This window comes from Dendropsophus ebraccatus, chromosome 14 (assembly GCF_027789765.1).
Source record: "Dendropsophus ebraccatus isolate aDenEbr1 chromosome 14, aDenEbr1.pat, whole genome shotgun sequence".
Classification (NCBI taxonomy): domain Eukaryota; kingdom Metazoa; phylum Chordata; class Amphibia; order Anura; family Hylidae; genus Dendropsophus; species Dendropsophus ebraccatus.
Window position 1 is genome coordinate 43,946,993 of NC_091467.1, and position 55,968 is coordinate 44,002,960.

The following is a 55,968-nucleotide window of genomic DNA, read 5'->3' on the forward strand; positions in this document are numbered from 1 at the left end:
GTGTACATATAGATTTGTTTTATATAAATAGGGCTCAGAATTAAGATTCACACACATCTCCCAATCCCCAAGTTATATTGTAATACACGGTGTTAATTCACATCAATGGGGTGTCTGTATGGCAGAACAATTGTCTTCAGTAAAAGGGTAAATGCGTTGTCAAGAGTTCATTTACGGAATGTCTTGCCTTCATAATGTGTTTGAGACCTTCACTTATGCAGAGGTGGGATAGGAACACAGCTCCTGTGTTGAGCCCTATAACAACTACAGTTCTAATTCACATTATGGCAAGAACCACTCAACTAAGTAAAGAGAAAGGAGAAGCCATCATTACTTCAAAGGGGTTGTCTGGCGGTCACTCTTTTTAATATACTGCAGCTGAATATAAAACAATGAATATTTTATCCTTACCTGTCCACACTTCCTCTGTGTGCTCCTTTGGTGTCGCCGCCGACTGCAGAGCCTCCACTTCCGAGATGATCAACCCGCTAAACCAGTCACTGGCCGTGGGGATGTCCCGTCTCAGTCATTGATTGGCTGAGCGGGCTGTAAGAGCAGTCTTTCCCATTGGACAGGGTAGGTGGATGCCCGGGGGCCCATGACTCATAGGGGGCACATCTGCGCTCTGAATTGATTGTAAAACACTGACAAAGAAGCGATGAGCAATATGTTTCTCGGTCTGTCAATGTCATTTTCTCTTGTAAGAACAGGATCACAGACTGTCACAGAGAACTGTTTCCCCCGTGTGCAGCACTTACTAGCAGCTACGTTTCATAAATCCCTGTGCAGAGAGGCCGACGGACTCACGGACCGCACGTTTACATCATTATAATCATTGTGAATGCGTGGCTGGAGGTGGTCTGGGGGAAGGAGTAGTGTCGCTTCTGATGTGAAAGGCGGGAGGGGTCAGAAGGTCGGGGGGGTTTAGTCAGCATGAAGGGGCCCAGTTCACGGCTTTGCCAGGGGCCCAAAGCAAGCCCAGCAAGCTGTCACTCCCTAGACAAGTTTGTCTAAAAAAGGGAGGCTCTGCAGTCAGCGGGGACACTGGCGATACCAAAGGAGGACACAGAGTAAACGTGGACAGGAAACAGGTCAATTTTTTTTTAGTGCACCAGTAGCAATATATTAAAAAAGGTCAACCCCCGGACAACCCCTTTAAAGTCATAAAAATAAGTTAGTTCAAAAAAATTACAAGAATTTTCAAATCAAACGCTATGATGAACCCAGAAGTCATGAGGACCGACCAAGTAAAGGAAGACCAAGAGTTACCTCTGCAGCAGGAGATAGGGACATCAGTTACCAAGCTAAGAAACAGCAAGTTAACAGATCCTGAGATTACATATAACAAATAGGACAGTACTAGACTTCTCAACTACTGTTCAGAGGAGACTGTGGGAATCAGACTCAGGCCTTTATGGGCAAATAGATGCAAAGAAGCCACTAAATGAGAAGAAAACGGGTTAGGCCAAGAAACACAAGAAATGAATATTAGACCAGTAGGAATCTGTACTTTTAGATTTTGGGTTCCATCACCATGTCTTGGAGAAAAGATAAGCGAATGGTTTCTACATGTGTGGTTTTCACTGTGAAACATGGAGGGGGTGGTGTAAAGGTGCTTTTCTGGTGACACTTATCCTTGGCTATCACAGCATTCTGCAGCTACATGCAGTCCCATCTGGTTTGCACTTAAAGGGACCAACACATTACCGCTACTAAACAATGACCCCAAACACACTTCCAGACTATGTGAGGGCTACTTAACCAAGAAGGAGAGTGATGGAGTGCCAGGTCAGCTGGCATGGCCTCAATAATCAACTCACCAAACCCAAGATTAGTAGAAATAAGGCAAATCAAAGAGTATGGGAAATGCAGCCAACAATTGCTCAGCATCTTTAAGGACTCCTTCAAGACAGCTGAAACCCATTCCAGGTGAACAAATGAGCTCCTTATATTGTGTTTTTTTTTGCCTTATTCCATATAGTTTTCTTCATATTTTTCATGTCTTCTATATGAATTTACACAATGTAATATTTTAGTGTCTCAGATAACTCTTAAATATATGTCAGCTATACATATTCTATCCTATGTGCATACAGATGTAATCATAAGTATGCCCTTTTGCACTATATTTTACCAGTTAGGTATATGGGTATGTTAAAGTGTTCCCATTGTTTCAACATACTTATTTTAATGGTTTTGTTAGGTTATTTTAACCCTTCAGGGTGGTGACAAGGTGATTTAGTGCTCTTGTTGAGGTTATTTAGCCCCTGTATGTCACCTCCAGGGTGCACAGCTATTTCTCATTCTCTTACTTCAGGAGGCAGAATCAGAGCTGGGTTGTTTGGCAGTGGTATAAACAAAGGCAAATTTCCAGACTGCTATGCTATAACATGACTGAACAGGCTAGGAGATCATTTACAGTACAGCACTAGATGGCATGTAGACAGAGAAGGGGTTACTGGTGCACTGGGAGGTGCTAAAAAAAAAACAAACAAAAAAAAAAAAACATAGCAGCAGCTCAGCAAGAAAAGAATTATACTGCAACTGCGCCGCTTAGGGGAGAAGCACTATGAACATTCAGCAGTAGGTACACTCAAGGTACAGCTACCCTGAGATTTATCAGTGGTCAGAGAAAAGCGTTGATTTACTTTTCAGGAACAGTGTGGATCATCTTCAGCAGGTAGCCGGGTTCAGTTTGCAGGTACACAGCCCAGTCTTTTACAGTCTCTATCTGCTGCATATAAAAACACAGAAGATTGTCGGAAGAAAAAGACCACTTACACAGAAGTGTAAGACTTTATTCTTCTGTGATCTGAGGAAGAAGGTAGTCAAGTCTTTAAATGCATAATCCCTTAATATGTGTTGTTTGAATGTCGGTATCTCGCTCTCCATGTGGACACCAGGGCCATATACAAGCGCTTTTAGACCATTCCTTTTCCTTCAATATGTGTATCTTCTATTTATCTTGGCAATTTATACCATGGTATGGCTATTTCCCGGTCATTACAGTCCTTAAGGGTACAAACACACACACCGTATACGCAGCGTATTTACTGCTGCGATACGCAGCAGATTAGATCTAAATAACTGAACACAGCATCAAGTCTTCACCATCAAATCTGCTGCAGATCTGCTGCGTATCTGCTGCGTATACGGTGTGTGTGTTTGTACCCTAAACCACGTTTCTGTTAAAGCAACCAGATCACAATTATCATTAGATTACCACAGCCATTAACTCTGAGCTTGGTGCCTAAGCTGCAGCTTTTGTGCAGATTAAACCAAGCACAGTACTCGGTTTTACTCTTATCGCCAACAACTGCAGCATTTTCAGAAATCCCACCACACCGATTTATTCTTTATAAGACACAAGCAAAGCACTGTCCCCACTCGGATGAATTTGTCCTGCACTTCCTGTTACTAGAGACAGACTTTCCCTGACAACAGGCAGTGGCATTGTGGTACAAAAAAAAAACAACAAAGTGATTAATAAATATGTTCGGATTCACACTGACTATCTAATGGAGGAATGTAATATGTTTTAATGTTCTAAAGGGCAGATAGCAATGGGATGCTGCAAACACTAAGATAAGTGTAAATGAGCCTATGGCATGTAAATAACATATAGCCATCTTGCATTAACACAACTTGATAGAAGCAGGCCTATAATGCAGTCTGGATCAGGAGGCCTGATCCCCATAAATCTATTAGCATAAGTATTACACTGATTTTTACAAGTAATAAAACCATTGATTTTATTCATTATTAGACATATACTGATTTGAAGAACACTTTTGTTTCAATTCATGGCAATATTAACCATACAGTGGGGAAAACAAGTATTTGATAGACTGACAATTTTGCAAGATTTCGCACAAAATCAATTTAATTTTTTTAATAATTTACATTTTATTGCATCAAATAAGTATTTGATCACTTACCAACCAGACAGAATTATAGCTCTCACAAACCTATTAAGTTTTTTTTTTTTTTTAGTAAGTACCTCCTACTCTGCACTCCTGTCCACATACTCAGTCACACTCTAACCTCTCCACAATGGCCAAGACCGAAGAGCTGTCTAAGGACACCAAGGACAAAATTGTAGACCTGCACAAGGCTGACATGGGCTACACAATAAGCAAGCAGCATGGTGAGAAGGCAACAACTGTTGGCACAATTATTTTAAAAAAGTGGGGAAAAAAAGAAACCACACAAAGGCTGACTGTCAATCTTCCTTGGTCTGAAGCTCCACGCAAGATGCCTTAGGGCGGGTTCACATTACGGAATTCTCGCGGACAATGTCCGCGGAATTCCGTCAGCTGTCCGCCCGCACGGGCACGCGCTTTTCCACCGGCTCCATAGAGACCATTCTATGGGCCGGCGTATTCCGCGATCCGCTAAAAGAAGTGACATGACACTTCTTTCAGCGTATAGCGGAATACGCCGGCCCATAGAATGGTGTCTATGGGGTCAGCGGAAAGGCGCCCAGATGTGCAGGCGGACAGCTGACGGAATTCCGCGGACATTGTCCGCGAGAATTCCGTAGTGTGAACCCGCCCTTATTGAGTAAGGAAGATTCTGAAAAAGTTTAGAAAATCAGCCCAGAACTACACGGGAGGACTTGGTCAATGACCTGAAGAGAGCTGGGGCCAGTGTCAAAGACCCCCTGTTCAAGCCAGCACATGTCCAGGCCAGTTTGAAGTTCGCCAATGACCATCTGGATGATCCAGAGGAGGCATGGGAAAAAGTAATGTGGTCAGGTGAAATCAAAATAGAACTTTTTGATAATCAACTCCTCCCTGTTGCAGTGTCCGCAAACCTGGTCAAGAACTACAGGAAACATCTGACCTCTATAACTGCAAACAAAGGTCTCCGTATCTATTATATTCCGTTTTTCTATTGTATCAAATACTTATTTAATACAGTAAAATGCTAAATATTAAAAAAAAAAAAAACAATGGGATTTTCTAAAATGTTTTTTACAGAGTTGAAGGATACCTACTATAAAAATGACACACCCCTCCATTTTTTGGAGGTGAGAAAACTTGCAAAAGTCGGCAGTGTATCAAATACTTACTTCCCCACTGTATGTTTTACCTAATCACAAGTGTTATCTATTAAAACATTATTTCAATTCATTAAAAAAAAAACACATTACTACTAAAGAGACAATTATTACACAGCCAAGGCAAGTATCCAATGAACCCGATCAGCAGGTCAGGACTACAGCAAATGCATTATGAATTACAACACATGACTGGCTACCATTAATAGGCAAAATACTGTATTAATCCAGAGAATCATATTCTATATTAGTTTCCATTGCTTCACCTCTTCTGGATGGATACAAGCAGTTTGGCTGCTAGGTCTTTGTGCATCTTTGGCACCTAAAGTTCTAGTAACCCGGTTTTGTTACTTATGGCTCATGTCAACCTTGTTTCACATAGAAGGGTTACTGTAAAGTTTTTTTTTTTTTTTTTTTATTTTAAGTCGTGGTATCTAGTAAGGAATCTTGTACGCCCCATGATTAGATCTTTAGTTATATGATCATGTGGTGTTTAATCTGTCCTGGTTGGTTTGTTGAAGAAGCCTCCTGCACACAGTCCTGTTATGAACTCATCCACTTCATTCTTGGGGGATTGACATCACTGAAGCAGAATCCATCTGCCCAAGAAGAAGCAATGGCACAGGTAACGCTGCTGGTCCACATGTCCTGTTCAGTGGAAGCTGGAGCATGGAGAAAAGGTCGGATCAGTCATGATCCCACAACCAATATTATGCAGGAACGCGGATTCCGAAATACTTCCTCAGTTGCTCCAGGAACACAAAGGTTAAGACGGTGTGAGGGACCAGTCTGATGCCAGCAGGAACAAGACCCTGAGACCAAAAGTAAAAATTATTAGATGGTACCATCTAAGACCATTTCATCCCAGAATTCACCACCATTCTCATGCACGTAGTCACCTTATAAAAGGCCAGTGGTCCCAGCTTTGCGGTCTCCATTGCACAGTGTACAACCCCCTAGACCACAAGAATTATAAAAAGAGGTTACAACTGAGTAATACAAAAAGATATAAGCCAACTGCCTGTACATAGGAAGCAGATCTTACCCTGTACTCCCCCTTGGAATTCATCAATCGTGTTTTCAGGACATCCAGGGGCTGACAAAGGAATGTAGCACATCCACCCTACACATACAATGACAAAAGACTGATTAACTTCTATTACTACAGGTAACTGCCATACAACTAGGATTCATGGGTATATTCAGTAAATGTAAAAGAAATGGAGTCTGCAACCTATTTCTGCCAAGATTTACCCTTTCACAACCTGGTGTCATTGATGCCTCAATGCCAAGGTCGTGTTTGGACATCAGCTTATGGAATCATAATGATCCCATAAGCTGATGTCCATATCTCGGCCCCCTCTCCTCTGTCCCAGCTGCTGTTACTATCTCAATACGCGCCCAGCCTTCCTTCCCAACCCCCCTTGCTGGCTTACGTAGCCAGGAAACTGGAAGCCTGAGGCTTCCGGTTTCCATGGCTACCATCGAGGCTCTGCAATCACTTCACAGAGCCCTGACGGACACCGGAGAGAGAATTCTTCCTCTGTAGAGGGAGAATTCTCTATGTGGAGTCCCATAGATGCTGCGGTCTTGCGGACCGCAGTATCTATAGGGTTAACTCTCAGCACCGGAACGCGGCTTTCTTGCTGAGAGTTGCAGCGGGTCCCCGGCTATCTCTGATAGCCGGGACACGCTGTGGATGACACAGGCGCAGCTCCTGCGCCTGTGTTATCCTGGATCGTTAAATAACGTTGCTGCAGCATTGGGCATAGGCTGCAGCAACGTTAACAGTCCCTTTGTTCTGGAGATGCGGCCCCAGAAGTGGGAACCTAGATCTACCAAACATTTATGGTATAGCCAGTATATCCTTCTCAGGTGTTCACTGGCTGAGGCAGGTCAAGCTTATACCAGAAATAGTTTAGCAGCAGGGCAAGGAGGCATCAGGAACAGGAGAGTACAAGTTATTTTACCCCAGCCACTGAAAACTTACAATAGACAGTTGTCTCTGATAGTAGTCAATCATTCCCTTAGGGCCCTATTCCATGGGCTAAGCAGGGCCGCTCAACGATGTAAACGAGCGCCGATTTGCTAGATCGCCGCTCGTTTACTGGGCCTATTCCACAGCCCCATGATCGTTGAGCGAAGGCTGCAGGGATATCGTTACCGATGTCCTTGCAGCCCACATTACCTGCAGGGCTTCTCCTGTACTCTGTCTTCCTCCCCGAGTACCGCGCACTCTGGCTTCAGAATGGCCTGTCAGCTGACAGGTCACTCAGCCAATCACAGGCCGTGGCGGTCCCGGCCTGTGATTGGCTGAGCGCTCCGTCAGATGACAGGCCATTCTGAAGCTAGAGCGCGCGGGACCCGGGGAGGAAGACAGAGCGGAGGAGAATCCCTGCAGGTAATGTATGCTGCGCTTCTCAAATCGTCGGTTACCCGCCGCGCACCGCTATTCCACCGTAGCGATGCGCGGTGGGGGAACGATGATTTTAGGTCTGGCCCTAAATGAATGATCAGCCGATGACATGATTATCGGCTAATCGTTCTCTCTATTCCACCGAGCGATAATCGGCCCATTATCGTTCCTGTGGAATAGAGCCCTTACACTAGGGATCTTCATTTTGGGTGTTGCCAACACACCTACAGCCCTCCTACCAAGCTTACTTAAAGGGATTAACCAGGATTTGAAATAACACAGCTACTTTTTTAGAAAAATATCACACCTGTCCACAAGTTGTGTGTGGTATTAAAACTGAACAGATCGATATTAGAGATTAGCGAACCTGGAGCATGCTCGAGTCCATCCGAACCCGAACTTTCAGCATTTGATTAACGGTGGCTGCTGAACTTGGATAAAGCCCTAAGGCTATGTGGAAAACATGGATATAGTCATTGGCTGTATCCATGTTTTCCAGACAACCGCTAATCAAACGCCGATCGTTCGGGTTCGGATAGACTCGAACCCGATTCGCTCATCTCTAATAGATATATCTCTTTATGGGAAAAGATTGAGAATAACGTGTAACTTATTGATTGAAATCCCTGCTCATTCTGTGATAAGAAGTCAAGTGGGCGGTGTCATTCAATGTACTGAACTCTTTAGCATGAAAAACTTACAGAATGATTACATATAGGAGTCATATACTCAAAATGAAATAGAGATATATAGATAGATCTGTCTATCTATGAAGAACCAAAAAAAAAAAAAAAAAAAAAACTTACTGCAATAGAACTGGCCAAAAAGTGGGTGAAAATGTTGTCAGACAGGACACCTGTGTTCAGGACCAACTGCTTTGCTTGATCGTAACAGGCTAGCTATAAAAAGACACAAAAGAAGGAGAATTAAGGAAAGAAAATGGTATAAGGTCTAGGAGGGGAGAGAAAGGTTCTGATTCTGTTTGGAGTCACCAAGAAGGGAGGAGACTAAGTCCACCCTCACAAAACAACAGACTAAATGGCAGAAACCCTTTAAAGAGGACCTGTCAGCACAGATTTGCCTACTAAAGTAAGCTCAAATTGCAGATAGGTCATGTACCCAGGATACATTGCATACCATTGCTAAACCTCAGCACTAGGGGGCACTAAAAGTTATGCCATGTATTCTGGTTACATGCCCTATCTGCATGTCAGCTTACTTTAGTAGGATAGTGTATGCTGACAGGTCCTCTTCAATTTCAGTGCTGCTGCAATGCCATCAGCAGAATGGGACTCCTGTAAAACCCCTAAACACAGACATCATATTGAGTGTTGTGTCCCCAAATGCAGAAAGTCCACTACCCAGACATACAGTCATTACTCATGCGTTTTTAATAAGCTAGTGAAAACCCAGCAGCAATCTAAAGGGTTAAAATGTCTGGAAGGGGCAGAATCCCTCAGCCAAGTGCTGTGGCCCTTTGTCTCTGTTCAGCTTTGCTGCCCACTTCTCCATGGGAGAGCAAGCATTAGCAAAGTGCAGGCTATAGACTTTATATGTGGGGGGGCTTCCCATCTCTGAAGAGAAGAGCAGAAAAGAGCTGACGTGAGCTGAGGGGCACATCACAGAATGAGGCTGTCTGTTTTAGCCAGCAGTGAAGCTCAGGCCCCTACAGGTCACAATTTCTTACAATACGAGGCTCTAGAGAGACAGGTCGCCATTCTGTGTAATTCACTGGAAAGGTAAAATACATAAAGCTCACCTGTCCCACTGTTACTAGGGCTCCTCTGCTAGACGCCATGGTGGCCCCGGAGAATAGCTTCTTGAAGCCCTCTAATTGAAAAATAACAATAAGTCACCAGTTACAGTGAGAGTGCAACAGTTTGTCCACCATGTTACAAAGAAACATAGAAGATTGTCAGCAGATTTAATTTGCTAGAAGTTTGTTCCAAGCATCTACTACTCTTTCAGTAAAGTAATATTTTCTCACATCGCTTCTAAAATCTCCCACAAAACTAACCTCTCACTGTGTCCTCTTGTTCTTAAGTTCAGGTTTTTTTGGGGGGTTTTTTTATTACTAAAAACACTTCCCTCCTGAACCTTATTTAGTCCTGTGACAGATTTAAAGGTTTCCATTATGTCCCCCCTTTCCCTTCTGTCCTCCAGACTATACAGAGTAGAGAGTTACCTTCTTGGATGACTCGGTACATGCCGTCCAGTGCATGGGCGTAACTGATGAAACAGGAAGAAATAGGGGAGAATGACCCAAAGAAAAGTCAAAACAGCACAGACATTACAGACCACATTATTATCACTACTATTATTATTGTGTTTTCAAGGAACGGAGGGGGGGGGGGGAATCGAGGTAAAGTCCTAAACATCTTCTAAGGCTTCACTTCTGTCCACTTGCCAAGAAGATAAGAATTTGACATTTATATGGAGCCCATTAATGTGAATGGCATACATACTGTAAATGCATCCATAGTTACATGCTGTGAAGGCAGACGCTTAAAAACAGAGGATTACCCAGCATGCCTGGTTTTCAATTAAATAAATGGGATGACTAAACAGATGAAGAGGTCAGGACATTATCCCTCATCTACCTCAAGTCAATAGACATCAGATCTACATGTGCTTTACAATGCCTGAATTGCATCTTACTTGCGTCTCAGATGGGCGGGCAGCTTCATGTCATTCTGCATCCTGAGGGTAAAGGCAAAAACATAATAAAGGGTTAAAGGAGAATGCAGTATATAAGAATGATAGAAAGGTCCATCTAGTTTAACACTGCTCCCTCTCTCAGTATTGCAGGATATGAAAACAGTATAAATTACTCATCTCAAACTATATTAGTTATTTACTAGAGATGAGCAAACCTCGAGCATGCTCAAGTCGATCCGAACCCGAGCGTTTGGCATTTGATTAGCGGTGGCTGCTGAACTTGGATAAAGCCTTAAGGCTATGTGGAAAACATGGATATAGTCATTGGCTTTATCCATATTTTCCAGACAACCTTAGAGCTTTATCCAAGTTCAGCAGCCCCAGCTAATCAAATGCCGAACGATCGGGTTCGGATGGACTCAAACCCGAACCCGGTTCGATCATCTCTATTATTTACTAAAACTTATTTTATTATTTTTTACATGGGACTGAAGGGGCTATTTTTCGTTGTGGAGACTTTCATGCCATTCATGCTCCACTGAGAATTCTGGGAAGAAAGTATATGCAAAGCAGCTGTTACACACGTTTTCAGTGTGGCTTTCCCTTGAGGACAGTGTATAACTCCAACTAGGGGTCTTAAAAACAAGACTGGGAATGTATGGCAAGCCTGAAATCCCTTCAGGATAAGATATTAGCCCTCTGTAGAAAGCAAACACCCTGACCAGGGGCAATAACTCTACAGTTGAACTAAACCAGATTATGGTTTATTGGTTGTGCTTCCTGGAACCACTTCTGGTAAGTACTACCCACTTTATATCAGGAACCACCAACAAGACCTGCTGTTTTACAGATGCTCTGGATCAGTTGTTTGGCCCATGTCGATCAGATGCTTACACTCTTTATTTTTTCTGCTTCTAACTTTAAAGGAGAAGTCCCATTAAAATAAAAAAGCAAGGCAAGCTGGGCAGAGCGGGAACTTAAACAATGCATGCTTCCCATCCCCGTGCCTCCGTAGCGCCGCTTTTGGGTCCCACTGACAGCTATAATTTTTGCCTGGAATCTGGGTTAGTCACGTACATGGCTCTTCAAGCTACAACGTCACTGCACGGCTGACCAACTGCCTGTTCAGCCACTGAGTGACTGGTGTCATAGGACTTCTCCTTTAAGAACATACTATGCACTTGCTTCCTTTAGCCCACCCCCTGCCAGGGCCATTGTCATGAGATAATTTATGTTACTCACTGCACCTTGTTTTAAAGGAATTGTCCAGTCCCAGGGAAGAAAAAAAAAAAAAAAGCTTAGCTGGCACAGGATTTAAAAGTCATACATACAAAAGATAAGAGGTGCGCCACTGTAATGTGTGAAAAGGTCAGTTGCCTGTGAAACCTTTAATCCTCGACCAGTGAATGGAATAAAGGTCTTTTTAACTACCAGTGGTGAGTGCCGCATCTCTTATCGTATTGTGTATGCATCAATTGGACTATATATGCTGAGCACCAATCGAAAGGTACATGAGCCCATAGCCACAAAGTTGTTGCACTGATGCCTGCAGGGAGCGGTTATGTATGGAATTGTGGCCTGTGCGTAGTGTCGGGAATTAATTTTGTTTGTTGGTTTAAAAGTCATACTCATCCGTCCAAAGCTGCTGTTCTAACGCTCCCAGTCATTGCTGGTTTCTGTAACGTATTGACCACACAGGAACTGGCTACTGAGCGGGAAGTTCCTGTGAGGTCAGTGCAGTACAGGAATATCAGAATGACCGCTGCAGAGCACTATGGCGAGTATGATTTTATTTTTTACGTCATCCAGCGCTACTGGTACATTATTTTCTGGGGCTTTTTCCCCCGAGTTTGCCTAAAATTAATAATAAAGAGGGGTGGAAATACTGACCTGACGTTGACCATATCTGCTGGGGTCCCCACAAATCCTCCTGTAAATCCTAAAATAAATAAATAATTTAGTCAAAGAAAGCAGCAACCATTTCCAGTAGCACATCCCCTCCTATGATCCAGATACAAGACAGCTGCTGGATGTAACACTGAACATACATAAAGCTGAAAATCCCCAAAAGCCAGAAACAGAATAGAAGATCACAGCTAATGGAAATGTCCATTAGCCGTGGGAATAACATACAGTTTGGCAATCCAAATGAAGGGGGGACCACAGGGGACATGTATAACAGTCAGAATCTGTGTAATAACAATATATACAAGATTACTAAAAGCCACTGAGAAGTTCCAGGCTCATATAAATATACAAGGCTTCCGGATGAGTGATCGAATAACCACTGTGACATTTACAGTAGTTAGGACTACATCGATATGCTGGGTCTTTTGGCTTTAATGGACACAATGGGAATAATAGTTCCGCAACCACTTGAGAACCACAGGTTGGGGAGCACTGACCTATTATAATGCCATTAGGCTTCATTTTGGAAGTTTATGAAGAGAATTGGCGATGTTCTCCATAGCAACTTGCAGGATAGAAGGAGTCAAAAAGGCACAATGAGTTAATATGGATTTATATTGAGAAAAAAAGACCTGCTATTGGACTTGATCCCTTCAGGACCTGGTACCGAATTTATTAAACCCACCAACTTTCCTGCACATCTCTCATTGTGGTTCATGGAGCAGTCATCTTGGGCCACGTCTGTAACCCCCTTTGTTCTTAAAGCTTTTTTTCCTCTCACATTGAGATAAAGCTTTAATTCTAGCCCTACAACATTTTTACATTGAACTCAACATTGTCCCAACCTGCCTTAGCCTCCCGCAGCTGTGGCTCCAACAATGCTGGATTCCTGCTCCTTATCACTTCCTCAGTCAGTAATTCGCTGAGCAGACATCTCCAGTACAAATGAAATATTATAGGAAGTGCAAAAGTAGTAGGGACCTGGCATTACTGGAATGGCAGCTACAGCAGATTGAAGCAGTTATTAGAAATAGTGGACCATAAATAGTTCCATATTCACCACACTCCAGACAGCGACTCAGCTGCAGTCATCCATCTTTTTTTGTGGCGTCTACTTTACTTCTGATGGTTTCTAGGGAGTCAGACAGACTCATTTTACCACACATTACCACAGTGCAAAGATATAGCTCAGAGTCATTTAGGTTTTGGAGACTGTGGCAGAAAACACACTACTATTCTCCACAGGGTTTCTATGGATAAGGGCGGTAATGTGCCTGGAAAAAAAAAGCAGCCATGTTTAGTTTTATACACCCCCTTTAAGTTACCCAGTTTTCTGTGTCATACAGTGATATAACATTGATCTCTGTACACAGGAGGCTCTCACTGCTACTACTATGGGACAGTGTCCTAATAGTGGAAAAAGTGTGAAAAAGGGACAACCACAGTTCTAGTCAGAATACATTTTGAGAATAAAAACTTTTTTTTCCTTTTTATGTTTTCTATTTTTATTTTATTTTTTATTGAATTTCAATAATTGTACAGACGCACATGCAGGTCTCCAGAAAATGTGATACAGTAGATGCATATGCATGTCACAAATAAAAAGAAACAATACAATGTCATTTGGAGCAATGAAATTTGTGGATACATCCAGAATAAAAATACAATAGTTTGGGGGGAGGGTAGTTGTTAGGTAAAATAGGCGGGAAGGAAGGAAGCTATTCTAAGCTGTAGATAGTCTAATAATGAAGACTAAAAGTATTTTCTATGTCCACACATCATATTTTAGTCAGTATTTCTTTTAGCATCTTGGTCAGTATTTGTAGCCAAAATAAGGAGTGGAACTGACAGGGAAAAATTATAAAATGGGAAAATGTTCCCATTTTCTGTGTTTTCAACCCGCTCCTGGTTTTGGTTGAAAAAATACTGACCAAAAGACTGATGGAAATACTATGTAAAAAGACAATATATATTATTGTCTGAGATGGAGCAGGGTCAGGCTGAGTCTGTGCAGGCCGGCAGAAGAAACAAGGCTGCCTGGGGAGATGGAAATGAAGATGGCACCTGTGTCTGGGTCTGCTTTCTGCCACGTTGAGGTAGGCCCTGTGAGGATAACATGTTGACCGTGGAGCAGAGGGCTGGAGGAGATTCTGGTCTACAAGGGACCACTAAGCGGTCTGTCACTGCGGTGAATGTGTGCAGAGCGGAGCTTAAATGATGTGGGCATCACTTGAGTCACTCTAGGCACTTGGTGCTGGAGGTTTGTGAGGGGATCGTGGTCGCAATCTACGTTCCCCGCCAGGGAGCAATCAAAGCAGCTTTGTGCTGGTGGGGAGTGGGACTTCCCAGTGTGGGCAATGTTCCCTCATAAAATCTGGTCACTTGACAACTAGGAGGCGAGTAACTGCAGCTTCCCCATAATCACCGCAGGAGCTCAGTTAGGGTGCATCCTCACTCAGCCATTGCTTGGCCATATAGCCCCTTCCCCAACAAACTTTTCTTGTTGAGTTGCCCAACTATCTACATACTCGGACTGGTATTTCTTAACAGTGTTAATTTCTGCTGAGGGAATACCATCTTTTATATTACAATGCCATCATTATCCTGCTGTCAGTTCTCCTCTTATTGAGATGAAGTGTGATAAAACAATTGGCTATTGAGGAACAATCGTACAAAGAAGAAATTATAGGGAACAATGACAGGTGTCTTTGTTATTGTCTGGAACAGTCTATGTGTACAGATTTAGTAGTTATTCTGGTTATAGACATCATCATCTAGGTAATCTATGTCCTTACTATGACATCCATCTCTCAGAAGGAGACGTCCTGCAAGACTTTCCAGCAAAAAAAGGAAACAATGATCTTCAGTTATGGTGACTCTTCAGTGTACATTTATATTCACACAGCGCCATCTATACAAAGAGCTGAAGGACTTCCTACAGTAAAAAGGTTTGGTTGTCTTCAAATAAGGGTGAATACTCATCAACTAGAGCACAAATGCACATGGCTAATGACGTACATGCCCCATATGACAGATTCCTGCAGTCTGCAACACAGTCACAGAGGAACTGAAGGGTATGAAACAGTGACAGTGTGCATCTAATTACTTTTTGGGTAGAATCACTCTTAAGCGGTAAAGTGGGTCTGGGTGCCGTAACGTCGGTTGGCAGTACCCAAGGTAAGAAAAAAGTATTACGCCCCCGTCCTAAGCCCCATACATAAAGACATGCATGTGCGACCCACGAATGTAAAAGAGTTGCAATACATACAGGATTTCCCCCCTCTCTCCTCCCCAAGAAGCCCCTAGAACAGAGATTGCTAACCTTGACACTCCAGCTGTTGCAAAACTACAACTCCCATCATGCCTGGGCAGCCAAAGCCATTTCTTGGGTTGTTCAGGCATGATGGGAATTGTAGTTTTGCAACAGCTGGAGTGTCAAGGTTAGCCATCACTGGCCTAGAAGGTAGTTTACCCCCCCCCCTACCTTCCCCAGCATGCCCTTAGTAGGTTGTTAACATAACAGCATGTCCCTAGTAGGCAGTTAACCCCCCCCCCCCTCTTCCCCAGAATTCCCAAATAGGTAGTTAACACTCTGCCCCTAGTATGTAGTTAAACCCCCTTCAGCATGCCCCTAGTAGGCAAGTTAACACCCCCACCCCCACCCCCTCCCCTATCATGCCTCCATTCTCTATTTGGTTCACACTACGGAACCCGAGAGGAGAATTTCCGCCGGATTCCGTACCTCGTATCCATGGCCGTCAATGCTTTCGGCGGAATGCGAAATCCGCCCGCCCATAGAATGGTGTCTATGGAGCTGGCGGAAAGGCACCTCTAAATTCACCTCTTCAAAAATTCTAGGTATGACACAAAAAGTTGCTCACACATCAGTTGCTCAAAAGTTGTAAACGTCTGGTAAAAATAAATTAATCTAAAAATAATTTCATCATATTCATAAAAGATATTTGTTAGGGTCTCTACAAGGCAACCCAGGATAAATGTTGGAATCTGTGGCAAGGTTCTAAGGAAAAAAAAACAGTTTGAATTCACTGTACTGCACGTCAGTAATGGAGACAGCATCTTGTACGCACATGTAATACTTGGCTATACACCCATTAGTCCTCTGCTCACTAGGCAGTAGCTATTCTTGCAAGTCAGCACTTGTAGTTCCATCATACATTTCTTTAGAAAAAAAAGAAGATGATGCAATGACGACCACGCTGCACCAGTGATATAGAGGCGGCTGCATGAATCTGTAACAGAAGGCAATCCATGATTTACTCATAGTGCTGACAACCAGCAGTTAACCATGGCCTGAAGGTAGGGATACACTGCAAATCTGGTCATGCAACATGAGGACTGTAATGTCACATTGCAACATACCATCTAATGACTGTCATGATGCAACAGTTGCTCGAGACCCAAATCTGATAGATGTTTGGTCACAAGTTGCACGTGACTACGCCAGCTTTGACCTCAATAATTGTGACCTTCTTGACAGCTTTTCTGTGATTTGGCCATTTGTTTAAATTTTTTTTGTCCAATCTGAACTGTAACTTACAAACTGCATTCATATTTTTGGTCACACGACAACTAGTATTTGCTATTGTGCAACTTAAGTCACTGTGTAGCCCTAGCCTTAAAGGTGGTCGACCGTCTCCATTGGAGAAGCATGTGATGATACACGTCTTCGTGCCTAGTGGGAATTACTCCCACTAGAGGGGTATGAGACATTTCTTGGTGTTCTACAAGTATAACAAACAGGAGATGATAACCAATAATAATAGCTATTACATCCCAAGACTGGCAAACATATCTGTATTACAGCGCTACAGACCTCCGGCTACTGTTCATGTATGGGTATGTGCACACTACGGAATCTCGGCGGATCACCCGCCACGGATTCTGCAGCTCACCCCTGCACGCGGGCACGCGCATCTCCACTGGTCCCATAGGCCTTATTCTATGGTTTGCCAGACTCTGCCGTCCGCCGAAGAATGAACCCGCTCATTCTTCGTGCGGACGGCGGAATCTGGCAAACCATAGAATGAAGCCTATGGGGCCAGCAGAGATGAGCGCATCCACCACAGTCTGCGAGCGGGGGCGAGCTGCGGAATCTGCGGCGGGTGATTAGCTGGGATTCCATAGTGTGCACATACCCTAATACAGTAATGGGTAAACAGTAATATAACATTTTCCAGGTCATGTAATACTAAACTGCATGGACCAGTGTACATAGTTTACATGGGGGGCCTCCAACATATTATACCAACGCCCACTAGTAAGCTATAGCCTTAAAACCTGAGCCTTGGCCAAGGACTGTGTCACAGATTCATACCATACATAACAGTTAATGGACTTACCCCCAAATGCCCCCAGTAGCACCTTCTGGTAGAATGGAAGTGGGCCCTTGTTGTCCTGTGCCAGACGGTCTCTCACAGTCTCGTAGATGGCAAAACGGGTAAGAGAGTAAGTGATCTGTAGGGGCAGACAAAAACAAGAGGAAAGGATCATGAGAATGTACATTGGATGGCCACCTTATTAGGGTACAAACACACACGGCATATACGCTGCGTATTTACTGCTGCGATACGCAGCAAATTAGATCTAAATAACTGAACACAGCATCAAATCTGCACCATCAAATCTGCTGCGTATCTGCTGTGTGTGTTTGTACCCTAAGAGACACCAGACATTTAACTACATTGAGAGTAGACAGAAGGCAGCAGGTAATTGCCCCAGTGATATCTGTGGTCAGCTTCACTGTGAATCCACATTAGATATGTATCAAGTCATCCAAACGACCCCAAATGTGGCCTGGTTATCGGTGCTAGACTAACTGGGAGCAGGATTTCAAGAATTAGCAACTGAAGTGATTGAAGAAAGACACTGGATGAAAGAAGATTCCATGGACATTAAACGTATCACCAAGAAAAGGAGGTCACAGGAAGACCTGATGAACAGTAAAGAAAATACTCCATCTAACATGCCTGAATGAAAAACTGAAGGGGTTGTCCCTTAAAGGAGGTCACAGGAAGACCTGATGAACAGTAAAGAAAATACTCCATCTAACATGCCTGAATGAAAAACTGAAGGGGTTGTCCCGGCAAGGGAATTTTTATTTATATGACCAGGGAGGGGGTTGCAGGTTATTGTTTTCTATCACCCCTCCCCACCGATATAACTAAAAAGTCCCCTGCCTGGACAACCCCTTTAGTTAGAGGTTTAGTTTAGTTTCCATCACCTAAACTTTTGTTGAATTATGGGAAATGCTGCTTTGCATTAGCAAAATTGCTTTCATTTGGAGTTTGGTCCCTTTATCTGACGGTACTGTTGACAGTGGTTGCCTAGGTTCCAGACCACCGCTGTGAGAACTGTTGCTGGGCTTTGACACACTTTGGTGGCCGGGATCCTTGGGAGCACCAAGAAAAGTTTCAACTCCCTCTCTCCCACTGAGCTTACACACATCTCCAGGGCTTGGACTATCCTTGGAGACATGTGTAACCTCAGTGGAAGACACAGTGATGCCGAGCTGATTCAGTTCCAATCCTCACTCCCCCTGTTCTAAACCAGGAAGTGAACGGGACGCAGCGGTGCCAAGCTGCATTCTTGGCAGATGGGACAACCTGTTCCTTTACAGAAGACAACCAGTTTCTCTATTGCACCATACTAATGGACGAGTCCAAATTTCGCACAAGCCACATGAACCAATGAAGTCTTCCTGTCGGGAGTCAACAGTTCAAGCTGGGGGAGGTGGTTTAACAGTGTGGGCAATCATGGGGGCTGTTTACCTTTGGCAGGGGGACTCTTACATCAGGAGAATGAACCATGACATTAGGGTCATGCATTCAGAAACTGGTTCCATAAGGATGAAAACAACTTTTCCTTAGTTTCCTGGTGTGAGCGGCCCTTAGATGTTAATCCTATAGACAAGGTCTGGGATGAGCTAGAACCAGATAATCAGAGCAAGTCACTTTATCTACATGTACTTCAAGTGCGAGAAGCTATCCTGTTCACATGGGCCTGCTATTGCCTAGTGGAATCTATGCCATGATAAACTATTGTGTTTCTGAAGGTCATCCACCATTCTAACAGAAAGGAACAATGTGGTATATCTGCTGCACACAGACCAGACATGCTGCAGATCCAGTGTATTATAGCACCAGCGATGAGATTGAGAGTTTATGAAATCTCTTTTATACACTATGCAAACTGAATGACCTGCCGTACAGAGTCTAAAGCTCCGACTTTATGCCGTGAACTTGATATCAACAGGGAAGTCAAAATCCACAATAAACGTGCAATAACATTCTATTGTTTGATTTTGTCGAGAATCCACAGACATAATTCTTTTGTTCTCCACTTAACACATGCAGCATGTCTGACCCCTGTGAAGGTATGTGTTACCACAGAGTTACATACTGATAATGACACCATTATAGCAACGCTGTCCCAGGGGCTCGGGAATCATACACAACAAACTACTCTCCTGGGACAATAGATAATAAAGGAAATACACTACATCTCCCTTGAAAGGTAAGGTGTATGAACTGACTATAGAAGATGTATGGAGTCAGGTGACACTAAGCTGTGTCATTTAATTGCTACAGAAAAGGACAGTATTGTACTACAGAGCGAGTCTTGGGCAGACATATGCAAATGAGGATCAATATGAGTAAATGTAAGGTTAAGCACTTGGGAAGGGGGAATCTATGGTAAGATCATTGACTGAATGGGAAAACACTGGTTACAGTATAAATCTGACTAATTGACAGTGAACTAAACAGTAACCAGTGTCAGGCGGCTGCTGCCAAGGCAAATAAGGTCACGGGATACATCAGAAGACGCACATGATGGGAACTTAGTTCTACCGCCATGCAAATCATTAGCTAGACTGCATATGGGCTATTGTGTATGGTTGAAGCAGGACTAAGTGAAAATGGGCAACAAAGTTACAAATGCGTGGGTTTAGTTGGACGCTTAATATCTTACTAATGATACAACTATATAATAGATGTGTCTAGAGATCCTCCATGGCTTCCTACTGAACTCCAGCATCTGCTCACAAAAGGTACAGAAGGAGAAAAAAAAAAAAAAAAAAAACAACACAATACTCCCCCCTTAAAGGAGTAGTAGACACCTTGTTCTCTGTCGCAGGGGCTGAACTTCCAATAGCACCCATCCTAATCCACCAGCAGAGATCACAGCACTCATATTATGTACTCGCCCTGATCAAATACTAAACTTGCTGCAGTGGTGTCCCGACTCAGTCTGTCACTGGAGTAGAAAGCAGAGTCAGGAACTTGGTGACATTGTGGGTAGGGGTAGGTGAGTATGCCTTTTTTTTTTTTTTTTTTAAACTAGCACCTTCAGCAAAATATGAAAAAGTTCCTATGCCTGGATTAAATCCCTGGATCTTCTCCTTATCCAGTGGATATGTATAAGAGGCGACACAAATTAATAGCACAGAGGCTTATTAGGATACATGTATAATGTTTGTCAACTGTACCATTGGCCGTTTTGTAATTATGACATGACATATAATGGCGGCTGTGTGACTTATTCTGTGAATTGGGAGAAGGGTGTGCACTGCAGCGTACATAGGGCCGGGATGTCTAGTCAGGATGGTCGAGCTCCCGAGTCCCGACAACCACTCACCTGTCTGAACAGTGATGCGCTCAGACCATTATAGAGGGCAAAGAAGCCATCATTTCTGATCACAGTAACGGCCATGCCAGTCATCCTCATCTTCACCTCCTGCTGGGTCTGCAGATGAACCTGCAAGTTAAGAGAAAGGCAGCCGTGTGATACACAGCAATAAAACACAACAGGCGACCATGTTCTTACCACTGAGAAAACAGCTCAAAGGTCATTATAGATTTCAGAACCCTGACTGCACAAGCAGCACTGCCACACACCTGCCAGCCCAAGAAGTGGGATATCATAGGAACCCACACACCTGCCAGCAAAAGAAGTGGGATATCATAGGAACCCACACACCTGCCAACCCAAGAAAAAGAGACATCATAGGAACCCACACACCTGCCAGCATAAGAAGTGGGATATCATAGGAACCCACACACCTGCCAACCCAAGAAAAAGAGACATCATAGGAACCCACACACCTGCCAGCAAAAGAAGTGAGACATCATAGGAACCCACACACCTGCCAGCCCAAGAAGTGAGACATCATAGGAACCCACACACCTGCCAGCCCAAGTGGGATATCATAGGAACCCACACACCTGCCAGCCCAAGAAGTGAGACATCATAGGAACCCACACACCTGCCAGCCCAAGAAGTGAGACATCATAGGAACCCACACACCTGCCAGCCCAAGAAGTGAGACATCATAGGAACCCACACACCTGCCAGCCCAAGAAGTGAGACATCATAGGAACCCACACACCTGCCAGCCCAAGAAGTCAGACATCATAGGAACCCACACACCTGCCAGCCCAAGAAGTGAGACATCATAGGAACACACACACCTGCCAGCCCAAGAAGTGAGACACCATAGGAACCCACACACCTGCCAGCCCAAGTAGTGAGACACCATAGGAACCCACACACCTGCCAGCCCAAGAAGTCAGACACCATAGGAACCCACACACCTGCCAGCCCAAGAAGTGAGACATCATAGGAACCCCCACACCTGCCAGCCCAAGTAGTAACACATCATAGGAACCCACACACACACCAACCCATATCACAGTAATAAGAGGTAGGACATCATACCAATCCACACACCAACCCATGTCATAGTAATAAGAAACGAGACATCATACCAATCCATACACACACGCCAACCCAAGTCACAGTAATAAAAAGCTAGGCTTCGCCTTCATGCCAATCCCGCACACACACACACACGAACCCATGTCACAGTAATAAAAAAAGCTAGGCTTAATGCCAATCACACACACACACACGTCACAGTAATAAAAAAAGAGGCATCATAATCCATTCGCTCTCTGTTCTCTGCACATGTGATATCAAGGGCAAAGGTGTGAAAACCAGAAGCTGGATATAATCTATGTGATGCACCCATATACTACTGCCATATACTATGAGCTCTCAGGTCTAATATCCTTCTTTATTACTGGAAGAAGTGTCAAGTCATAATGACCGAGCTCACAAGGAGCAAGTAATGCAAAGCATCTCACCGGTCACCTATACACATAATGGTTATAGTATTTCCCAATCACTGTCCGCTACTCAGCTGAGCAGGGAAGGACATGACCCCATTCACGTTCCCTGCACAGCTGGATTGGGGCGCCACTGTGCAGGGGAAGCTACACTAACTCTGCACCCGCCTTCATTTTAAGAATTGATGGGGGTCACCACTGATCATAAAGTGATGATGTAATTTTATGTTGTGGGATTAACCCCTTGAAGGCATTCTTCTATCTGCAGTCAGCACAGGTGGGGGCAGCCCTTAAGCTCCAACTGATTTCAGTAACTTTACAGAAAAGAAGGGACATGTGTCACCTCATTTTTGCATGGTTCCCTGTCTCCCACTGAAGTCAACGGGAGTTACGTTTTTTAAAGTGACACTGCATGTTTTTTACATGGAAATTATCTCCCGGTTATTAAAGGGGTATTTGTAATTTACTTCTAATTAAAAATCTCCAGTCTCCCAGTACTTATCAACTGATGTATGCCCTGCAGGAAGTGGTGTATTCTTCCCAGTCTGAAGAGGAGAGTTTTCATATGGGGACTTGCTACTGCTTTGTGCAGTTCCTGTCATGGACAGAGGTGGCAGCAGAGAGCACTGTGTGAGACCGGAAGGAATACAGCACTTCCTGCATGACATATGGCAGCTGATAAGTACTGGAAAACTGGAGATTTGTAAATAGAACTAAATTACAAATCTATACAACTTTCTGACACCAGTTTATTTAAAAGTAATCCCCCCACCCTCTGTAGTACCTCTTTAACCTTGTGAACATGCCCTTAGGTCAGGTTTTTAAAGTACTGTGTACTCAATAACACTATGCAGCAGGTTTACAGAAAGTCTTGTGAATAACCACAGATAATACTCAAAGCCAAACTCAGCTCTGCTTCATCTCCACAAAAACACTATCACCTCTCCAATGGACACGGCCTGTGAAGCCACTGACCCTGAATGGTACAATGCACAGAAATAACCCTTACACGGCCAGGCGCACACACATGGCTGCTGGATACATTACAGTCATTCATTGAGTGCCATAGAAATGTCAGTGCTGTGAGGCCGCTCTACTCTGTCCCTCTCATATCCTGCATGTACAGAGCGCACATTCATCTGCACAGCGCCCAATGACACGCTTAACCCGCAGACTGTCACACATTACATTTTCTAATGACTGTAGTATGACCGTGCACTGCAGACAAGACGTGTGATCCTGAGAAACCCGCAAAGGGTTGTGGCTTACAGATCACTGTCGACAATGGTGCATGGCTGCAGGGGACATACATGTGTATACACAGGTGGAGATGTGTATACATATATATTCAAATAACTGTTTGCAGAACGGCACTGTGCGGCTCAGAGGCTCAGGTAGGGTGCACAGCCTCACGGTCCCAGACCCAGGTCCCGAAGGTAATCTTGCAAAATATAGAAGGCGGCACTCTAATTTTAGTGAATAAAAGTGGTTTAGTTCATTCACCCAGCATGCAACGTTTCAATCCTCTCAATAGGATCTTTGTCAAGCAATTGCTTGACAAAGATCCCATTGAGAGGATCGAAACGTTGCATGCTGGGTGAATAAACGAAACCACTTTTATTCACTAAAATTGGAGTGCCGCCTTCTTCTATATTTTGTGTGTGTGTGTGTATATATATATATATATATATATATATATATACACACACACGTGCATGTCAAAAGGTGAACAGTTACTGCCTCACTTACTGTACAATATATGTACAGCAGAGTCATCTATGTTTACATGTAATGCCAGGCTGTATCTGTCAATATAACTGTCATATGGATGGACAGCAGGTGTCATACGTGTGTGTGTGTGTGTGTGTGTGTGTGTGTGTGTGTGTGTGTGTGTGTGTGTATGTATATATATTATATATATATATAGTTTTTATCTATCCATCTATATATGAATAGACACACCCCCCATATAGAGAGAAGCGAGTGTCATTCATGTACTATTACACACACATCATATAGAGAGAAGCAGGTGTCAGACATGTACTGTTACACACACACCATACAGAGAGAAGCAGGTGCCATACATGTACTGTTACACACACCATATAGAGAAGCAGGTGCCATACATGTACTGTTACACACACCATATAGAGAAGCAGGTGCCATACATGTACTGTTACACACACCATATAGAGAGAAGCAGGTGTCAGACATGTACTGTTACACACCCCCCATATAGAGAGAAGCAGGTGTCAGACATGTACTGTTACACACACCATATAGAGAGAAGCAGGTGTCAGACATGTACTGTTACACCCCCCCCATATAGAGAGAAGCAGGTGTCAGACATGTACTGTTACACACCCCCCATATAGAGAGAAGCAGGTGTCATACATGTACTGTTACACACACCATATAGAGAGAAGCAGGTGTCAGACATGTACTGTTACACACCCCCCATATAGAGAGAAGCAGGTGTCAGACATGTACTGTTACACACCCCCCATATAGAGAGAAGCAGGTGTCAGACATGTACTGTTACACACCCCCCATATAGAGAGAAGCAGGTGTCAGACATGTACTGTTACACACACCATATAGAGAGAAGCAGGTGTCATACATGTACTATTATATACACACACACACACACACACCATATAGAGAGAAGCAGGCGTCATACATGTACTGTTACACACACACACACACACCATATAGAGAGAAGCAGGTGTCATACATGTACTATTATATACACACACCATATAGAGAGAAGCAGGTGTCATGCCAGTAGCATGTATCTCGATGCTGCACACATACTATATACATAGACAGCAGCTGTTCCTCTTGGTAGTGTGTAAATCTATGGAGGACACGTATGAGGTTTGGGAAGCAGCGGCCATGCATGTAATATAGCCAGGCTGGATCAGCCACACAGACAGCAGGCGTCATACCACTAGTCAGTCTATCTATCCATCTATCTATGGAGAGCAGGCGTCATACCACTAGTCAGTCTATCCATCTACCTATGGAGAGCAGGCGTCCTATCAGTAGTCTATCTACCTATGGAGAGCAGGCGTCCTATCAGTAGTCTATCTACCTATGGAGAGCAGGCGTCCTATCACTAGTCTATCTACCTATGGAGAGCAGGCGTCCTATCACTAGTCTATCTACCTATGGAGAGCAGGCGTCCTATCACTAGTCTATCTATCTATGGAGAGCAGGCGTCCTATCACTAGTCTATCTATCTATGGAGAGCAGGCGTCCTATCACTAGTCTATCTATCTATGGAGAGCAGGCGTCCTATCACTAGTCTATCTACCTATGGAGAGCAGGCGTCCTATCACTAGTCTATCTACCTATGGAGAGCAGGCGTCCTATCACTAGTCTATCTACCTATGGAGAGCAGGCGTCCTATCACTAGTCTATCTACCTATGGAGAGCAGGCGTCCTATCACTAGTCTATCTACCTATGGAGAGCAGGCGTCCTATCACTAGTCTATCTACCTATGGAGAGCAGGCGTCCTATCACTAGTCTATCTACCTATGGAGAGCAGGCGTCCTATCACTAGTCTATCTATCTATCTATCTATCTATATACCTATGGAGAGCAGGCGTCCTATCACTAGTCTATCTATCTATCTATGGAGAGCAGGCGTCCTATCTATGGAGAGCAGGCGTCCTATCAGTAGTCTGTATCGCCTGCACACATGTATTGCTATACAGACAGCAGTGTCATCCATGAGGCAGCCCCCCTGCACACATGGCCAGCGCTCACCTTGAGCAGGTCCAGCGGGTGGGTGCAGCACGCCGCCCCGCAGGAGGCCAGGCCCCCGAAGTACCAGCGGGACACCCTGCGCTCCGCCATCCCTCAGCCTTCTCCCCAAGATCCGGCCGCGCCGGACAGTCCAAGGGCCCCGGGCGGGGCCTGACCTACTGCGCCGGGTCCAATCAGAAAGAGACGAGTCTGAGGCTCCGCCCCTGTACTGTCAAACCACAAGACTCGGTTTGTTAAAGTGGCGCTGCCAGGAGGTGGGGCCCACTGGGGAACACGTGGTATGGTGCGGGCGGGACTTTACGGCTGAAGTCAGTGAGAAGTCACTGGTGCGGGGTCGCTCACCCTCTGAGAAGCTGCGAGTGTACAGTGTGTCCTGTATAAGCCCAGTCTGTGGCCGCAGCTGCTATAAAACTACAACTCCCAGCATTCCTTCCTGTACATGAGCTATAGGTAGTGACAGGTTGCACATACAAGTGGATAGACGTGTAAGTACGTTGTGCAGTAGGTGCAGGGGCGTAACTAGAAATGGCTGGGCCCCATAGCAAACTTTTGATTGGGGCCCCCACCCCACCCGCCCGCCCCCTCTCGATTGACCACTACGCCATCAACACACTCAGCTCTACACAGGTCCTGTACACCATATAAATTACAGTGCAGTTATATCAGGTGACTTACAGGGGACGTCTTCTCTGATCGGAGTTCTTCCCTTTTCATTTTCTTCTCCATCTCCTTCTCCGAGCCACAAATCCACAGAATCTGCCTGAAAAACATATTAGTCTCCTCACACTGGCACCATCCACATCTCTCTATACTGCACATCTGCATTGGCCCCTTTACACCCTCATTTAGTGGGAAGGCTGACTCTATGTGATCCCATTTTATTATATGGCCCTCCTCTCTGTCGCCCCTCCTTATAAATAGCCCCCTTATGTTGCCCCCCTTATAGAAGCCCCCCATGCTGTCCCCCTTATAGATGCCCCCCATGTTGTCCCCTAATAGATGGTTCCCTATGTTGCCCCCCCTATAGATGGCCCCTCCTATGTTGTCCTCTTATAGATGTCCCCCTCTCCCCCTATATTGTCCCTTTATAGATGTTCCCCTCTCCCCCAATGTTGTCCCTTTATAATATCCCTCTCCCCTATGTTGTGCTCCTCTCCCCTATGTTGTCCCCTTATAGATGGCCCCCTCTCCCCCTATGTTGCCCCCCCTTATAGATGTCCCTCTTCCCCCCTTCCTTATAGATATCCCCCTCTCCCCCCCTTCCTTATAGATGGCCCTCTCCCCCCCCTCCCTTATAGATGGCCCTCTCTCCCCCCTCCCTTATAGATGCCCCCTTCTCCCAACCTTATAGATGTCCCCCTCTCCCCCCTTCCTTATAGATGGCCCTCTCTCACCCCTCCCTTATAGATGCCCCCTTCTCCCTCCCTTATAGATGTCCCCCTCTCCCCCCTTCCTTATAGATGTCCCCCTCTCCCCCTTCCTTATAGATGCCCCCTTCTCCCTCCCTTATAGATGTCCCCCTCTCCCCCCTTCCTTATAGATGTCCCCCTCTCCCCCCTTCCTTATAGATGCCCCCTTCTCCCTCCCTTATAGATGTACCCCTTCCTTATAGATGCCCCCTTCTCCCTCCCTTATAGATGTCCCCCTCTCCCCCCTTCCTTATAGATGTCCCCCTCCCCCCCTTCCTTATAGATGCCCCCTTCTCCCTTCCTTATAGATGTCCCCCTCTCCCCCCTTCCTTATAGATGTCCCCCTCCCCCCCCTTCCTTATAGATGCCCCCTTCTCCCTTCCTTATAGATGTCCCCCTCTCCCCCCTTCCTTATAGGTGTCCCCCTCTCCGCCCTCCCTTATAGATGTCCCCCTCTCCCCCCTTCCTTATAGATGTCCCCCTCCCCCCTTCCTTATAGATGCCCCCTTCTCCCTTCCTTATAGATGTCCCCCTCTCCCCCCTTCCTTATAGATGTCCCCCTCTCCCCCCTTCCTTATAGATGCCCTCCTATCCCCCCTTCCTTATAGATGTCCCCCTCTCCCCCCCTTCCTTATAGATGTCCCCCTCTCCCCCCTTCCTTATAGATGCCCTCCTATCCCCCCCTTACTTATAGATGCCCTCCTCTCCCCCCCTTCCTTATAGATGTCCCCCTCTCCCCCCCTTCCTTATAGATGCCCTCCTATCCCCCCCTTCCTTATAGATGTCTCCCTCTCCCCCCCTTCCTTATAGATGCCCCCCTCTCCCCCCCTTCCTTATAGATGTCCCCCTCTCCCCCCTTCCTTATAGATGTCCCCCTCTCCCCCCCTTCCTTATAGATGCCCTCCTATCCCCCCTTCCTTATAGATGCCCTCCTCTCCCCCCCTTCCTTATAGATGTCCCCCTCTCCCCCTTCCTTATAGATGTCCCCCTCTCCCCCCTTCCTTATAGATGTCTCCCTCTCCCCCCTTCCTTATAGATGCCCTCCTATCCCCCCTTCCTTATAGATGCCCTCCTCTCCCCCCCCTTCCTTATAGATGTCCCCCTCTCCCCCTTCCTTATAGATGTCCCCCTCTCCCCCCTTCCTTATAGATGTCTCCCTCTCCCCCCTTCCTTATAGATGCCCTCCTCTCTCCCCCTTCCTTATAGATGTCCCCCTCTCCCCCCTTCCTTATAGATGTCTCCCTCTCCCCCCTTCCTTATAGATGCCCTCCTCTCCCCCCCTTCCTTATAGATGTCCCCCTCTCCCCCCTTCCTTATAGATGTCCCCCTCTCCCCCCTTCCTTATAGATGCCCTCTCCCCCCTTCCTTATAGATGCCCCCTTCTCCCTTTCTTATAGATGTCCCCCTCTCCCCCTTCCTTATAGATGCCCCCTTCTCCCTTCCTTATAGATGTCCCCCTCTCCCCCCTTCCTTATAGATGCCCTCCTCCCCCCCTTCCTTATAGATGCCCTCCTCTCCCCCCCTTCCTTATAGATGTCCCCCTCTCCCCCCTTCCTTATAGATGTCCCCCTCTCCCCCCTTCCTTATAGATGTCCCCCTCTCCCCCCTTCCTTATAGATGTCTCCCTCTCCCCCCCTTCCTTATAGATGCCCTCCTATCCCCCCCTTCCTTATAGATGCCCTCCTCTCCCCCCCTTTCTTATAGATGTCCCCCTCTCCCCCTTCCTTATAGATGTCCCCCTCTCCCCCCTTCCTTATAGATGTCTCCCTCTCCCCCCTTCCTTATAGATGCCCTCCTATCCCCCCTTCCTTATAGATGCCCTCCTCTCCCCCCCCTTCCTTATAGATGTCCCCCCTCTCCCCCTTCCTTATAGATGTCCCCCTCTCCCCCCTTCCTTATAGATGTCTCCCTCTCCCCCCTTCCTTATAGATGCCCTCCTCTCTCCCCCTTACTTATAGATGTCCCCCTCTCCCCCCTTCCTTATAGATGTCTCCCTCTCCCCCCTTCCTTATAGATGCCCTCCTCTCCCCCCCTTCCTTATAGATGTCCCCCTCTCCCCCCTTCCTTATAGATGTCCCCCTCTCCCCCCTTCCTTATAGATGCCCTCTCCCCCCTTCCTTATAGATGCCCCCTTCTCCCTTTCTTATAGATGTCCCCCTCTCCCCCCTTCCTTATAGATGCCCCCTTCTCCCTTCCTTATAGATGTCCCCCTCTCCCCCCTTCCTTATAGATGCCCTCCTCCCCCCCTTCCTTATAGATGCCCTCCTCTCACCCCCTTCCTTATAGATGTCCCTCTCTCCCCCCTTCCTTATAGATGTCCCCCTCTCCCCCCTTCCTTATAGATGTCCCCCCTCTCCCCCCTTCCTTATAGATGTCTCCCTCTCCCCCCCTTCCTTATAGATGCCCTCCTATCCCCCCCTTCCTTATAGATGCCCTCCTCTACCCCCCTTTCTTATAGATGTCCCCCTCTCCCCCCTTCCTTATAGATGTCCCCCCTTCCTTATAGATGTCCCCCTCTCCCCCCTTCCTTATAGATGTCCCCCTCTCCCCCCCTATAGATGGCCCCTCCTATGTTGTCCTCTTATAGATGTCCCCCTCTCCCCCTATATTGTCCCTTTATAGATGTTCCCCTCTCCCCCAATGTTGTCCCTTTATAATATCCCTCTCCCCTATGTTGTGCTCCTCTCCCCTATGTTGTCCCCTTATAGATGGCCCCCTCTCCCCCTATGTTGCCCCCCCTTATAGATGTCCCTCTCCCCCCCTTCCTTATAGATATCCCCCTCTCCCCCCCTTCCTTATAGATGGCCCTCTCTCCCCCCTCCCTTATAGATGGCCCTCTCTCCCCCCTCCCTTATAGATGGCCCCCTTCTCCCTCCCTTATAGATGTCCCCCTCTCCCCCCTTCCTTATAGATGGCCCTCTCTCACCCCTCCCTCATAGATGCCCCCTTCTCCCTCCCTTATAGATGTCCCCCTCTCCCCCTTCCTTATAGATGGCCCTCTCTCCCCCCTTCCTTATAGATGCCCCCTTCTCCCTCCCTTATAGATGTCCCCCTCTCCCTACTTCCTTTTAGATGTCCCCCTCTCCCCCTTCCTTATAGATGCCCCCTTCTCCCTCCCTTATAGATGTCCTCCTTCCTTATAGATGCCCCCTTCTCCCTCCCTTATAGATGTCCCCCTCTCCCCCTTCCTTATAGATGTCCCCCTCCCCCCCTTCCTTATAGATGCCCCCTTCTCCCTTCCTTATAGATGTCCCCCTCTCCCCCCTTCCTTATAGATGTCCCCCTCCCCCCCTTCCTTATAGATGCCCCCTTCTCCCTTCCTTATAGATGTCCCCCTCTCCCCCCTTCCTTATAGATGTCCCCCTCTCCCCCCTCCCTTATAGATGTCCCCCTCTCCCCCCTTCCTTATAGATGTCCCCCTCCCCCCCTTCCTTATAGATGCCCCCTTCTCCCTTCCTTATAGATGTCCCCCTCTCCCCCCTTCCCTATAGATGCCCTCCTATCCCCCCTTCCTTATAGATGCCCTCCTCTCCCCCCCTTCCTTATAGATGTCCCCCTCTCCCCCCTTCCTTATAGATGCCCTCCTATCCCCCCCTTACTTAGATATGCCCTCCTCTCCCCCCCTTCCTTATAGATGTCCCCCTCTCCCCCCCTTCCTTATAGATGCCCTCCTATCCCCCCTTCCTTATAGATGTCTCCCTCTCCCCCCCTTCTTATAGATGCCCTCCTCTCCCCCCCTTCCTTATAGATGTCCCCCTCTCCCCCCCTTCCTTATAGATGTCCCCCTCTCCCCCCTTCCTTATAGATGTCTCCCTCTCCCCCTTCCTTATAGATGCCCTCCTATCCCCCCTTCCTTATAGATGCCCTCCTCTCCCCCCCTTCCTTATAGATGTCCCCCTCTCCCCCTTCCTTATAGATGTCCCCCTCTCCCCCCTTCCTTATAGATGTCTCCCTCTCCCCCCTTCCTTATAGATGCCCTCCTCTCCCCCCCTTTTTTATAGATGTCCCCCTCTCCCCCTTCCTTATAGATGTCCCCCTCTCCCCCCTTCCTTATAGATGTCTCCCTCTCCCCCCCTTCCTTATAGATGCCCTCCTCTCCCCCCCTTCCTTATAGATGTCCCCCTCTCCCCCCTTCCTTATAGATGTCTCCCTCTCCCCCCTTCCTTATAGATGCCCTCCTCTCCCCCCCTTCCTTATAGATTTCCCCCTCTCCCCCTTCCTTATAGATGTCCCCCTCTCCCCCTTCCTTATAGATGTCCCCCTCTCCCCCCTTCCTTATAGATGTCCCCCTCTCCCCCTTCCTTATAGATGCCCTCTCCCCCCTTCCTTATAGATGCCCCCTTCTCCCTTTCTTATAGATGTCCCCCTCTCCCCCTTCCTTATAGATGCCCCCTTCTCCCTTCCTTATAGATGTCCCCCTCTCCCCCCTTCCTTATAGATGCCCTCCTCTCCCCCCCTTCCTTATAGATGCCCTCCTCTCCCCCCCTTCCTTATAGATGTCCCCCTCTCCCCCCTTCCTTATAGATGTCCCCCTCTCCCCCCTTCCTTATAGATGTCCCCCTCTCCCCCCTTCCTTATAGATGTCTCCCTCTCCCCCCCTTCCTTATAGATGCCCTCCTATCCCCCCTTCCTTATAGATGCCCTCCTCTCCCCCCCTTTCTTATAGATGTCCCCCTCTCCCCCCTTCCTTATAGATGTCCCCCCTTCCTTATAGATGTCCCCCTCTCCCGCCCTTCCTTATAGATGTCCCCCTCTCCCCCCCCTATAGATGGCCCCTCCTATGTTGTCCTCTTATAGATGGCCCCCTCTCCCCCTATATTGTCCCTTTATAGATGTTCCCCTCTCCCCCAATGTTGTCCCTTTATAATATCCCTCTCCCCTATGTTGTGCTCCTCTCCCCTATGTTGTCCCCTTATAGATGGCCCCCTCTCCCCCTATGTTGCCCCCCCTTATAGATGTCCCTCTCCCCCCCTTCCTTATAGATAACCCCCTCTCCCCCCCCTTCCTTATAGATGGCCCTCTCTCCCCCCTCCCTTATAGATGCCCCCTTCTCCCTCCCTTATAGATGTCCCCCTTCCTTATAGATGCCCCCTTCTCCCTCCCTTATAGATGTCCCCCTCTCCCCCTTCCTTATAGATGTCCCCCTCCCCCTCTTCCTTATAGATGCCCCTTCTCCCTTCCTTATAGATGTCCCCCTCTCCCCCCTTCCTTATAGATGTCCCCCTCCCCCCCTTCCTTATAGATGCCCCCTTCTCCCTTCCTTATAGATGTCCCCCTCTCCCCCCTTCCTTATAGATGTCCCCCTCTCCCCCCTCCCTTATAGATGTCCCCCTCTCCCCCCTCCCTTATAGATGTCCCCCTCTCCCCCCTTCCTTATAGATGTCCCCCTCCCCCCTTCCTTATAGATGCCCCCTTCTCCCTTCCTTATAGATGTCCCCCTCTCCCCCCTTCCTTATAGATGTCCCCCTCTCCCCCCTTCCTTATAGATGCCCTCCTATCCCCCCTTCCTTATAGATGCCCTCCTCTCCCCCCCTTCCTTATAGATGTCCCCCTCTCCCCCCCTTCCTTATAGATGCCCTCCTATCCCCCCCTTACTTATAGATGCCCTCCTATCCCCCCCTTCCTTATAGATGTCCCCCTCTCCCCCCCTTCCTTATACATGCCCTCCTATCCCCCCCTTCCTTATAGATGTCTCCCTCTCCCCCCTTCCTTATAGATGCCCTCCTCTCCCCCCCTTCCTTATAGATGTCCCCCTCTCCCCCCCTTCCTTATAGATGTCCCCCTCTCCCCCCTTCCTTATAGATGTCTCCCTCTCCCCCCCTTCCTTATAGATGCCCTCCTATCCCCCCTTCCTTATAGATGCCCTCCTCTCCCCCCCTTCCTTATAGATGTCCCCCTCTCCCCCTTCCTTATAGATGTCCCCCTCTCCCCCCTTCCTTATAGATGTCTCCCTCTCCCCCCTTCCTTATAGATGCCCTCCTCTCCCCCCCTTCCTTATAGATGTCCCCCTCTCCCCCCTTCCTTATAGATGTCCCCCTCTCCCCCCTTCCTTATAGATGCCCTCTCCCCCCTTCCTTATAGATGCCCCCTTCTCCCTTTCTTATAGATGCCCTCTCCCCCCTTCCTTATAGATGCCCCCTTCTCCCTTTCTTATAGATGTCCCCCTCTCCCCCCTTCCTTATAGATGCCCCCTTCTCCCTTTCTTATAGATGTCCCCCTCTCCCCCTTCCTTATAGATGTCCCCCTCTGCCCCCTTCCTTATAGATGCCCCCTTCTCCCTCCCTTATAGATGTCCCCTCTCCCCCCTTCCTTATATATGTCCCCCTCTCCCCCCTTCCTTATAGATGCCCCCTTCTCCCTCCCTTATAGATGTCCCCCTCTCCCCCCTTCCTTATAGATGTCCCCCTCTCCCCCCTTCCTTATAGATGCCCCCTTCTCCCTCCCTTATAGATGTCCCCCTCTCCCCCCATCCTTATAGATGTCCCCCTCCCCCCCTTCCTTATAGATGCCCCCTTCTCTCTTCCTTATAGATGTCCCCCTCTCCCCCCTTCCTTATAGATGTCCCCCTCTCCCCCCCTTCCTTATAGATGCCCTCCTATCCCCCCCTTCCTTATAGATGCCCTCCTCTCCCCCCCTTCCTTATAGATGTCCCCCTCTCCCCCCTTTCTTATAGATGTCCCCCTCTCTCCCCTTCCTTATAGATGTCCCCCTCTCCCCCCCTTCCTTATAGATGTCCCCCTCTCCCCCCCTTCCTTATAGATGTCCCCCTCTCCCCCCCTTCCTTATAGATGCCCTCCTCTCCCCCCTTCCTTATAGATGCCCTCCTCTCCCCCCCTTCCTTATAGATGTCCCCCTCTCCCCCCTTCCTTATAGATGTCTCCCTCTCCCCCCTTCCTTATAGATGTCCCCCTCTCCCCCCCTTCCTTATAGATGTCCCCCTCTCCCCCCTTCCTTATAGATGTCCCCCTCTCCCCCCTTCCTTATAGATGTCTCCCTCTCCCCCCCTTCCTTATAGATGCCCTCCTATCCCCCCCTTCCTTATAGATGCCCTCCTCTCCCCCCCCTTTCTTATAGATGTCCCCCTCTCCCCCCTTCCTTATAGATGTCCCCCCTTCCTTATAGATGTCCCCCTCTCCCGCCCTTCCTTATAGATGTCCCCCTCTCCCCCCCCCTTCCTTATAGATGTCCCCCTCTCCCCCCTTTCCTTATAGATGCCCTCCTCTCCCCCCCCTTCCTTATAGATGCCCTCCTCTCCCCCCCCTTCCTTATAGATGCCCTCCTCTCCCCCCTTCCTTTTAGATGTCCCCCTCTCCCCCCCTTCCTTATAGATGTCCCCCTCTCCCCCCCTTCCTTATAGATGCCCTCTTCTCCCCTTCCCCCTTATAAATGCCCTCTTCTCCCCATCCCCCTTATAGATGCCCTCTTCTCCCCATCCCCCTTATAGATGCCCTCTTCTCCCCATCCACCTTATAGATGTCCTTTTCTCTCCTCCCCCCCCCCCCTTCCCCGGAAAGCAGGTTTAAAAAAAACAAACAAACTCACCTTACAACTATGTCCCCCTCTCCCCCCCTTCCTTATAGATGCCCTCTTCTCCCCATCCCCCTTATAGATGCCCTCTTCTCCCCATCCCCCTTATAGATGTCCCCTTTTCTCTTCCCCCGCCCCCCCCCCCCCCCCCCCCCCGGAAAGCAGGTTTAAAAAAAACAAACAAACTCACCTTACAACGCGCTCCCCCGTCGAGCCTTTTTCCTGTCAGTCCCCTGTCTGATGCTCGGCTGCCGGGGGTGTCGCGCCCTATCCCCGACAGCGCGCGTATCATAGAGCTCTCTGTGGGCTTGTGCTGCGGCCGCGACTTCCGGCACACAGAGAGCTCTATGATACGCGCGCTGCCGGGGATAAGACGCGACACCCCCGGCAGCCGCGCATCAGACGGGGGACTGACAGGAGCGCTGTCGGTCGCTCCCGTGCTCCTCCTGGCCCAGTGACTCCTTTTCCCTATGGTTGGGGAAAGGAGTCGCCGGGTCAGGAGGAGCACGGGACCCGCGTCACGGGACCCCTCATGCGGCGGGGCCCCGTAGCAGCCGCTATGGCTGCTACGGCGGTAGTTCCGCCAGTGAATAGGTGCATGGATGAATGCCAAAGACGCAGGCAGATCTGCTCAGTGTGACCTGCATGTGGCCCGCCAGTCTTTGAAGTGTGCGCCCCTTTAAATGGGCCACAGTACTGACCCAGGGCTACAGTCCATTGATTCCCAGGATTGTAAAGGTGTTAGGGCCCTATTCCACCGGACGATTGTCGTTCTCATAATCATTAACGATAAACGATCCAAACGACCGCTATTACGAAAGACCTGAAATCGTTCGCCCACTTACATGGAAAGATAATCGTTACTTATGATCGTTCTTGCGGTCGTCTTGTCGTCGCTATTGCGTTCGCAACTACTGCGAACGACTTCTTATCCAATGAGAACGATTTGCGAACGAGCAACGATAAAAATAGGTGCAGGTTTTATTAAAGAATCAACGATTTCTCGTTCGGTCGTTAGTCATTAACAGCTATTTAACCGAACGATTATCGTTTAGAGTCGAACTATTTAACGATAATCTGAACGATAATCGTCCGGTGGAATAGGGCCCTTAGACATCAGACCCCCTGTGATCTTGGGGCCCCATCAGACACCAGGGCCCAATGCAGCTTCTACCTCTATTGTGAAGCCCCTAATACTTGGCTGCAATATAAAGTCTGGGGTCTTCTGAATGAAGAAGTGTATTGTCTGTCTGTCTGCCCCCCACAGCACCCGGCATCTTACCTGGTCTGTACAAGAAGCATGCTTGCAATATTATTATATAATTTTAGAACTACAAGTACCAGCAGATCATACACAGAGCAGCACATCTGGCCTATAACCAGGTCCTACCCTATAGCAGTCTACCTCTGGCCTACATTGTACCTGCACTTGTTTACTACCTATGTGCTTGCCCTGAAGGTTACAGAACATGGAGTCCTTGGTGGTAAACAACCTTAGGAATGTTTACTCTATAGATTTGGATATTTTCTACTAGAGCGGGGTGTATGTTCACTAGTTGTACAATCATCATACCTCTCTGCTTGTAAAGGTTTGTGATAGGGTTAGGGACATGACCATAGTATTGTCCTATAACAGTGACTGTGCCCCCTCATATCTATGCATCAGAGCTATCCATACTGCCATCATTACAGAGCTGACCATATCAAAGCCCAAAACCAGGATTGGGGGGATTTAGTATGCCCACATGCACAGCAGTTCTAATCCACAGTGCTCTAGAGAAAAATATGCCAAATTTATTAAAGGGATTATCCAGGATTACAAAAAATACAGGATACTTGTGTGCAGCAGAACATACAGCTTTGCCTTGACAGAATTCTTTACTTGATAATACACTTTATAGTACAGGACAGGGCTGTGATGAGAGCGTAGAGAGTGGTAAAGTCGTTCTGACTGGGTTGCGTGTTGAGAGGTACAAAGAAGAATCAGAGGAGCAGAGAGGAGACTGTTGTGAGAGTCCCAACCCAAGTAGTACTGTGCTCTCCTGGGATGTTAGAGGATGAGGTAGAAGAATACTTGAGAGAGAATACTTGTGCCCGTGCATCGACACTTGTCGGAATGAACCACCTATTGCCCTACCAGTTTCGGGGGATCCGTCCTAGTGGGTGACACAAGCCCCAGACCTCGTTACCTGGGATGAGCGGAATGCTGAGGGTTCCCTGCTGACACCCGCGCTGCAAGGTAGGGTTCATAGGCTTCTAGCAACTTTGCTCTATCCGGATCAGTTCCTAGCTTTCTGTCTTTGTAGATACTGTCCTGCACTATGACTCTCCGAGTCCACGGCGTGGGTTGAGATGATTTAGGGTTTAACACTGCATAGTGCTGAGTAAAGCTACTGTTAGTTGCATCCTGTCTTGCTTCCTCACTCTACAGGAACTTGACTTAGACTGCATACTAAGGTTGGGGACCTGGCAGAGGGCCAGGGCCCGAATAAACCACTGTAGAGAGCGTTCTAGCTTCCTCTACAAAGTCCGACATCAAAGAACTTATATACTTCCTCTACCCACGTGACTTCCTATCTACAGCCCCTGTAAGGTGTGCTGTGTATGGGTGAAGAGTGCATGCAGGAAAAGTAAAGAAAGAGATGATAGGATAGAAAAAGAAGATGCTCTCATTGGTCCACAGATCCATGTGACATATAAGCAAGCAATAACCACTTCCATACTTCAGCTGTGCAGCAACTAATTGCATACACTCACAAAAGCGACATCTTGTGGCGAAACTTTATCACTACTACATCACCACTTGTTTACAGAAAGTACAGGCTTTTGCGAAGGGTGTAACTAATGGCAACACCTGTGGTGGGACACCACAACTATACTCACCAGTCCCCATGCCCCTGGACTGCTCTCTCTCCCACAGCCGCTGGAAGTCATTTTTTAGTCATTTTTTACCAGAGTCTGCATATGTCACGGCCCCAGCTCAATGTCACATACTCGGCTGATGGATTGCCTGCTCAGCCAGTCAATGACTGCAGCGATGCCCATCAGTGATTGGCTGAGCGGGCGATCCATTAGCCGAGTATGTGGTGTTGCAGCTGGAGGAGCTGTAGGAGGCTGGTGGCTATTGGATATCATTAAGGAAGAACTTTAGGGGCACAGGGACAGGTAAGTATACTTTCTTTGTTATGTTCCTGCACCCCCCTGCCTACCTGAGATTTGTTAGTTTTCTGGGATTTCTCCTTTCAAGAAACTTAAGTGGCACGTTATGCTTTCTGCATAGAGTGACTGACAAAATACTAGTAGTGAGCTAGCATCCCTGGTCACATAGACAGCTCTGTGCAAAGTTGCTATAGTAAGGTGAAAGGTTTGGTGCTTGTTATATCTGGTGTAAGTAGAGTGGGCCCCAAGAATCAAATTCCCAGGTGGGCCCAAGGTACCCCAGTCTGACACTGGCTAGCTGGTGCTCCCCCTAAAATCTATAGGATAGGAGATATCAAGCTAAAAAAAATTATTTTAAATCAACTGGTGTCAGAAAGTTAAACAGATTTTTAATTTACTTTTACTAAAAACCCTGTAGCCTTCCAGCACTTATCAGCTGTACGTTCTGTAGGAAATGGTGTATTCTTTCCATTCTGACTCAGTGCTTTCTGCTGCCACCTCTGTCCATGTCAGGAACTTACTTTAGACAGTTCCTGATATGGACAGAGGTGGCAGCAGATATCAATGTGTAAGGGTGGGTTCACACTACGGAATACTTGCGGATAAACTCCGCGGAATTCCGTCGCCTGTCCGAGCACATGGCCGCGCGCCTTTCCCCTGGCTCCATAGACACCATGTCACTTTGGTGTCTATGGAGCTGGCAGAAGTGCGCGCGGACAGCCGATGGAATTCCGCTGAGTTTATCCGCGAGAATTCCTCAATGTGAACCCACCCATAGGTTATGTGCACACTGAGTAATTTTGACAGAAACTTCGTCAAATTTCGGAGTTCTCAGCTCGTGTCCGCTCACGGACTGATCAAGTTCATTCTTTGGACGGATGAAAGAATCCGCCTGTGCATAGAATGCAGTCTATGACAAGGGCAGAGACGCGCAGGCCCGCCGCAGTCCACGGGCGGGAGCGAGCTGAGAATTCTGCGACCACTTCCTGCTGAACATAAAGCAGTTAATAAGTACTGTAAGACTAGAGATTTTTTTGATAGAAGTAAATTACACATTTCTGGCACCAGTTTATTTGAAATAATTTTTTTTTCTGGAGTTCTTCTTTAATACTGGGGGCTATTTTACTTTTAAACAACTAGACGACCCCTTTTGTACAGTCAATGCAGTTTCTCCATTGATCGACTAATCGGATGATCATCGATTTCCTATGAAAGCCTGGGAAATGTCGTTTTACATGCCACCCATACTGCTTGCATACCACCCAACTTTTGCAAAGAGCAAAGAGGGACATGTGCGCCGCGGTCCCCATAGCCACGCCCCCATAGCGACCCTCCATAGCCACGCCCCCCATAGCGACCCTCCATAGCTATGCCCCCATAGCAACCTTCCATAGCCACTACCCTACAGTCACCACATGCTGCTGACTGAATAGTGCCCTATACAGTATCCAATCCCCCCAGGATAGGGCATCTATATAGTATCCAATCCCCCATATAGCGCCCCACATAGTATCCAATCCCCCATTATAGTGCCCCACATAGTATCCAATCCCCCATATAGTGCCCCACATAGTAGACAATGCCCCATATAGTGCCCCACATAGTAGCCTATGCCCCCATATAGTGCCCCACATAGTAGCCAATCCCCCCATATAGTGCCCCACATAGTAGCCAATCCCCATATAGTGCCCCACATAGTAGCCAATCCCCCCATATAGTGCCCCACATAGTAGCCAATCCCCATATAGTGCCCCACATAGTAGCCAATCCCTCCATATAGTGCCCCACATAGTAGCCAATCTCCCATAGAGTGCCCCACATAGTAGCCAATGCCCCATATAGTGCCCCACATAGTAGCCAATGCCCTCATATAGTGCCCCACATAGTAGCCAATGCACCATATAGTGCCCCACATAGTAGCCTATTCCCCCATATAGTGCCCCACATAGTAGCCAATCCCCCCATATAGTGCCCCACATAGTAGCCAATCCCCATATAGTGCCCCACATAGTAGCCAATCCCCCCATATAGTGCCCCACATAGTAGCCAATCCCTCCATATAGTGCCCCACATAGTAGTCAATCTCCCATAGAGTGCCCCACATAGTAGCCAATGCCCCATATAGTGCTCCACATAGTAGCCAATCCCCATTTAGTGCCCCACATAGTAGCCAATCCCCAATATATGCCCCACATAGTAGCCAATCCCCCATATAGCGCCCCACATAGTAGCCAATCCTCCCATTTGTGTGAATAAACCAGTAACTCACCTGTCCGCCGGTCCCAGCAGCTCCTCTCCCGGCAGAGCGCGCACTCCCGTCATCCTCCGGGGCGGGCAGCGGGGTACAGAGTCACTGACTGTACCGGAAGTGATTCATGATGGAGACGACAGGTAACTTCCGGCACAGTCATTGTCTGTATACCCCGCTGCCCGCCCCGGAGGATGACGGGAGTGCGCGTTCTGCCCGGAGAGGAGCTGCTGGGACCGGCGGACAGGTGAGTTACTGGTTTATTGTTTTTTTCGGTGGGGCCACATATAATGCGGGACACTGGGTGGCGTTCCGGGACCGTGGGATAGCACCCCGAAAACGGGACTGTCCCACGGAATCCGTGACAGTTAGGAGGTATGTACTTGTCTATACTCAATATACCATGAAATCAGATTGTCAGCCGTCTCCTTCATGTTAACAAATCCGCCATATATAACCGTATACCAGTTGATGCTAAACTGTGTGACAGAAAATGCTGGGAATTGTAGTGTATAGAAAAGTTGGGAAGTATGGAGAAAGGGCTGACTGCAAAGCATTATGGGAAACTTGATGTCATGGGTTTTTATGGTGCGTTTACACAGACAGATTTATCTGACAGATCTTTGAAGCCCAAACCAGGAACAGACTATAAACAGGGAACAGGTCATAAAGGAAAGACTGGGATCTATCCTCTTTTCAAATCCATTCCTGGCTTTGGCTTCCAAAATCTGTCAGATAAATCTGTCTGTGTAAACGCAGCATTAGTCATCATCATCATAAGCTTTACAGCAATGGAGCAGCTTTATCAATCTGCCAGAGAGAAAACACAGTCTGATTTGCCAGTAACAACCAATCACAGCTCACCTTTCATATCTTAATTAGTTAATCTTGATTGGTTGCTATGGGCTGCTATAAACTATCTAAGTTGCGCATGGCAACCAATCGCAGTTGAGCTTTTATTTTACCAGAGTAATTTGAGAAAGGAAAGCTGAGCTGTGTTTGCCTGCAGTAACCATGGTAACCATGCACTATGATGACAGCCGCTTATGTCATAAAGAAGGTTCCATAAAGCAATGCACCGCGCCCTTATCAGTGCCATCTTGGATGCGCCAGAGGACCTTGAGCTTGACTACTTTACTGCCCCCGACCCTTGATGTAATTTGGAGGTTCTAGCAGGGGAAAAGGGGTGGTCTGCTTTAGACTACCCCTTCATCAAGTCTCCACCTTTTTGAGAAGTGGACCTGGATCTGTGAGGGAGAAGACATACAGCCGCCTAGCCGTCAATAAGGTGACAGATATTGCAGCCAGATCTCTTTCACAACCAGTTTATTATATTTATAGTATGGTATCATCCTCTAAGCCCAGGGCAGGGGCAGCTCTCCAGCCATGGCTCCCTCGAGGTTTCCCCCACAGGGGGTTTTTCCTCGCCTGAGTGCTGGAGGGTGACTCTTTGTGAGTCAAGGGTCTGCTATTTTCAGTGTAATGTAATTTTAAATAAAATTGGCCCCCTTTGACACCTGATTACAATGTGTTGTGTCTTTATTTTGCGTTCTTTGGTTTAACTTATTATGCTTGGGAGTTCGGGGGTCCAGTACATACAGCAGAGTCATAAAGCTGGACATCTGCCTGCTACACAGATCTATTACCTAAACAATGAGCAGAAGTAGGATGGAGCATTGGATAGTAGAACTCCTGCATGTGTGTGCGGATGCCTAGATTAAAGGGACACTGAAATCTTGAAGAAAAAACATGCATCGCAAGGTTTATACCTACATCTGCAAGGTTTGTCAGAAGGTTTTTTCAAGTGACAGGTCACAGCAATAATAGCAACATGGACACCACCATAAATATACATTATATTTACACAACCCAGTGGCTCTTGTGTGTGTGTGTGTGTGGGCAGCATGAGGGGCAAGGCAAAGTATTATACCCCCCCCCCATGCAGGTGTGGCCTAGGTAGCTGCCCCCTCCCCTTGCAAAATCCACAGGATGGGAGATATCAAGCTGATTGGTGGGGGTCCCAGTGGTCACGAGAATGTGGGGAACGTGTCCCCCTCAAATAAACAGTGGGGACGGTGCTCCATTAATTCTCTATAGGTCTTGTTATCCCTTATCCTGTGAATAACTTTGGGTGAGGGGTATGCTCTCATGTACTATGTGGCTGGGCGTTTTTCAGAAGTATGGCATATGGCATTATTGGGAGTCAAATACGCAGAGACCAGACAGCAAACCTGGAATCACATGATAAAGAATCACATGACTTGTACAAAAAAAACCATGGGGGATAAAATGCTAATAGTACTTTACACTAAAATGAGAACATGGCAGAAAATGTGCAACAGTGTTGAAGTGACTGTACCACCAGGCCCAGGCTGAATCACTGGAGGCGGGCCGACCCACTCTTAGTGGGAAGAAACTCCAGCCCCTCCATGACGTGACTCCATTACAATCAAAGGAAACCTATCATAGAGGGGTTAGGGTTTCCTCCCACTAAGGGTGGGTCGGCCTGCCTCCAGTGCTTCAGCCTGGGCCTGGTGGTACAGTCACTTTAATTTTGGTTCAGATTTGTAGTGAGTTCAGTAGAATTAAATGGGTACTCCGGCTAATCTTCTTCTTTCAAATCAACTGGTGTCCGAAAGTTATAAAGAATTGTATTTCACTTTTATTTAAAAAAAACAAAACAAAAAAACTGTACTTATCAACTGCTGTATGTCCTGCAGGAAGGGGTGTATTCTCTCCAGTTTCTGCTGCTGCCACCTCTGTTCATGACATGAACTGTCCAGAGCAGGAGAGGTTTTCTATGGGGATATGCTACAGCTCTGGACAGTTTCTGTCATGGACAGAGGTGGCAGCAGAGAGCACTGTGTCAACCTGGAAAGAATACAGCACTTCCTGCAGGACATACAGCAGCTGTTAAGTACTGGATCTATATACATTTCAGACACCAGTTGGTTTGAGAAGAAAAAAAGTTTTTTGCCAGAGTACCTCTTTAAATTAAATAAAAAAGTCAATTAGCTTGACAGTGGAAACTTAGACTAGACCGTGAAAGAATGCACCGTCACACCACGTTTTTACTCTTTTCGCTCCCTGACAGATACCTTCCCATATAGTTATGATGGATGACACTTTATACCAGCTGTTATACATATACTCCCAAAATTCATACTGCAATACCTCCCACTCTTGCTTTTTTGCCCCCCAGGGGGACTTCAAATTAATATATGGTAAATAGAAAAATTAAAAAATCCTCCCCTAATAAAAGTTTAAATCGCCCCCCCCCCCCTTTCCTATTTCATGAATAAAAATAAATATGTAAACATATTTGGTAACGCCGCTTGCCTATTCTCCCGGACTATTAAATTATCACGTTCCTGGTCATGCACGGTAAACAGCGTAAGTGCAAAAAAAAAAAGTCAAAGTGCAAAATTGCGCATTTTTGGTCACATCAAATCTGGAAAAATTGTAATCAAAAGCTGCATATACACAAGCAAGCTACCGATAGAAAGTATGGACCATGGCAATCAGGGTGAATGGAGTAGAAACAACCCCCCCAAATAAAAATAAATTACATTTTATTTTACTTTCACGATGCAAATAATTGTGCTATGGCCTTTTAAACATGAGAAGGAAAAAAACAAAGCATGAAAATGAAAATTGGCTTTTTCTTTAAGGGGTTAAGGAAGCGCTACGAGGGCACGGGAACTGATATGTATACTTTTGTTATTATGTTTCCGCCTGCCTGAGATTTGTCAGTTTATGGGACTTCTTTCAAGAAACTTATGTGGCACCCGCTACTGTTTTTATAGAGTTACTGACAAGTTACTAGCAGTGAGCGAGCATTGCTGGTCACATACACAGCGCAGTGCAAAGTCACTATAATAATGTGTAAGGTTTGGCGCTGGTTATATCTGGTATATGTAGGGTGGGCCCAAGGTACCGCAGTCCGACACTGGTTATACAGCTCTGGAGGCTGTCTCTGTTCTTTTTTCCCCCCACCCCTTGGCCAGGTGCTCACTGGTTGGTGTGATGTCAGTATATGTTGTTGCAACGGCCGTGAGTAGTGCGGAACTTACGTTGTGCTGCAGGCTGAGGGAATCCCGGCCGGAGAGTATACACATAGCATACACTCCAGCCGGGATCCCTAGTGGCGCCGCGAGAAACTGACATGTCACCTGTAAGTGCACACAATGGAGCGTGTGGCTGCGGTCTCTTACAAAGTCTGAATATAGCCTCAGGGTGCATTCACACGTACAGGATCCGCAGCAGATTTGATGATGCAGATTTGATGCTGTGTTCAGTTATTTAGATCAAATCCGCTGCGATACGGTGTGTGTGAAGCTACCCTCAGGGTGTAAGTCAGGATGCGTTGCAGACAAACAGTTCAATTCATGTAATAGAAACCTATTACCAACAAGCTTAGATTATGGGTGGGGATAGAACAGGATTACATTTTATTAAGTTAAGTACCCCTTTAATACTGAATTTCTATTGAAGTCAATGGGACTTCAAAAGAGAGAGCCATGGCACAGCACTGCACATAAGTGCGGGTGATGCCCTGTGTGTCCTAATAGTAAAGGTTTAGAGAATATTCTTTCCAGAAATATTGCTTGTGAATTATCTCTCCGGGAACAAAGGGGTTGGGGAGTGAAATAAAGTATACCTTTATGGTCCCCTGCCTGCACGGACACAGTTAATTTACATCTGCTTTACAGCACAGTAACAAGGAAGTCCGGCTTGACAAACGGGATGCAATTAAGGATTTTTCTGCAATTACAGGTCCAACATTTCCTGAGCTTTCATTTTACCAGAGCTTGTTAAAGGGATTATCCAGGATTAGAAAAACATAGGCGCTTTCTTCTAGAAACAGCGCCGTCACTCTTGCCTTCTGGTTTTGTGTGTTATTGCAGCTAAGTTCCTTTAAAGTGAGTGGAACTGAGTTGTAATAACGCACACAACCTGAGAGCAGGAGTGGCACTGTTTTTAAAAGAAAGTGGCCATGTTTTTCTCATCCTGAATAACCTCTTTTAACATATGAAAGGTGAGCTCGGATTGGTTGTTATGTGCAACCGCGACAATTTTTGAATACAAAGGACTGCTAGTCCTGATTTTGGTTGAAGCAAGACTGACCAAAATACTGATGAAAATACTATGTATGAACATAGCCTTAATATTAAACTTATGCTATTTAGTATGCAGTAAAAATAACATAATACATTTATTCTCCGGGTCTTTATAATTGTGGAGGTATCAAAATTGTGGAGTTTTTTCTTAACTATTACAATTTTGGCACAATAGAAACTATCTTCTTGAAAAAACTACACAATCTGTCGCCACATTGCAAGATCCCTAGCGTTCTGGGCTAATTTTTTGTGGGAAGATGTGTAGTTTTTGATTGATACCAAGTTTTACATATACAGTGGTTTAAGAGTAACTTGGATTGAGAGGGTTTTGCAAGAAGAGCTCACAGTTTTTCAAAATGTAAGTTTAAGAGCATTGCTTTGGTTTAAAGCGACTCTGTACCCACAATCTGCCTGAACCACTTGTACCTTCGGATAGCTGCTTTTATTCCAAGATCTGTCCTGGGGTCCATTCGGCAGGTGATGCAGTTATTGTCCTAAAAAAACAACTTTTAAACTTGCAGCCCGTGCCCAACTGGAGTATCTTTGCCCTAACCTTGCACCACCCCTCTGTGGCTCCTCCCCACCCTCTTCATCATTAGGAATGCCACTGGAACATTTTCTCCATGCTGAACGTTGCACAGGTGCTTTTCAATCCAGCCCATGTGCCGGGCTGACACAGGTGGGAAATAGGTGGCAATCTGCCTGGAGCATTCCTAATGATGAAGAGGGTGGGGAGAAGGGACAGAGGGGTGGTGCAAAGTTAGGGCAAAAATACTCCAGTTGGGCACGGGCTGCAAGTTTAAAAGTTGGTTTTTAGGACAATAACTGCATCACCTACTGAACGGACCCCAGGACAGATCTTGGATTAAAAGCAGCTATCCGAAGGTACAAGTGGTTTGGGGGGGTCAGATTGTGGGTACAGAGTCGCTTTAAGAGCTCCCTGTACTGGGTGGGAGGAGGAGTGGGGGAGGGGCATGGTCTGCATAGCGGGGTCTACAGCCCTGTACTCTGACCCAGGAAGTCTCGCTCACCTTCCAAATCATAGCAGATCCACCTCAGGCTGGGGCTTGCATCAGGGTACGGAACTGTAGAGGTAATCTTTTTATAGGTGTAACCCCTCTCTCCCTGGACAGAGAGTGCGGCATTTATGTGCCCACATATACCCTACTCATTCCTTCATACTCCCTGCAGTCTCTGTCAGTACTTGTGTTTCCCATCCTCTCCATTCCTGCTATAATGTGCCTACACTTATACTCAGCTAAACACACTGCTGCTATAATGTACCTGCACTCATACTCAGCTAAACACACTGCTGCTGTAATGGGCCTGCAGTTACACTCAGTCACTCACACTGCTGTATATAAAGGGAAAGATTTATCAAACTGGTGTAAAGTAGAATTGTCTCAGTTGCCCCTAACAACCAATCAAACTCCACCTTTCATTTTCCAAAGAATGTGTGAGAAAATAAAAGTGGAATCTGATTGGTTGCTAGGGGCAACTGAGCCAGTCCTACTTTACACCAGTTTGATAAATCTCCCCTAAAGTTTCTGTCACTGTCCTCCTGCACAGCTGTGTGATTCCCACTTCCTGATTGGTCTATGCTGAACACCCTTCCCCCTTCCCCATTGCTGTCATGTGACCACACAGACCTCTGACAGCAGCCCTGCTTCTCTATTCTAGCCTGTGGTACTACAGTACTGCATTATGGGGATCTGCAGTTCCATTCTGTATTTACAAACTGATGCTGTTTTTCAGGTTTATGCACTTACTATACACTATACTCCACATGCTGATTGTTATACTGTACAGTAACTTATAATATAACATATCCAGTTTTCTAAAGCTTTTAATTTGTTTTACATATTATTTAGAATTAAAGAAAAACCATTGTTTTTGGGGGTGTGGAACCAATTGTCTGCATTTCAGTGATTCCTTATGGGAAAATTTGCTTTGGTTTAAGAGTGATTTGGAATACAAGCACAGTCCCGGAACGAATTACGCTCATAATCCAGGGCACCACTGTTTATGACTTTTTTATGTCTTTTATGACATTATTTCTGAGGCGGATTGACAAATAAAGACGGATTGACAAATAAAATTTAATTTTATAGCATGGGTTATTACGGAAGTGGCAATACCAAACGTATAGTTTTTATGTCTTTCTTAAGGTGTTAACACCCGGTAACCTAATAACTAAAAGGACTCTAATCCCACTGGGTAGTGGTTCACTTCAGGACAAAAAGGCGACTCCATGTGATACAGTACAAACCTCCTATCCATCTTAATGAGCCATCTCTGGCTGGTGGCCATGTTTAAGGTGCTCTACAGATAAATGACTGTAACCTGAAGTACTTAACATTTGAGTAAAGAGTCACTGTTACCTGATCTAACAGCCAGAGTCTTGTGTGATTGGTCTCTTGGAATGACAGGCTGGCCATATGGACTCTACTCAATGTCTTAGCTTCTCCGTCCAATCTTCTGCAATTTGTAGAGGACGTTTCTCCCAAGGTCACAGGATCTCCCAAGATGGTCCGTGTATCATGTGTTCTACGTCCCTCCCTTGTTCTTTTTATAATCCAGTTCTCTCATTAATGGTAGCAGGATATCTCTCAGCAGTCCTGCAGGTTGTCCGTGGAAGTAACACAACAATAATTCCTCCTCATGTAATTTCTTAGATTGCATCTACTGTTTCCTGTTACGCTGGGTAGAGGTTGGTCGGACTTCTCTTTAATGAAGTGTGGTGACAAATTCAGAAAAATCCCTGGACCTAGATTTCATCTGGATTTTTTTTTCACAGATTTAACTTGAAATCTTGAAAAAAAAGTTGGAATGGAATAAAAAAAATAAAATTATGTTTTCATTGACTGGCAACAGTAATCCATGGTAAATATACCTAGAGGTTTACAGACGTACAGACTGTTGTGGCATAGATCTGCCCTAAAATCAGACTCTGCATTAAGCTAACACATCGCAGTCCGGGATATAACCACTGTACGCCCTGTTCGTAGGACAGTGAAGTAGTGGGCACAGTTGAAATGCCATCCAAGTATTTGACTTTTGTAGTGATACTGTCTTCTCTAACCACTAGCACTGTGGCTATAAACTGTTCAGTGGAAGCATAGGGCTGCCCATACTGTAGATGTCTGTAAAAACATCCTACTAGACATATACACTATCACTAGAATTGTGCCACACCACAATTGTGACACATTTATTATACAAAGCACATAAAAAAGAATAGTAAAGTGCACCTTAATGGGTAAGTAGGTGTGACACATCAGAAAAGGGGGTCTTGTCTTGCTGTAAGGGGCATGGTTTAATATAAGCCAAAGATGCACCAAAATGTTGGCACACAGCTTGGAACATCATTGGCCACAGAGGTAGGGTAGCCTGCCTACTTGCCTCAATGGTCCTAGGTGACTGCAGACAACCTCGAAGACTGTTTCTACTTGCTATAAGGTGATAACACGGAACAAGGACAAGACAACCTTATATAGGGGATGACGCTGTGAAGGGTGTGTGAGTGTCGGGGTGGGGGGGTGTGGGGGTTTAGAGCAGACTCACAGATGACGTCTTCTTTGATCTGAGGCGTCACTTTCCCCTTTTCTTCTCTCCATTTGGTATAATTATGTGGGTTGCCCCCATATTTACGATCCCCTATATAGTAATAGTATTCCCTTTTATGCCCCTCATATAGTAATAATGTCCCCCTGCTGTGCCCCCATATAGTAGTAATGCCCCCTGCAGTGCTCCCCATATAGTAATAATGTCCCCTGCTGTGCATCCCCCCACACAGTAATAATGCCCCCTGCTATGCACCCACCCATTGTAATAATGATTCCCTGTTGTGTACAGCCCCCCACAGTAATATTGCCTCCTGCTGTATACAGCCCCCAATCACAGTAATAATGCCTTCTGCTGTATACAACTCCCCACCTACAGTAATAATGCCACAGCTGTATACAGACCCCCACCCTTAGTAATAGTGCCCCCTGTTGTATATAGCCCCCTCCCACAGTAATAATACCCTCAGTTGTGCTCAAACATAGCAGCAGGTCCCCCCATCTTCTGGGTCCAGTGTCTTCCAGCAGGCAGGATGACATCATATCATTGCGCCTGATGAAGAGATCACGTCGCTGCTCTTAGGCTGCGGGCACAAAGTGCTAACAACCTATGACAATAAATAGAGCAGTAGGATGCTGAGAGGACCTGCAGCTCTATTCTCCTCCTTATGTTCAGCCCTCTCACACTGCAGTGAGCATTGAACATTACAGCACTGGGGCATCCCGAAATGGGGACACAGGCTGAGCAGAAACAGTTAGCTTCTGTAGTTGTTCCCCCATACTGTATACATCCCCCTCCCCCTCTGCAGTAACGCCGCCCCCATACTGTATACCTCCCTTCCCCCTCTGCAATAAGGCCCCCTATCCTGTATACATCACTCTTTTGTTTCCCCCATACTGTATACCTCCCCCTCTGCAGTAAGGCTCCCTAATACTGCATACCTTCCACCCCCTTTGTAGTTGTTCCCCCATACTGTATACATCACCCACTGCATCAAGGCCCCCCATACTGTATATCTCCCCCCCCCCCCCCGCATGTAGTTTGCTCTGTCCTCCATATTTATTGTACCCTACTGTGCACATTCTTACTCCTCTTGCCTCCACTGTGTGAAGCAAGTGAGCGAGGAGCGAGGAGTAAGTCTGTCACTGATTGGCAAACGCTCAGCCACCCAGTGTAAGGGATCTGGTCAGCTGACTATAACTAGGGCTTATATTTCGAGCCTACCCCAAAATGCCTGCAGCTCTTATTTTTAGGGTAGGTCCTATTTTCGGAGAAATACAGCATTTCTCTGTTCCTTCCCCTGATGTCTGCTGTTGCAGAACAATAATAACCATGCTCAAGTATGAAGCAGGAGTCATGGGAGTTGTTAGGAGAGGAGTGGAGGAGTCCCAGTTATTGCTAAACTAGTGGGCAAGTCTTACATCACACTAACATCATTGCTTCCATTTATAACAAAAGACCCCCACCTATCACAAATGGGGAGAAGCACTGGGCACTGTGTCTCCTCACACTGGTATGGTTTACTGAAGGCGGGCTCTATATGTGGTGTCCTACCACAGGTGTTACGTTTATATACACCCCTCGCAAAAGTCTGTACTTATTGCACTATTGTGGTGATGAAAGCAGTATTAAGTTTCACCACTAGATGTGCATCCGGATAGAGCAAAGTTGCAGCAAGCCTATAAAACTCTATCTCGCAGTGCGGGTGTCAGCAGGGAACCCTCAGCATTCCGCTCATCCCAGGTAACAAGGTCTGGGGCCTGTGTCACCCATTAGGAAGGTTCAGCCGAGTCTAGTGGCCATAAGGTGTTGTGAATACTAAGTAAAAGTCAATACATGGGCACAGGTGTTCTTCTTCTTCTAAGTATTCTACCTCATCCTCCAACATCCTGGCAGAGCACAATACTACATAGGTTGGGACTCTCACGGCATCCTCCTCTCTGCTACTCTGTTTCTACGTATCACTCAACACAACTATATCCTACACTGCACTTTCACTACAGACCTGGTCGTTGTATTGTCAAGTATTTATTCGGAACTATTGTCAAGTGTGTTTTCAAGTGCTTTGTGTTTTCAAGTGCTTTAGTTTCCAGAGAAACTTCAAAGTGTTGATCCTGTATTACCTGCTGCACATTTGCAAATAGTAAACCGGCTTAACTACAACCCAAGAGACTCTGTGATTTCTCGCAGTCCACCTACACAGCACACACCGCCACCTTAGGACACTTCCCCTTTCTGTGGGTTGCAGTCCGGGAGTGTCACTACACCACTTTGGCCATCTGTGATCACCTTATCCCAAGAGACCCAGTAGCAGCCCGGCAGGACACTGACCACAGGGGAAAAGGGTACAACCGGCCTTATAAAATAAAAGCAGGCGTGCCATCACACCTGTGTGCCCTACAGGCACTGGCATCATGAATTAACACCTCAAGGTCCGGCTGTATCTCAGCCAACCACCACAGGAGTGGAGTCACACCTGACCACCTAGCAAGTGACCTCTGATGTAACATCACCCCTGGGGTACACCACATATAGAGTTAATTTTAGTGGCTGGTGAGGTCCTGAGTAGTTGGATGCCATCAACTTCTGATATGTCTCTATGACATGGCAATTTTATTTTTAAATGATGATTACATGATGAATTGGTTATCACCTATTGTGAATGGCCTGATTCCATCTTATTTATATGCTGGTATCATCTTTCACTGTACGGTAATCCTGTTTGTAAAAACCTGTTTTAAACAAGGTTGTTTTCTGAACACACGTTCCCTTTAACCTTACACCTTCTAACTATGGAGCTGTTTTCACAGATTGCCCTGACGTCTTGTAGCCTGCAGGCAGAGTATCCAGTATGTGACACTCAGGACGTCTAGCACCTACGGTCTTGTTGTTTTCTACAGCCTCTCAAGCTTTGGTGCTGGTTATTTTACAGTATATTTTCCCTACCACAAAAACTGGTTTCTGTTAGAAAATAGTAATTTTTTTGTATCTCTGGAGGGCTCAAACATCTTATCTGTGACCCCCAGGCAGCAAGGTCTCTTGTTTTGCCATCCTCAACATAGGTGTAATTGCACATCATTATGACTGTGTATTTGTGAGAGCTTGTAGGCAGTTTGGTATTGCAAATAGAGAATATAGTAATATAGTAAGTCCTTGTTGTAAAGAAAATGTACCAGCATCGCTTTAGGACTTTTACATCCTCCTACTTGGTTGAACTTGATGGACATGTGTCTTTTTTCAACCGTATTAACTATGTAAGTATGTAACATCAATAGACCGATGCCGGTGCTGCGGTCCTTTTTTTGAGCCGCGGGCTTGGTTCCCATGCATGGTGCCGGTCTATTCCCGATCACGAGCCTGAAGCACTGGGGGCAGGACGCTCCCCACCCAATATGACAAAATCCCTCCCCTCTGGGACGTGGCTCCATTGATTCTAATGAGGCCGCGTCACAGAGGGGAGGGCAGAATGTCACACGGGGAAGCGGCAAGCCCGCCTTCAGCGCTTCAGGCCGGGCCGATGATCAGGAATAGACTGGTGATGTGCTGTGGTTCAAAAAAAGGACTGTCTGTTGATGCGAAAATCTAAAAGCAATGTATCTGCTGGTACATTCACTTTAAGGTTTAGTCTAATCGCTGTTTGGTTAAATATTGCTGGACTGAGCCCCCATTCCACTAGATAGGGAGTTTGAGAAGGTCTGTTTTCTGGTTCAGTCTCTGAATACCACTGATATCCTCATTGTGCTGGATTCTGCACTGTGGTCAGAGGTTTGTATTCTTTGGTCATAAGTGAATTAGTACCTGCTGCATTGTTTATGTAGAATACTGTGAACAGATGTCTGACTGTACTGTACATGGAACTACATAGATGATGACTACATTAGTGCCAATCTCACTGCCATTAGACACCTTAGGGTGAAGGACATTGCTGCTACTTTCTGGGACTGTCTGCATTGCACTCATAAGTTACCTACCTAAGCACTCCAGCCTCAGATGGAGGCATCGGTGGTGTGCACTTTCTATGGTTGGGGAACCCCTCAGAAGTCTGCCCATTACATTGTGGTGAGTGAAGGGATATATTAACATATATGTGACCAGATCCTTGAAGCTTCTGTTTTCAGAGGAAATAATATTGGACTGAAGGACTAAGCATCAGGGATTTGGCTCTGAGTACCACATATACATAAGATGTGTGTAAACCTAGAAGCTTTATAGCAGACTAGATAGCGACCCTGGCGAGAGCAAACCAATATTTCAATTTCTCATTGCTATTGGTCAGTTTATGGGAAAATATCAGAAAGCTCAGAAACTTCAGGTGTGGTGATGGAGAAAACTGGCTTTGTAATTGATAATGATTATATTGTTTAATAGAAGCTGTAAAGTGAGTTCCTTCTGCAGTAGATATGTGAATGGAGCCTTCCCTACACCATAGTGGAGGTACAGTATCATACAGACCCCTCTCTATCTTAGGACTGCTATAAGTTCTTCTGTAGCTTAATGCGGTACTCCCAATTTTTTTTTCTTTCAAGTCAAGTTACAAACTTCTGGCACCAGTGGATATGAAAGCATTTTTTTTTTGCTGGAGTACCCCTTTAAGTGAACTAAAAGGGTGCTAACAAGATCCTGGAGGAGAAATATGGGAATTGTAGAAGAAACTCTTGGTGTGTGGACAGTGATTCTGCAGATTGGTGTATTCAGGTAGGTAATCTCCTCTCTTTGACATTGAAATCATTTATATTGGACATGGCAGGATCTTTGAGGTCATGTCTTCCTGTTATCTAAATTCTACAGTTTCTTTAGATGAGAGGCAGACAGTAACTTTGCTGGAAGAAAAAGTTACATTGAGGATTCTGTGAAGAGATGTCCCCAGGTCATGGATTACTCTACAAGGACCATAAGAGAAACAGATCGCTGATCTCAGGGAGACCAGCCAAACGATAACACTGCCAGCTGCTAGTGAAAGCACTCAATGCAGTCAAATCCTAGGTGCATTGCTCCCTGGGAAACATGAATATGCAAAAGAAGAACCTGTGGAGCCTCATTGAAGAGTCTCGAAACACAGGAGTAGCCAGATATCCCTCCAGGAAGGACCCAGCCAAGGGGTGGCTCCAGTAACGAAACTAACTACAAGGACCATGTAATAGCTTTGGTGATGGCCAGGCATCAGCAAGAGGACCTTCTAAAGGAGAAAACAAAAATCTGAGACCGACTTCAATAAAGGCAAAATTTTCAGAAGAATTTCCTTTCTGAAGACGCCATACTCTAATAGCATCTATGCGAGCAGCAGAGGAAGATGAAAGGGTCATCTTTGTGCCATTCATAACTAAGAGAATTCTACAGGTGGGAATCCCGTATGAGAGACGTCCTAGTATTAGGCAAGAGCTACACTGCAACTCTCCACAGCGCCACCTGACCAATCCCAATCACTGAGCCGCAGAGCAAGGAGCACATTCGGTACAGTTGTATGTGACCCTATGGGCTCAGCAGCCAAAAATCAAGCAGCAACACAAAAAGATGCAATACAGTCCTCGCCTGATAGAGACATTAAATATTCTTTTTATACATTGCTGGGGCTACACAAAAAATAATAATCCATACTCACCTAACATGATCCCCCTGGGGGTCTTCTCGTGGACCCCCAGGTCTAGAGATTTGTAAGCAGAAGTAAGCATGGGTGTGAAACAGGATCCCAGCAGTTGGACCCCCACCAGTCATCTACACCTGTTTGCAGGCATCAATTCTAATGAATTTGGCACATGGGGTCTTTGCTTCCTCTTATCCACTTGATCATCTGTGCAGAACGGCAAAAATTCTGTGTTTATGTGCTAACTGGGGGTTTGGGCAAAGGTTTACCTTTTTTTTTAATTTGCTTTGCACCAAGTACAGTGCTTCATACATCCCGCCCACATAGTATTCAGCTTTATTGGCTTAACAGAAAGTGTTTATAATGATAGAAATAATACAGTACACCTTATGATATAATAGTACTAATAATAGACTTATATGACCTTCACTAACTCATTTTGAATGATGTTCAAACCACAAATCCATTGAGCTTCTTCCTGTAAGTTTTTTCGCAGGCTAAAAAGTGACTTGGCAGATGTCCCAGAACGTGAGACTTTTAACATCATCATCATGGACGTATCTAATGTGCTGTATTAGTAAAGCTAATATGTTAGAAATTCTGTATTACATCTGCTGTATTGTTATCTATATGTATAATTTGGGGCTTGTGTAGCTGGCTGCATACATGACCCCCATGTCTCAACATAGGTGTAATTGCACATCATTATGACTGTGTATTTGTGAGAGCTTGTAGGCAGTTTGGTATTGCAAATAGAGAATATAGTAATATAGTAAGTCCTTGTTGTAAAGAAAATGTACCAGCATCGCTTTAGGACTTTTACATCCTCCTACTTGGTTGAACTTGATGGACATGTGTCTTTTTTCAACCGTATTAACTATGTAAGTATGTAACATCAATAGACCGATGCCGGTGCTGCGGTCCTTTTTTTGAGCCGCGGGCTTGGTTCCCATGCATGGTGCCGGTCTATTCCCGATCACGAGCCTGAAGCACTGGGGGCAGGACGCTCCCCACCCAATATGACAAAATCCCAATATGATAAAATCTTATCCACTTGATCATCTGTGCAGAACGGCAAAAATTCTGTGTTTATGTGCTAACTGGGGGTTTGGGCAAAGGTTTACCTTTTTTTTTAATTTGCTTTGCACCAAGTACAGTGCTTCATACATCCCGCCCACATAGTATTCAGCTTTATTGGCTTAACAGAAAGTGTTTATAATGATAGAAATAATACAGTACACCTTATGATATAATAGTACTAATAATAGACTTATATGACCTTCACTAACTCATTTTGAATGATGTTCAAACCACAAATCCATTGAGCTTCTTCCTGTAAGTTTTTTCGCAGGCTAAAAAGTGACTTGGCAGATGTCCCAGAACGTGAGACTTTTAACAT

General features: G+C 46.2%; 1 protein-coding gene across 1 annotated transcript; it reads right to left on the minus strand.

Annotated features, from left to right (window-relative positions):
- Positions 1-3,372: 3,372 nt before the first annotated feature.
- Positions 3,373-26,124, minus strand: SLC25A10 (solute carrier family 25 member 10). The gene is made up of 11 exons (XM_069952953.1): positions 25,962-26,124; positions 20,700-20,819; positions 17,405-17,519; positions 12,027-12,075; positions 10,137-10,178; positions 9,664-9,707; positions 9,238-9,308; positions 8,285-8,377; positions 6,108-6,185; positions 5,962-6,018; positions 3,373-5,874 (listed from the first exon to the last, which is right to left on the minus strand). The coding sequence occupies exons 1-11, from the start codon at positions 26,049-26,051 to the stop codon at positions 5,773-5,775; spliced, it is 861 nt and encodes a 286-aa protein (XP_069809054.1). The 5' UTR covers positions 26,052-26,124; the 3' UTR covers positions 3,373-5,772.
- Between the last annotated feature and the right edge of the window lie 29,844 nt (positions 26,125-55,968).

Bases quoted from the DNA above. Each gene is read 5' to 3' on its own strand.
- SLC25A10 (XM_069952953.1), bottom strand. From the start codon at position 26,051: ATGGCGGAGCGCAGGGTGTCCCGCTGGTACTTCGGGGGCCTGGCCTCC. The intron at 8,378-9,237 runs GTGAGCTTTATG...GTCTTTTTATAG, and splicing joins CCCTAGTAACAGTGGGACAG to CTAGCCTGTTACGATCAAGC. The intron at 6,186-8,284 runs GTAAGTTTTTTT...TTGTATGTGTAG, and splicing joins TTTTGGCCAGTTCTATTGCA to GGTGGATGTGCTACATTCCT.